The 72,089-nt window shown below is 37.6% G+C and overlaps 1 protein-coding gene across 1 annotated transcript; it reads left to right on the top strand.

Annotated features, from left to right (window-relative positions):
* Positions 1-24,872: 24,872 nt before the first annotated feature.
* Positions 24,873-61,387, top strand: NDNF (neuron derived neurotrophic factor). The gene is made up of 4 exons (XM_023220066.2): positions 24,873-25,415; positions 51,737-51,925; positions 57,135-57,259; positions 59,348-61,387. The coding sequence occupies exons 1-4, from the start codon at positions 25,390-25,392 to the stop codon at positions 60,739-60,741; spliced, it is 1,734 nt and encodes a 577-aa protein (XP_023075834.1). The 5' UTR covers positions 24,873-25,389; the 3' UTR covers positions 60,742-61,387.
* The last annotated feature ends 10,702 nt before the right edge of the window (positions 61,388-72,089 follow it).

Below are 72,089 nucleotides of genomic sequence, written 5' to 3'. Positions count from 1 at the left end.
GCCAGGTGTTAGAAAGTGACTAGTACGTAACTGAAGCCCAGTTAATGTTGCTGCCAAAATTAATATATGAATGAATGATCTCTATTGCCTTGTATGTTTCAAGGCTTCTGTACCAGATCTTTAAAAAAAAAAAAAAAAAAAAAACCCAAGTTTTAGTTCGGTTCTGGTTACAGTTACTCCAGGGCCTGTATTATCTAGTTTGGCTTTCTACAATAAATTAGCCAAGTTTGTACCAAAGTTTTAGTGAATTCTTAAACATAGGAAAGTCTTATATAGGCAGATACTTTTGTTTGCTTTACAATTTAATCATTTGATTTCTATTTTGCTCATCGTGAGCTTAATATTTTGAACAAATTATCTCTGCTATTGTCCGTGTTATTTTCCTACAATGCTGATTTCATTACAAGAAAAAACTTACATTTGAAATCAAAGGTTTTTTCCTAAGCAAAATGTCCACTAGATGGAAGTATTGTTTCAAAAGAACGAGGGTGATGCCTTTAAAAAAATCCTATTTCTAAAACTTTCCCAGTGAAAGTTACATCATAAAAACTGATAGATAATTCCTTTATTACTTTCCTATTTTTTATATAAATGACAGCATTTAAAATCCACGTCATAGGAGGCTTATATGGTGAAAATTGTTGTATCTCTGTTAAGACTTAAGATGTCTCAATGCTGAGTTCTCTAAGTTTATTTTCTATATGTTTCATAGGCTTAATGACAACAAAGAAAATATCTTAGTTAAAAAACATGCCTTAAAATCAGAATCTTGGGAACTTGCTTCATGAGTCAGAAATAAAAAATTTCTAGAGGGTTAAATAAAAACCCTAAACCTAAAGTGTCTAACAAAAAGATTATAAAACCCTCAAGTCTGGAAAAATACACACACATAGATTAGATGTGAGTGCCTTAAAGCTCTCAAAGAAACAGTATCATTGCGTATTCACACATTCTTGCCCAGTCTACACAACTGTATTTAAAGGGCATATTTTACTATTTGCTAATGCAAATGGCATAGTACCTTTGCAAATTACATTCCATTCTTATTTGCAGTTGCTGACACTAATATAAAAATATCTTTATGAACTAAAATTTGTCATGGTTTGCCATTATTTTAGGATACTTAAGGCAGCACTTGAGCAATTCTTTGTTTTCTTACTATGGTGTTTATGACTAATACTTTTGAAAGTATTTACTCAACCCCTTATGGCATATTATGCTTTATAATTAAATATGGCTTTGGAATTAATTATTAACATTATCTTTACGAAATACAATCCTGAGGAAGCAAACTTTAAATGCATTATAAAAGCATTTTGGTTGGAGGCTTCAAACCTCCAACTTAATGAAAAGCTTCTTCCACACATTGCCTCACAAGTGTACGCTTTCAACAACTGATAAAGGGAAATCAATCAGCCCCCTCCACAAACCCTTTGAGGTAATAATTGGAAATATCAAAGAGTATGTAATTCATAAAGCAAGTCTGAGTCATCATGATGTCATGGAAAATACTGTAGTTCTTTTTTCTCTATAAAAGCTGTGTGACATTTTAAAATTAGGTTGGAATAGCTGTAACACTTTCTTAAAATTTTTTCTAAGCTCTCACAATTGACAAAAAGAATCTTTTTGTAAAGTTTTGAGAGTAAATGGTTTGTTTTTTACATATTTCCTTAGTATAAGTTAGCAGTTAAAGGAAGGTTTTCAAAAACTAACATAACAATTTCCTATTCCTCCTTTAAATCATTCAAAAAAATGAAGTTTCAAACATTGTTTTGATTTAATATTATATTATTTGAAATGCAAAAGCAGTTCACACTCTGTAAATTTTATTTAGAAAATTGTGTACTTTGACAAGTCTAGAAGTTCAATTTCCCGTCCTAAAGCTAGACAACAAAATTGGTCTACTAAGAGACTGTGGACCAGTTTGTTACGTAAATAAGAACATATTGTTGATGTTTGGCATAAACAGCAGAGGTGCAACTGAAGTCAGCCTACTCACATAATTAAGTAGTCAATGCAAGTTTATGTAAACCCTTGATTCCAGTGTTAGAATGACTGTCTGTGTGTTCCTTTGTTCACCCATCCAACTAGCCCTGTATTTATTAATCAATATTTATCAAATGTCTCGTATACTTTTGGAGCATTCAAGATTTTCCGTGCCTTTATTTTTGTGTGCTGTCATACCTTTCTAATTTGATTCCCAAATGTTCCATTTTTTAAACATTACAAAAAATTATTCTGTAACTTCTTTCTGCCTGCTGAAAACAAGGCCAAACTCTTTGGCCTGATATGCATGGCTTTCCTCAATAAAGCTCCAACTTATATTTTGAGATTTATTGGCTATTATTTTACATATCTTACATTTCATTCAAATCTTATCTAGTCACCATTTTCTGCCCATCTTCACTTTATTGATATGTTCCCTTTGCTGAAACTATTCTCATGCTATACAATGGCCTACACCTCCAAATTCTTGACATACTTCAAGACACATCTACGTTTTCACTTCCTTATGCAATTCTACTTCACCCCAATCAGAAACAACCTTTCCAGTCTCTGAGGTACCATTCATTGTTTTTGACTTGTAAGTTTCTTAAATTATTTATTACTTTGACCTGAGTAGTGGAATTATTTGCATGTTTGCATGTGTGCTTTTTTTTTTCTTTCTCTCTCTCTCTCTCTCAAACTGAACGAAGACTGGGATCCTGTAATACTCATCTTTGCATCTCAAAACTTATCACACTACCTCCTGTTACCCAACCTGTGACTGGACTATCATCACTGCTTCCTTCTCTTTTTCTGGCAAAGGCTAAGGTTTCCATCAGTACTGTACCTCAAATCCTCCTTCCCACATCCTTAAAAATATCCTCCCACTGACTATCCTCTTATTCATCATTGGCTTCTGCCCATTAGCATATAAACATGCTTAAGTCCTTTTTGTCCTATTACAGTCTAGCACCATCTTTCTCAACTCTCTTTAATAGCTAACCTCTTGAAAGTGTTTTCTACACATGCTGTCACCACAACCACAGTTTTCACTAACTTCTCATCCCTATGTAATCTGACTTTTATCTCCATGACCCAGGTGAAACTGCTCCCACAAAGGACACCAATGACCTTCTGCTTGCTAAATCCAATGACCGTTTTGGGGTTTTCTTGTTTTTGACACAGAGTCTCATTCTGTCACCCAGGTTGGAGTGCAGTGGTGTGATCACAGCTCACTGTAGCCTCGACTTCCTGTGCTCAGGCGATCCTCCCACCTCAGCCTCCCAAGTACCTGGGATTACAGGTGCACACCACCACTCCTGGCCAATTTTTTGTCTTTTTAGTAGACAGGAGGTTTCACCGTGTTGCCCAGGCTGGGCGATAACTACCCACTACAACTACTCCTGGGCTCAAGCTACCTGCCCACCTCAGCCTCTCAAAGTGCTGGGATTACAGGGGTGAGGCAACACACCTGGCCCACTTCTTAAATCTTTCCTTATTTGGGCTCTCTACATCACCTAACACTATTGATCATTCTTTCCTCGTTAAGTCACTCTCTTCCCTTGAACTTCTATGATTTTGTGTGTGTGTTCCTGGACATCCTCTTATGTCCCAATTCGTCTCTTAAAATGTGACCTTGGGCAGTGTTCTTTTCTTGGCCTTGTTCTGTTCTAACTCTGTTGACTTTTCCTGAATGGTCATCTAATCTACAGCTTCAAATGCCGTTAGGCTGGTGACTTCTGTATCTCTGTTTTATCTCCAATCCAATTTTTTCCTCTGAGCTTTACTCCTACATTTTTTGTTTGTTTGTTTTTTAGAAAGAGTCTCACTCTGTCACCCGGACTGGAGTGCAGTGCTGCAATCTCGGTTCACTGCAGCCTCCATCTCCCAGGTTCAAGAGATTCTCCTGCCCCAGTCTCCCGAATAGCTGGGATTAGAGGAATGCGCCACCATGCCTGGCTAGGTTTTGTATTTTTAGTAGAGATGGGGTTTCTTCATATTAGCCAGGGTGGTCTGGAACTCCTGGCCTCAAGTGATCTGTCCACCTCAGCCTCCCAGAGTGCTGGGATTACAGTTCCGTGCAGAACTTGGTGCGTATTCCTACATTTCTTTCTGGATAGCCCATAGGCACCCAAATACAATGTGTCCCAAACCAAACTCATCACATTTCCTCTTTTAACCTAAATTCATTTCTTATTTTTTGTTCCTTATCACATTGAAAGGCAGTACTATTTATCAAGTTTCTCAAGCTAGAAACCAGAGTATGTTCCCTGGATTGTCTCTCTCCCTTATACTACATATTTTAATCAAATACGGAACCCTGCCAGTTCTACCATCTACAAAACGTTTGAATGTGCTCCCTCTGCTCCAACGTCTATCCCACTGCCCTGGTTAAGACTATCATAATTTCCCACCTGGATTTGTGTCATGGCCTTGTAGATTGTCACTCTGCCTCCAGGCTTGCTTTCCAGCCATCACTTTCCACACTGAAGGCTGAGTAAACTTGACAAATACAAATTGGATTATTCCCCCTACTGAACACATCAATTACTCTAGTGACTTATAGGATAATGTCACACTGCCCTAAGATAGTTTATAATAGTATGCATAACTTGACCACCACTCACTACTCTGGCCTCGTGTGGTCATACCCCCTTCAAACCCACTAGTTTCACTCTTTTAACCTGTTTGAGTTCCCTCAACATGCTCTGGTCACTCTCACTTCTGTCCCTTTACACATGCTGTTTCCTATGTCTAGATGCTCTTACTTCCACCTCTCAACCCCTTTGTAAGGCTAACTCCTTCTCATCTACCCAGCCTCTCAGCTTACATGTCTCCCTCCAGAAAATCTCTGCTAACTTACTGCACCTGGGTCTAGCATGCATCCCATGTACCTCTAGTAGCATCCTGCATCTTACAGATGATGCTTAATTGTTTTTGCTTTTTACGCACCTGCAGGCTCACGAACTGGCATGCAGTGTCTATATTATGCACAATATTAGAGTCATCCTGTGGTAATCAATGTTGATCTTTAACGAAGTCAGAACGAATAGAATGGTCAGGGGAAAGTCCATATATTCAGTCTTTGTATATAATGGCATATTGCAACATTTATATTGAAGAAGTAATTTATCATGGATTATATTGAACTCCTAGAGAAATCACTTGGTGTTGGATAATGTCAGTCATTAACAAATGAAGTGAATTTTTCAGCTCAGTTTACAGATTCACATCAAATGAAACATTTTTTCACTGTCCAAAATGGCTAACAACCTACCATAAATAAATAAATAGCAGTTTTCTTTAATCCTAGAAAGTTTTCAGCATCTTACTGGCAAGAGCTGGACAAATGAGGGTCACCTTTTCAATTCTTGCATCTTATAGATTGGGAGAAAAGGTGTCTTGAGAGGTAAGGTATTATTTTAAGGTCATCCCACTACATAGTGGCAAACCTCCCATCCTGTTAATAGGATCACAGAAGAACCCATTTGTCATACCCTCCTACCCAGTACTCTTTCCATTACACAGTGTTATTGCTCACCACCTTGCTTCTCATTTGTAGCTTGCATGAGAAACCCTTGACCTGGCTCAGAATTTCCAAATCTTGCAACACTGAGAATTTATTTCAATGATGTATGTTTTCCAGCTTATGTTGTATTTTTTAAAATTAATAAAACCTTATCTGGAACTACAATACATGCAACAGGCAGAATCAAGGAATCATTTTGTTAGGCAATTAAAGTTTCCATTGTAAAAACCCCTGATGCTCTTTCAAAGGTCCAAAATATCTGGGGAGCTCAGATTGAAAACTACTTGAGACCGAGGGAAGAGCATATTTGGTAGCAGGAGTTGTGAATTCGGCCACTCAACCAACCTAATGCTCCACCTGGGCTTGGGCTTGGACTTGGACAGAGCTGGCAGATACAGCAAAGGTTACTTTAGTCTTTTTTTTTTTGAGATGGAGTTTCATTCTGTCATTCCGGCTGGAGTGCAGCAGCGCAATCTCGGCTCACTGCAAACTCTGCCTCCCAGGTTCACACCATTCTCCCGCCTCAGCCTTCCGAATAGCTGGGACTACAGGCGCCCATCACCATGCCCGGCTAATTTTTTGTATTTTTAGTAGAGATGAGGTTTCACCGTGTTAGCCAGCATGATCTCGATCTCACCTTGCGATCGCCCGCCTCGGCCTCCCAAAGTGCTGGGATTACAGGCGTGAGCCACTGCATCCAGCCTACTTTGGCATTTCTGTGTCTCTTGACAGTACACTAAATAATTACCACAATGAGATAGTAGCATAAAGCAGAGCTCAGCCAAGACAGATTGATACAAAATTGGGCAGTAGAAGCAGTCCTCCCATGCTTTCTTTCCTTCTTTTCCACCTTACATACTTTCATTTTAACAAATCATGTTTTTGGTTTTTGCACTGTTTCCCCTAAGGAGCTTTAGTCACCAGTATCTTGGCAGTGTCCAAAGTGCTCCTGTAACGTAAAGATCTGATATGGAGGATACAACAGACAATTTTTAAAATATGGTTTATGTTCTAGACAACGACAGTCATTAAGTTATTCGCACAGGCCTACTCCATATTTCATGCTCCTAGTAATTCTTCAGTCTATTTCTTATCCTAGCTCTTTTGTGAAGCCATGTTTAACTCATCTAAAGGAGGCCAAGATTGCTTCCTCCTTTAAAGGGTTACAGCGTTTTGTTCAGACTACTTTTGTAATACCTAGATTCATCAGAATTAGTCTTCACAGGACCTCCCTTCTCTCTGCCCAACCATTCTCTTCTCTCCTTACCTCACAACACACACTTCTATTCTTGAGGCAGCTGCTCTCTTTATCTATGTATCCAAAAGAGCAACCAGCCCAGTACCTGGAAAAACACTGGACTTTAGAAAAGATGAATTGAAGATATACTTTAGTCTTATCATTTTTTTAGCTTAACATATTGGCTATGTAATCTTTTTGTATCTCAATTTTCCCATCTGCAAAATGGGGATAATACCTGTCTTGGAAAGGTAGGTAAAATTCTTGATAAAGATTGTAAATAATGCCTGGGCAATCATTATTCAATACATATTTATTCTAATTCAGTGGCATGGAACTTTGGGTCCACTCTTTGGTTTGTAGATTGCTATGGCTACAGTAATAGTCTTTCCACAAGGCCTAGAAGGCTGCATAGCCCAGAGCTTGGCCCGTCAATTCTGTCTTGTACAGGCAGATTTTTTTTTCTACCCAATTTGTTTTGTGGTCCTTGGCATACCCAAGAAAGCAAGTTATGATGGGACAAACTCTGGATTTGGAGGTAGAAAACTTTGTGTTAAACCTAAGCTTTAACTGATTGTATGATATGGAGGAAGTCAGACACCTGTATCCTCAGTTCATTCACATATAAAATGAGAATACCTGCCATGTTTGCCTCACAGGCTTTTTGTAAGTACCAGAGGGAATTATGGAAGAGAAAGCTGTTTGGAAACTGTAAAGGACAATACAAATATGAATTAAACATTTGGTTATTTTATTTGTATTTTGAATAAGTAATATATAAACTTTGTACAAAATTCAAAAAGTACAAATGGGTACATAGTGAAAGGCAAGTCTCTCCATCCTGTCCCCCAGCCACTCAGATCACTCCTATAGGGACAACAGATGCTATTACTTTTGTTTATCCTTCCATAGATTTTCTACTTATATGCAAGTCATTATGTAACTTTTTATACATCTTTCCAACTGCCCCCACACTTTCCTCCAGCCTAAGGCTCCACTTAACACCTTTGAAGTCAGCAACACCCAGGGCTAACACCTACAGTTGGCCTACTTGCACTGTTAACTGTATTTACAATTAAGAGTCACTCAGTCACTGAGAAAGATGCTGTCATAAGTCTGAAAATGCCATCTTTCTCAGCACACAATCCCCCTGGGGAACACAGGGCATGATGAGGCCCAAAGTTGCTACATCTTCTGCTCAGAACCCTAATAACTAAATGGTCCCTATTCTCTCACATTCCAGCTGAAGCTGCAATCCATTGAAAATAAGTTGTTTACTTTTTTCTTCTACATACTTTTGCTTAACTTCGTTGCATATAAAATGTTTTATTTGGATTTTCTGCTTGAATCTCGTATACCTGAAACAATCTTAATTTTTGGCTGTTTCATATGTGTGATATTTGCATCCTATTATATTCATGAGAATATTGTACAAATTAGCTAAAAGTGTCAAAATTACAAAGTTCATTCAAATTTTTAGGTGAAAAGTCTACATTGATGTTAATTATATGGTAATTTTTTCTTTTGGTAACTCCATCCCCTAAGTATGTGATTTCAATATTAAAAAGTCTGTCTAATTTTAAACCACTTCAAGTGAGTTTTGTAAATCCTGAAATTTCCTAAAGATTAGATTTTCTTTAGACCTTTTGGGTAGATACAGTCTGAACTTTTAAGACCACACTTCAATTGATCACGATTAACTTTATGTTGCTATTTTATCATCCATGTTTCTCTTTCATCACATTTTCCACCTGCTTTATTAAGGTATAATTGACAAATAAAAGTTGTGTATATTTATATTGCACAACATGATGCTTTGATGTATGTATGTGTTGTGAAATGATTAAATCAAGCTGATTAACATATTAATTACCTTACATATTTATCATTTTTTTGTGGCAAGAACATTTAAGATCTAATCTCTTAGCAATTTTCATGTATACAACACATTATTGTTAACTGTAGTCACCATGAGCACTATTGATCTCCAGAATTTACTCATCCTGTCTAACTGAAACTTAAGAATCTTTGAACAACATCTCCTTATTCCTCACCCTACCCCCAACCCCTGGCAAAGACCATTCTACTATCTGTTTCTATGAGTTCAATTTTTTCAGATTCTAAGTTTAAGTGAGATCATATAGTATTTGTCTTTTTGTGCCTGATTTATTTCACCTAGCATAACGTACTCTAGGCTCATCCATGTTGTTGCAAATGATGGGATGGGATTTTTTCTAAGTCTAGATAGTATTCCATCATCCATTATTTTACACACATTATCTTACACACACATGCAAGTGCATTTCATATTTCCTTTATCAATTTACCCACCAATAGACATTTAGGTTGCTTCCATATCCTGACTATTGTAAATACTGTTGCAATAAATATGGGAGAGTTATATCTCTTCAACATACTGATTTCATTTCCTTTGGGGAACCTCCATACTGTTTTCCATAATGGCTGTACTGACTTACATTCTCACCAACAAGGCACAAGGGTTCCCTTTGCTCCATATACTTGCCAACACTTGTTATCATTTGCTTTTTTTAAAAAAAAAAAAAAAAAGTCATTCTAATTGGTGTGAGGTGAGATCTCATGTGAATTTGATTTGCATTTCCCTGATAATTAATGGTGATGAAGTTTTTTTTCATATATCTGTTGACCGCTTGTATGTTTTCCTTTGATAAATGTCTTCAGTTCCTTTGCTCATTTTTAATTTTTATATTATTCATAGGTTATTGGGGCACAGGTGGTATTTGGTTACATGAGTAAGTTCTTTAGTGGTGATTTGTGATATTTGGGTGCACCCGTCAGCCGAGCAGTATACACTGAACCCTATTGTAGTCTTTTATACCTCACTCCCCTCCCATACTTCCCCGCAAGTCCCCAAAGTCCATTGTATCATTCCTATGGCTTTGTGTCCTCATAGCTTAGTTCCCACATATCAGTGAGAACATACGGTGTTTGTTTTTCCATTGCTGAGTTGCTTCACTTAGAATAATAGTCTCCAATCTCATCCAGGTCACTGCAAATGCTATCAATTCATTCCTTTTTATGGCTGAGTAGTATTCCGTAGTTTCTTTAGTCAGTCGTTGATGGATGGACGTTTGGGTTAGTTCCACGATTTTGCAATTGAGAATTCTGCTGCTATAAACATGCCTGTGAAAGTATCTTTTTCGTGTAATGACTTCTTTTCCTCTGGGTAGATACCCAGTAGCGGGATTGCTGGATCCAACGGTAGTTCTACTTTCAATTTGTGAAGGAATCTCCATGCTGTTTTCCATAGTGGCTGTACTAGTTTACATTACACCAGCAGTGTAGAAGAGTTCCCTGATTACTGCATCCACGCCAACATCTACTGTTTTTTGATTTTTTGATTATGGTCATTCTTGCAGGAGTAAGATGGTATTGCCTTGTGGTTTTGATTTGCATTTCCCTGATCATTAGTGAGGTTGAACATTTTTTTCATATGTTTGTTGGCCATTTGCATAAAAATTCTAGAAGATTACATTGGAAAAAGCCTTCTAGACATTAGATTAGGCAAGTATTTCATGACCAAGCACCAAAAAGCAAATGCAATAAAAACAAAGATAAATAGCTGAGACTTAATTAAACTAAAGAGCTTTGGCATGGCAAAAGGAACAGTCAGCAGAGTGAACAGACAACCCACAGAGTGGGAGAAAATCTTCACAATCTATACATCTGACAAAGGACAAATATCCAGAATCTACAACAAACTCAAACAAATCAATAAGAAAAAAAAAAAAGCAATCCCATCAAAAAGTAGGCTAAAAACATGAATAAACAACCCTTTGCCCATTTTTAATATTACTTGTTTTCTTGCTATTGAGTTGTTTAAACTCCTTATATATGTTGAATATTAACTCCTTACCAGATATATAATTTGCAAACATTTTCTTTCATTCCATAGGCTGTCTTTTCATTTTGTTGGCTGCTTTTTTGGCTGCACCAAAACTGTTTAGTTTGGTTCAATTGATTTTTCTAGTTTTGCTTTTGTTGCCTATACTTTTGGGGTCATATCCAAAAAATCATTGCCCAGAGCAATGTCAAGAAGATTTTTCCCTGTTTTCTTCTAGTATTCTTGTGGTGTCAAGTCTTACATTTAAGTTTTGAATCCATTTCGAGTTGGCTTTTGTATGTGATGTGGGATAAAGTTCCACGTCATTCTTTTGCCTATGGACATTCTGTTTTCCCAACATCATTTATTGAAGAAACTCTTCTTTCCCCATTGTATTGTCTTGGAAACTTTGTAGATGATCAATTGACTATAAATTCATGGATTCATTTCCAGACTGTCTATTCTGTTGCAGTTGTCTGTGTGTATGTTTTAAAGCCATACTATGCTGTTTTGATTACTATAACTTTGTGGTATATTTTGAAATCAGGTAGTATGATGCCTCCAGCTTTGTTCTTTTTGCCTAAAATTATTTTGACTACTCAGGGTCTTTTATGGTTCCATATGAATTTTACAATTGTTTTTTCAGTTTCTGTGAAAAATGTAATTGGAATTTTGATAAGGATTGCATTGAATTTGTAAATCACTTTGGGTCCTATGGCCACTTTAATAATATTAGTTTTTCCAGTTCATGAACATGGAATATCTTTCCATTAATTTGTGTCTTTTCCAATTTTTTAATCAATGTTTTATAATATTCAGTATGCAGATCTTTCATCTTCTTGGCTGAATTTATTCCTAAATATTTTTTAAATGTAGCTATTGTAAATGGAATTGCTATCATGATTTCTTTTATGGACAGTTTATTGTTAGAGTATAGAAACACTACCAGTTGTTGTGTGTTGATTTTATATCCTGCAACTTTACTGAATTTACTAGCTCCAAGAGTTTTTTGGTGGAGTGTTTAGGGTTTTCTATATATGAGATCAAGCCATCTGCAAACAGGGACAGTTTAACTTTTTCCTTTCCAATTCAGATGCCACTTATTTATTTTTCTTGTCTAATAGCCGTGGCTAGAATTTCCAGTAGTAGGTTAAATAAAAGGGTTCAACTGGGCATCCTTATCTTGTTTCTTATCTTAGACAAAACATTTTCAGTTTTTCAGCATTGAGTATGATGTTAGCTGTAGGTTGTCATAAATGGCCTTTATTATGTTGAGGGGCATTCCTAATACCTAATTTGTTGAGCATTTTATCATGACAGGATGTTGGATTTCATCAAATGCTTTTGCTACATCTATTGAGATGATCATATAGTTTTTTTTATTCTGTTAATGTGTTGTATCACATTTATTGCTTTGTATATGTTGAGCTATCCTTGCATTCCAGGGATAAATCCCATTTGATAATGGTTTATAATCCTTTTCCTGTGCTGTTGAATTTGCTTAGCTTGCATTTTATTGAGGACTTTTACATCTGTGTTCATCAAAAATATCAGCCTATACTTTTCTGGCAGTATCTTTGTCTGGCTTTGGTATCAGAGTAATGCTGGCCTCATAAAATGAATTTGGAAATGTTACCTCCTGTTCAATTTTTTGGAAGACTTTGAGAAGAATTGGCATTAATCCTTCTTTAAATATTTGGTAGAGTCTTTAGTCACTTTATGAATGAAATTTCACCAATAAGAATAAAGCCAATCTAAAAATTTGAATTTCTTTTATATAGGAAACAATATATATTTTGTTTCCTATATAAAAGAAGAGAGAAACCATATCTGTTATAACCAAGTATCAAAGAACTAAAAGCAAAAAGGAACAGAGGTAGCAACTGAGACAGCAGTTACAACCCCTGTCCTGGAGCACAAAGGGAAGAGGTGGAATTGTCAAAACCTAGAAACTTAGAGTTAGAACCATGGAGGGGCTCTGTGGAGCTGAAACTGATCTCTGAGGAAGAGGCTCTGAGTAGGCTAGTGTTACTGCCTTCGAGCTGTGAAACAGACTTCGACCTCAAGGACAGGGCACTGGTAAATTGGCACCGACCTCTGAGGGACTGTGATGAAGCTGGTTCTAAAGCTTGGGAAAACTGTGAACTGGAGTCAACAGCCACTTCTACAAAATACTGCCACTGCCAAGTAAATAACTATAGCTGCATTGAAGGAGACAGGAAGAAGATGCAAAAACAAAAGTAGGAATAAACTAGGAAGCATGAGGAAGAAACACGTTATTTCTCTCTCCTCCACCCTTGCATTCTCCCTCCATAATCACTGATGAGCAGAGTCTAACAGGAGCAGCTGGCAAAGCAGAAATGTGTTTTGTAGAGTTTATCTCCAACAGCACAAAGCAGGGTAGGGAGAAGTGCATTAAAAATGAAGTGAAAATAGCTTCACCTTGGTCACAAAATGTTACATAAAATTCAAAAGGGAACCTCATACGTGTTCAGACTTTGAAAAAACAGGTGAACAAACAGAAAAAAAAAAAATAAAGAAAACCCAAACCCTAACAATGAGCCAAAAAAATGAAAAGTTCTACATTGTTTTGGAAAGAGCTGTGAACTCCCCCTTGTTTCTTAAAACATTGGTTAATGGAATGTTGACATTATTGCCTTGCATACTTTTGAGTGAACAACAGTATACTAGAAGAATTAAACAAAACACTGTCATATTACTTTTATGAAGAATTAATTAAGTGGAATGTAAATCATTTCTCCACTTCCACTCTAAAATGGAACTATTCCGCTCTCCTAAATGATTTTTTTTTTCTGTTCAGATGCTTGAATTAGTCGTTTCACCCATTGAGAGATGCCATACAAAACCAAGAAACTGTGTGTTTTCTTTAGGTTAAAATAAATTAAGATGGCCTTTAATTTGGTTCTTCCCATTCATATTATAAAAATGGTCTAGTTGACATGAACAAAGATAGTACAAGAAGCCCACACTAGCCCAGGAGTTGTTTGTGTTTCTGTGAGTGTGAATACCTATGTCCGGATCAAGAGAAATGAAAGAAAGAATTAAAATAAAACTGTAGATATCTTCCTTTTCTATCTGACCTAATTCTGTAAAGCTCAGTTCTACACATATTATATCTTCAAAAGTACATGAAATTGGGGGCATTCCAAATTAACATCACCTCTTTTGAATTATGTCAATGACTCTCTGTTGAGCTTTTGAACATGTAATTATAGAAGTTGTGGTGGGTTAAAAATGGCCACAAATTCTTCGCAGTTCCTTTCATCAGGGGTGGAGACTGATTCCTCTCCTCTTGAATCTGGACCAGGCTTTTGAATTGCTTTGTGAGACCAATAAAACGAGATAGAAGTGACAGTGCTCAGCCTCCATACCAGGCCTCAAGAGACCATTTTCTCATCTCTGCTCCCCCTTCTCCAGCCCTACCCCATTGCAGGCCTTGGGATTCACTGCCCATTCCTCTACTGTATTTCTTTCCTCCTTAGAATCTTTCAGGGCTTCCCACTACTGTGAAGGATAAGACAAGATCCCTCCTGCCTTTCATATTAGCCTAGGAATATCACACTTCCCATGCATGCAAAGCAAGAAAAGAAGTAGATATTATTTTAGGTGGTTCTATAGCAAATATTTTGTTTAATATGTATGAGATAAAAAAAGTAACCCACACATAAACAGATATTACTATTTAAGTTGTTAATTTTGAATAAGCTATTTAGTAAAAAGAAGATCCACAGCTTAAACTGAGTAATAGTAGAGGCTGTGTTCAAATATAGAAAACTTTTGGGAAATCCTGCTTTAAGGCAAATTGGCTCAAATCTCAATTGGAACAAATACACTATCTAATTTACTTTCTTTCCTTTTACCAAAAGGACCCCTCTAACTTTAAGATCCTCCCTGCTTCAGCTTTCTGTTGCCAGTGAAAAAATCAAGCAGCTTTTTAAAGCTTTCCTAACTAACTAGTAGCAAGATGGTAATTTTGGAAATATGCTACCCTTACCCCCCATCAATATTGTGCTTCTCCATTCTATTCATATTTTCTCATCACATAAATTTTGGCTTTTTGATGTTAAATATGTATTGTGGTAGAAAATTGCAAAACATTTTCATCTCACTGCTCTGGAAACCTCTCTTTCATCTTCAGCCTTTCCCATTATTCTGTAATTCCTATGGTATGTAGCCCACTTTTCTGGCACTACTTCTAGTTTTGGTACTGAGTAACACATTGTCCCTTTTTTCCCTTAGATTTCTCGACTCTTCCAGTGCATTTACACTGCTTCTCATTATTTTCCTGCCGTCTCATCTCTTATATCCTCTGCCTCCACGCTCTTTACTAACTATCCTTAACCCTCATGATTTTACCTGTCATTATTATCCCATCACTATTTTAAGCCCTAACCACTATCTCCTCTTCTCTTCACTCTTTTCTCTCCTATTTTTCTCCTCTTACTCAGTGCCTTTATCCTTAATTTTATTGTGTTTCTTCTACATTGTGCCCTGCTGCACTTACCTTGAAATCCAGAGGAGAAGCAAATAGGAGGTTTGTAAATGTGTTTGCTGATGTAAAGATAAAGGGAGCCAGACACTTCTAGTGCTTTTGAAGTTCGTTTGGTATTTGAGTCCCGCTTGATTTGTATGACTGATTCCCTTAAGAACACTGTTACTCAAAATAAGTTACCAAAATTCTGGTCTAAAATTGATTGGATATAAGATTATCTTTAGTCTTTGAATGAGATCCTGTTTAACACAAATTACATATTCCTTACAGGTCAGTGTGCAATTTCCCACATAGATAAGGTCTTTGAAAAGTCCTTTCAAAATCACAGTGATTTTCTCATGTTTTGACAGATGTACAAATGAGTTCTTTTGAGTTTAGTGTTTCAAATGACCTCTGAGTTTCAAGCCTATTTGAATTTTCATTATGTTATTCTCTTCTTCTAATTGCAAAAGAAAAAAAAAAGTCCACCCTCTAAATTTGCAGTTTCTTCAAAATAGGAATTCCCTCAGAGTTTCACTGAGTAGTTTCAGCTAGGCAATTGAAAGTGATAGAATACCACTACGATTATCACATTAATAGAAATTATGGTCTCAGAAATATAGAGAGCAATGGATAAAAGGCTATGGAGACAAAAGAGAAATATTCAAGGCTCTATGTTTGGTTATACTTTTTGGATGAGAAAACATTAAAGGATTACATTGAAGGAATGGAGAGGATTTCGACTGGGTATATTTAAGCTTACATTAGAAAAATTCAAATTTTTCCTTTATAACACCAAGAGTTTTCAGAGTTACATTAGACACTATTGGTATGGAAACTGTTTTCCCAAAATCATTTCAGTGATTCAATTACCATTTATTATCTAGAAAAAAATGGCCCTACTTCTTTTAAATGACCTGAAATAATGCATTTTTTCTTCAACAGAGCATAATGAGAGTTGAGAAGTTGCGCTCAGAAAATGAGAACAGTCCCTGTTTCTCATTACAGTCCCATACAGATTTTTGCATTTTATAGAGTAGTGATTCATTTTTGATCTAGTTTTACAATAGAATCTGATTTGGCATAATGAAGTAAATATTAACACATTTCTTTCCTAGATGTGGTATTTAAAAGTAGAAATGTGACAAAATCCAGTGTTAACTGGTCTAATCCAATAAGGAATTTAATACATTTGAGTTTGATAACACACATTGAAAAGCTTAACATAATTTTAAAATAATGCTATTCTACTAAGGTTTTATTTTCTCTAGGGAAATTTCCTTTCTACGCCAAACTACTAGAAAACTGTTAAAAATGGTTGTTAAGATGACTGGACTTGGCTTATTCTTTCTTTCTTCAGTTTGTTCTCCACATTTGTGAGTGACTACCTTGAATCCATTTCAAAAGGGGAGGAGCGAGTATAATAGCTAAAAGCACTGCCTGGGTTCAAATTTCTTGGCTAGAAATATGACAAGTTCTGATAGCCTCAGTAGCATCATGTCCAAAATAGGAATTGTCATAATTCCTATTGACGATTGCTCTCGTGAGGACTAGTGAGCAGTGAGTGACAATAGCAGGCACTTAGAAACCACTTAATAAATAAGTGATTAAATGACCAGAAGGTTAAGGTGGAGATCCCCCTCCTTTAAAAAAAATAGCTCTAGGGTTAACAGGTTACTTGAAATAGAAACTGGCTGAATCAAAAGTATATATAATTATATGCCTACTTTTTATGAGCTGACATGGTGAGATTTTTAAAAATTGTTAGCCCTCCTCTTCACTGCTTTTCATAGAGAAGTTAGTTTTTTAAATGTCTTTAGGAAAGAACTCATACTGTGTCAATGACAGAGTTTAAATGATTTTCAAATAAAAGAGAAGACTCAAACAGCTAAATCAGTTTGGACTATTCCACCTCCCTCTGGCTTAATCTTTGAGACTTCTGACCTCAGAGGTTTGAGGCTAGAATTGATGGATAGGTACACTTTTGTGAAAACACTACATGCGGTTAGATTTGCTCTTATACGGTGCCAACAAGGAGACGCCAAATCAAATTCTGTGGTGAGATCCCTTTTTAAATAATGCCCATTAACATGACAGCACCAAAAAAGAAAAAAAAAATCTGTGAAATTAGTTGATAGAGGCTCCAAGTAATATACTGGGGCAGCTTGAGTTGGTTCAGAACACAGGCTTTGCAGTTTGACAGAATGAGGCTCAGACCCCTGCTCAGCCACTGATGGCCATAAACCTCAGTTTTCTCATCTGTGAAATGCAAATAATGTCTTTTTCATTGGATGCTTTAGGAATGAATTAGTAAAGGGAAGAGTTTTTGATTTGTTACTTGAAATTAATCATTTTGGCCATCCTAACAAGCAAGGTCTAAGTGATTCCTTTTGTTTTATTTTTTCACTTACAAAGTAGGGTTTTCTGATTAGGGAGAGGCAATGTTTTGTTTATTTGAAGGAAAATTGAATCCTGGGAGTAAGAATTGGCGATTATTATATAGGCAATTGTTTAGCACCTATTATATATCAGGCGCTTTACATGCTCAAAATAGTTTAACCCTGACAATAACCTTATTAGAGAAATTTTATTATCCCCATTTTACAGATGAGGAAACTGAACTTCAGAAAGATTAAATGACTTTCCAAGTTCACACAGTCACAGAGTTATTAAATGTCACTGCAGGAAACTGTACCCAAGACCTCTGGCTTGGATGTCTGTGTTCTTTCCACTACATCTGATGGCATTCAGCTTCAAAACATTTAAAAAAATAACCAGGCTTTATGTCTGTGTGGCCTCAAGGCAGTATGATATCACTGGCACATAGCTATCAGAAACTTGGGCCAAACTGCTCACATGAAAGAGTTTTCTTCTTTAGCTGTGCCTAAACAAGCCATGGGATGTAGAAAATAAAGCAATTATTAAATGAACTCAAATTATAGGAATGTATTAATCACACAATCTCAAACTGTTACATTTAAGGATCTATCTCCACCCGTTTCTTTCAGCCCTTTCCATACTCTAGGCTGGACTAGTATTTTATCTCTTTATTTTCACGTGTAGCTTTAGTACACTCACAACACTGCTGCTAGCTTAGGCTTGCATTGACTGTCATTGCTACAAGATTGATACAGCGCAGGCTCCTGGAAACAGCCATCCATGCTGCTTTGGTTAACTAACCTGGACCAGAGAATAGCTGTGGGATCACAGGCTGAGACTCAACGTTATCAGTGGATTCCTTCTTCTAGAACACAGGAGGCGGTTAGGAAATGTTTTCAGTATCGACGTTTTAAAAAAACCTTAATTTTTTCATCAAGTAAATGATATAGTGTAATAAATCAATTAGTAAAAACTTTCATAAGAAATGGGATGATGGGTGGATATATACTCTGAAGTGAAAACAAATCAGGGATTTTTATATCAGAGGAACCCATTAATTGCAATCAAGAGAATGTCTCTTTTACAAACCACCAGAGTCCTTCTTAAGTGTGGCAAGTGGCATTTGCCTTATTGCTTTTTTTCCTTTAGGTTTTACTCACTGCCAAGAGGATGAAGCCTGAACCTCTACTACATGATCTCTCCAATTTGCCCAACCTAGGTATCCAGTTTCTTCTTCTGTTAACTTCATTAGCAAAATCCATCTCACCAAATGACTCTATTCCCTGCCTCTGAAATGTACTTTGGTGTTTCCTTTCTGTGAACCTTTCCTGGATGCCATTTCTGTGGTTTTGATGCTCTCATCCTCTTCTCTACCAAATCAAACCTTTCCCAGTGGTGAGTCAGTTATATCCTATAATTCTTAGCACTCCTTTGGCTGTTGTTATTTGACATCTGATGCTACAAGTAATATTTAAAAGCCAAGTAACTAGTCACTATCATACTGTGTGCTCTCTGAGGGCACGAATAATATCTGTCTTTTTAATACTGTATCTTCAACATCTGAAATATAACAGGCATTTAATATTTATTGAGTGTCTAAAGGAAACAAAGAAAATATATCTAAACTCATCTTACAGACTTTTTCTGGGCAAATACTATGTTTTAGATTTTTTTGTATCTCTTTTAGCACTGTGCTCCTTGCCTTGAACAAAGTGAGAATTACATTATTTTTTCAATGTCCTAAATTAATCATTGGAAATTCAAGCAAATTGCATTTGAGGGCTTAAATATAATTTTTAATCTTTTATTTTAATCTAGTGGTTTTTTGTAAGATAGTGGCAATTCCGATTTAAGATGTTGTTAAACGTACCATAACGGTCTTAAAACATCCCATTCTACTTCCTGAATGAACCAAAACAAGGAAAATCAGTTGATCTTATGTACATATTTAAAATTAGGGTAATTTTTAAAGTAATAGTTAATTTCATAACATTTCCTGAATATGTTGTAGTCTATGATGTTCCTTCTTCCTTCAAACCCTCGTTTACCCCACACCCCCATCGGTTAGCCTAGGATGACTGATCCATCCTTCAGATCTCTATTTAGATGTTACTTTCTCCAAGAATCCTGTCCTGAGGCCGCACTCTCACCTTGGTCACTGACTTATGCACTGCCCCATTCCCTTAAGATATCACCTGCTAATTGCTTAATTCTTCACTACACTGCAGGTTCCTCAGAGCAAGGGCCTCATTTATTCCTTGTTCCCAGCAGCAAGCAGAGGGCTGGCATATAACAGGTGCTCAGCAAATGTTTATTACGGGAATAAACACCTCAGGAAGAATAAAAGGTGACCCAGACTTGATGTTTCAACTTTACATTGGCTAAGTGTGTAAGAGGTGTCAAATTACAGATGATCATTAATTTTTAAGAGACTTTAGAGAACTACTTCTTGAATTGTTTAAGGAAGAGACTGAAACTGAACCAACAGATAAAACACTATCTGGTGCTAGTGTGATCTGGGATATGACAGTTTTATCCAAGCTTCAGGACTTGCAGGATGGTTTCTATCGGTTCTGTTGTCCCAGTCCCCATTGTAGAGATGTTGACTATAACACTCTAGTTTACGTACAGAAGGATCTATCTACATTTGTATAAAATGAGAACTGTATTGTACAACTCAACTGAGGTGATGGCCAATCCACGGGCAGAATATTATTATAAGCTTCTGATGATCTTTCAACCTTCTTTCATGATTGAGCCTAGTCCATATGACAGTCGTTCTTAGGGCCACTTGACAGTCTGAAAATTATTGTGGACCCCAAGCAGTTTTTGTTATATAGGTTATTTCTTTCAACAGTCAACATATGAATTATAACATAAATCTTTAGATTATTTAGTAATTCATTTAAATAACTAGAGTAAACCTACAGCACATTAAAATAACATTATTTTCCAAAGAAATGTTTTACATTTTTGTTAATCTCTTTAATGTCTGGCTTAATAAAAGACAGTTGAATTCTCATATGTCTGTTTTCAATCTGTTGCAATTTGTTGTCTTGTTTGAAGTATATCAGGAAAATCCAATTTTTCACAGATATGTAGTTGGAAAATGAAGAAGCACTTCAGTAATCTTTTCAAACAATTCTGGATATTCTTCTTTAACGTGACACCATAACTCAGCAAATGGTAGTTTGTTAAACCTTGTAATTGCAGTATGGAATATGAAACCGTATCAGTTAACTTTTCAATGTGTTACATTAAAACCCATTGGTATATTTTGCACTTTGAATGGATCCTTATGCATGATTTTAGATCATCATGCATTATCAGTCATTTGGAAATACTTGTTCACTGAGTCGTGCAGCTCTTCCAAATGTTGATACATTTCATTGTATGGTATCTAAAACCACATTCATTTAAGTGATCACGATCTTACTAGGAAAGACTTTAAGTACTGGGAAACTGTCAAGCTTATGGTGACAGAAACAAGTTTTCAAAATTCTAATTTTTTACTCAAAAGCTCAAATTTTTCATTGGAAATAAAGATTGCTGGTTGTTTGCCTTGAAATGACAGGCTGACTTCATTCATTTGTTAAAAGAAAAAAAAAAGTGTGTGCCAAGTATCCAAGTCTGAATAACCATAGTTTGTCTGTCAGTTGTTCTTTCAAGTAAAAATATGTCATATAATAAAGCAGGTAGTTTAGCTCACAAATCAGTTACATAAATGTCTTCATTCAGGATAAACAACTGTACTTCAAATGCTGCAGAAGAGCTTTATTTGTGCCCCCCAGTTTGCCATACAGAATATTAAAAAGACATAGTCAAGAGCTAAAATTTAATAAAATTAGTATTTTTTACTGCTTCATCAAAGACATTCTTAAGTGAAATTGACATTTGGAGCAGTAAAAAATACAGTAACTACTAGGATAGTTGGGTGCCACTGCTTTGAACATGCTAAGGTGCTAGCAGTTTTACCCACCATTGCTTCTGTATTATCAGTGCAAATGTCAACACAGTCAAAGAGGCCAAATTATGTCTTAGAATCAATATGAAACTAGCTTTGTCCTTGCAAATCTCCCCTGAAAGGATCTCAGAAACCCCCACAGGTCTACGAACCACAGTTTGAAGACTGCTGCCTTAAAACATAGGTTTCAACTAGTAGTTCTCCTAAACAGACTTAAATTCACTCTTGGTTTTATAGTAGTTTTTTGGCTTTTTCCTCCAATTGCATATTTATGAATTTCCTGACTTAAAAGTAAATGCAGATATAAATATGTAAATATCTTGCAAACACTTGAATATGTTATATTATCCAACCCTCACGAAACATCTGTAAGTCAACTATAATTTATTCCATTTTTATATTTGAAAAAAGCCACTGATGCTCAAAGAGGTTTTGTCCTACAGTAAATAATTTTCAGAGTCTAGAATTAAATACAAGCCTGTTTGGCTAAATAATGTATGTTCTATCTAATACGGCACACTCCCCAAGTCTCTCAAAACACTGAAGATACTTACATATGTATGTACATATAAATAGATACAATGCCACTGGTTTTATTGGTGGCATAGCTTTTGAGAAGACAGAGTATATTGATATACGCAAAACACAGATATTTTGATGAATTTTGTGAAATTCACAGAGTCCTTATGGAACTTTCCTATACAGTCAGGTCTGTCATTAATTGCCTGAATTAATGTTGTCTCTCTAACATCATTAGCATTCAGTTTCTTCTTAATGGCAATTTTAAATCAATACCTCAGTCACTGGTTCATTTGAATTTCCAATCAACCCTGTGAAATGCACAGGGGTAGATAGTGTTAGCTCAATGTACCAAAGAGAGAAGTGATCCTCATACACATAACGCATAAACTACAACTGCATTGTTCAAGAATACCAAGACGTTTTGTAGTGGAGCAGCAGCTTTTCAGTCTGGTTGTCTTCTGTCTGCCTCATTCTACCCTGGTCACTAGCCCTGTCCTCCTTTGGCTTCATCGGTCTTACTCTGTTACCCTTCCTCTCTGGTGTTCATCCCTTTGTTTTGCAGGGTCCTCTTCCTTCATCCATACCTAAGACATTGGTGTTCTGCCACGTCCCATCCTAAGTCTTCTCTTCCTGGCTGCCTTACTCCTCCCCGATGCTTGCCAGACACCTGAATGTACCCTTCCAGGTCCTATCTACTCTCCTAGGAACTCCCCTTTTGGCTGCCTACATGGCAGGACACCCAGATGTTACAGAGGCACCCCCAACTTAACAAGTTTAAGACAGAACTCCTTACATTCCTCCTAAAACTGCTCCTCTGTGTGTTTCTCTTGGCTAGTGGCACCATCCCTGCCTTAGTGCACCCAGCCAGAAAACGGAGTCAGTCTAGACTCTCTTCTCTGCATTACCCTCTATGTTCAATCAATCACTAAGCCCTGTCTATTGCATTTCCTAAGTATCTCCAGAGCTGTCTCAACCTTCCAAATACCATTTCTGTTGCCTTAGTTCAGACCTAATTTTTCCTCTGGAAATAACCTCACTGTGATCTCTCTTCTATTTGTCTTGCACAGTGAAACCAGAGGAAACCTTCTAAAACACATTATCTGATAATACTTGCAAACTTTAAAATCTTTCCTAACTTAAAACCTTTAACAGTTTCCCAGTTACTCACCACCTCCAGGCAAGTTCTGGCTCCTTACACCCAGAGAGCCTTGTGCGGCTTGGCCTTGCTTACTTCACCTGCAGTCCAGCCGCACCTAGTCTCCTAGTTTCCAGGACACACCATGTACTTTGACACTTTCCTAACCTCTTCACTTGCTTTTGTTTGTGGAGTGCCCTCCCCACTCCCACTACATGCTTGTGCTTCCTTGTCCTTCAGAACTCTACACTGAAATCTCTACCAAGAGAAGCTTCTGAAGAGGAGTTAGCTGTTTCCTTTTCCATGCTCCCATATGACCAGGATCCTGCATTTATTATAGTGCTAATCACATTTTCATTTATGCCTCTGTCTCCCCGTCAGGCGGTGAGTTCCGTAAAGGCAGCACCATCACCTCTAAATCTCAGCACCTAAGACATATCTGGTACACAGCAGGGGCTTCATAAGTGTTTGTTAATGAATGACCCAGTGGTCTGCTCTAGATCATATCTCCTAAGTGCAGGGCTTTTCCCACCTCAATGTCTCACCTGCGAAAAATATGCTTGCACAGAGATCGGAAATGTCCTTTTTAGTGTTTAAAAATTTTACGAAACTATTTTGTGACATATAAATGGTTTTATAAATCCATTTCCTGCAGTGTTTTCATTTAGGAGCCACAAAACTTTAGGAGCTGCATTGGTCCACCCTCTGTGACCAGCTATTTAACAAAAAAGAACATAGTTCTTTCTTAATATGACCGAGGTAAGGCTGATTTTCATCTTATCTATCTTAATTTCATTGTGGCAATAACAGAACTAGTGTTTTCAATACTGACACTATATCTTAATAAATAATTATATATTATTAGAACTCATATAAAATCAGGTTTGCAGGAAATCAGGTTCTCAGTTGCAAAAATGAGATCAGTAAATCAATCGGTACTTTTTTTTTTTTTTTCTTGGTTTTCCTAAGCCCAGGCCAGGTTGCTAATTAGGTAACTTCTTATCATAATTACCTAGTCAGTCTTAATGGCTTCACACACTCTGCTCAGTTTCACTGGTCCTGTAGGGCCGCTTTTCAATTGTTAAAACAGCTGCTGAGTTTCAAACCGGAGGAGGCTCGGTCTGCGCCGAGCGGGAAGCGCTCTCTGAGTGAAGGCTGTGATAGGCAGGCGTTCGGGTGAAAAGTGGGACATGAACGCACAGTTTGCACACTCTGCTTTCCGCCTCCAACCACCAACCTTCTGTATTTAACACGTCCCCCTCCCTGCCCCCAAATCAACCCCCGAGTTTCCCTCTATTGTGCACCCCGGTCTCCTTGACAGTGGGATGGTTCCGCGTGCGCGTCTCCTGGATTTTGCAGCTTTGTCGGGGACTCGGTGGGCCTCCTTCATTCTCCCCGAGTGGCACTGAGGTTAGGACAGCAGTGTGTCCCTTGCGATGCCGCCCGCGAGGGTCCTGTTTGGGGAGCGCTGGGTTGCGGAGCAGGGTGGTGAGTGTGTGAGAGAAAGAGAGGGAGGGAGGGCTACAGGGAGAGAGAAAGGGAGGGAGAGGGTGTCTGTGTGTGAGTGTGTGTATGTGTATGAGTGTCTGTGTGTGTGTGTGCGTGCGCGCGCGCTGGCGCGCAGCGGGAGGGAGAGAAGGAGGGACGGAGGGGGAGGCAACGGGCAGAGGAGGGAGGGGGCGGGCGGGCAGCGGTGAGGCGGGAGGGGTTAGGGCTGGGAGGAGAAGAGACTCCGGGCTTCAGCGGTGACACTCCGGAGCGAACACACACTCCCCGCTTCCAGCCGCGAGAGAGCGGAGCTAACTGAGCTGCGCACCCGCCACCGCCGCTGCCGCCCCGTGCGCCCGGTTCTCCCCGCACCCCGCGCGGCGCTCCAGGAAGGCGCCTGTGCGACTCGCGGCCGCCCGCGAAGCCCGCGCCAGCCCCGCGGGTCGCTGCGGCATCCTCCCGCCGCCCAGCCCCCGAACGTTCCCGGCTGTTTAAAAGGACCTCCCGCAGCTTCCAGGCTCTGCCCCGGGATTCCCCAGCCCCGCGCGGCTCCCTACTCCACTTCGCAGCAACTTCGGCGGCCGACCGCCGCCGGCCCTCGCCCGCCTTTGAAGTTTGCTGTGCAGACTGCAAAGTTGGGATACTTCAGCGAATTGAATTTTTCTCTTTTATCTGCCTCCGTCCCCGCCCTCCAGGCTTCTTGTTCCTGAATATTGCTTAGCATCTTGGCAGGGTCCGGGGACGTGGACTATTTCGCACACCACACCTCGGTGAGGGATTTTTCCTCTTTTCCCTATGAAAAACAAACAGATCTTTTTAAGGTAAGTGGGGAGAGGAAAGCAATGCTCAGAGCCCTGACGCTTTAGCCCGCCACCCCTAGACCTAGCACAAGGAGCGTTCACGCCCGAAGGGTCATCCGAGATGGGGGCTCGAGGCGCGCGCCCTCAAATCGTCAGGGCCCAATAAGCTTCTCAAGGGCGCCCTATCAGTAGGAACTGAGGGCATGAGGGACAGGAGCAGGTTTCTCTCGTTTTTGTTTTGTTTTTTATTTTGTTGTTTGCTTGTTTTTAATTTAGCTGCTGTCGAAGCTGGGCGGCCCGGAGAGATGTGAGGAGTTGGACAGACAGCGCAAGGGCGGGGAAGACCTGGGACCGGGGATCTCGGGGTGCGGTGGGGTCCGGGGAGCCGCGGAGCCTTTATCCCGGACTTAGCCTGGACACTTACTTTGCCCGCCTGCCAAGAGGGCTGTTGCCTCCCTCTTCAGGTTCATGCCCTCCGCCCGCCGCTAGGGAAAGTCTGTGGGACTGCGGTTTTGCAGAGGGCGTCTGCCTGTGGGGCGAAAAGCTAGAGGTCCAGGCAGCGCGCGAGTTCCTGGTGGGCGTCTGGGAGCTGCGCAGCCGGGGCCGGGAGTTCAGTTGGCCCGACCCTCAGCCGCTCTGGCTCCTCATGTGTCCTCTGCGTGGTAGGCGAGCATCGTTATAGAAACTTCCTTGGGCTGAGCGAGGTAGCCTGGGACCGGCTAATACTTTCTTCCGGGGAGCAGAGCGGCCACCGAGGTGACGCCCGCTCCGCCCCCAGCCCGGAGACTCGACTTCGTGCCCTCGTCCCGTCTGTGCGTGAGTTGGGGTTCGCTCTCACCCGCGCTACTTTTCTTCCTGAGCGGAGTCGCCGAGGCCCCGACAACCTAGGAGTCCGAACGAGTGATTCCAGGTCCCAGCTGTTTTCTTGGAGGCACTTTGCAAACTGCTGAATTTGGGGTGCGGTTTCTTTGCATTGTGCCCTCTCGGTTCCCCTTTCTTCCCGCACCCTATCCCAGGCCCAGGCGTGAGAGCTCCCCGCAGTTCCCCGGACCCGCCCCGCACCAGCTTCTCGGAGTTTGCCGCGGGCACCTCTACGCTGTCTCTGAGCTGTCCCTCCGGCCAAGTCGCGGTTCCCCTCCCGGCCCCCTTCGGGGCGCTGTCCATTTCTTGCTCTTGGGTACGGGTGGCTCCCTAAAACCAAGACCTTGAGCGGGAAATGAACCTGAGTATATGCCTGGGTTTTGTTGTTGTTATATTTTTTCCTTCTTCTTTTCTTTAAATTTATTTACAGAGTTCTTTTTAGCAACTTTGTTGGGTTGATAAATTTGCTTCTCATCTGTCGAACCCGCTAAATCACAAAGAAGAGTTTATTTTTTCATTTAGTTGCTGCTCTCCCCAAACACACTCCCCTCTCTTTCCCCCCTCCACCCCTCCTCCTCCTGCCTCGCTTTCTGAACCCTTTTTCTTTTCTGACGGAGGGCATCTCCGCACCTCCTCCTCTCCTCCTCCCACCCGGTCCCTGAGCGCCTGTGAGAACCAGGGGAGTCATCAATGGAAATAAATAGGACCCAGCTCTATTCTCCGCCCCCTTCAAACAAGTAAAATCCTCCCTGGACTCGCAGAAGTAGAGATAAAACATCCCTCCCCGAGGGAGCGGTTGCGGGGGATTTGATGGGATTGAATTGTTTCATTATCTTGAAAGAAGTGATGGATGGATCCGAGAGGGAATATGTATATAAAGCAGAGTGTGGTGAGGGCGATCGGTATGATTATTCATTATTGTTTGTTAAGAGTAATAATAAGGCCGCAACCCTCGCGCAGACTGTGTTTATATACATGGGTTTGAGTTTATGTCAGTCTCTTATTACAGTGGTTTCAGAAAGTGAAAACACCAAAACGGTATTAATTCTTCAGTCATTCTGCATATGGGATTAATCAAATATCAAAAAAGATGCTGTTGTTTTACCAAAGTTTTAATCTCTGAACTTTTAGAAGGTTGCACTGTCATAAAATGTCATTTGCCTCCATCTGTCTTCTTAAAGTTTAAAAAACTTGGCAACATAATTAATTATGGTCCCAATTCTCATTTTCAATCTAAACCTATATTCAGGATTATATTAAAATACCCCATCATTTATTCCTCAAAAGTGACTCTTATGAGTTTAAATTCTTGGAGGGGAGAGAGGGACAACTGGAAATGAGGGGCCTAGGAGTTAGAGAAATTAGTACTATTTCAGATTTCTCTAAAAATTCCTTTACTTCTTCCTTTAAAGAAAGAAATTACAAGGTCCTTCTCTGCACAGTTCATCACTTCAGTGAATGCCCTTAATCTTTACCACACACTTGAAACATAACAGCTTGCAGCCTTGTCTCCATTATTGCTTTCATTTTTGTGTCAGGACATTTTATTCATTAAACCTGTACGTCAAAGACTTAGGCTTAGTGTGGCAGTAACACTCTGTTTTAATTAGTAACTATCATAAAAAAGAAGCTAGAACTCTGTAATAGGCCTAAATTGCTATGAATTATGTGTGGTTTAAATTGCGCATTTATTTCAGCAGAAATGAAACCATGAATATAAAACATCTTTTAATCACTTGCAGATACAGCTTTTATCTCTTAAGATGTAACAAAATATGTAATTGAAAAATATCCTTCTAAGGATAAGAGAAGCCCCCACCCTCAGTTTATTTGTCCTGGGTCTGTTTAACATTCACATAGTAAAGTATGAATGTTAAAGAGTAAAGACTATTGTCACAACATTGCCAGTATCAGGCCGATGGAATGCTACCTTGAAAATAGCCACAGTGGGTCAGTTGTCAACTTAATGTAGAGACACTTCCAGTTGGCTACATGAACCTTGCTGTTTCAGATTTTAGTTTTCTCACTTGGATTCATCGACCAGACTCTGTTGTGGAAGGGGGAAAAAAATGTATTTTAAAACTCTTAAATTATTTGACATGAGGGGGAGAAAGGTAGAAATAAAATATTTATTTCTATAGTAGTTCTCTTCAGCCTATCTAGAGGTCAGAATTTTTATTTTAAAACTGATTGTGTTTTTATGGTCGTTGTTAGGACATACCATTTTGGTATGATGGATGAGTAGATATTGGAAATAGAATAATAATGACAGAATCAACCAAGAGCATAGAAGCAGAGTGTGAATTCCACATCATATGTGCTAATTAAAATTATTTTAATCTCCTTTCCTTAGTTTCTCCATGATAAGGTGGTCGATAGTGACCAAGCAGTGCTCTCTCTCACTTTTTTGCTTCCTGCCTTCCTGTCAGGTCTGGCTTTGGGGAGCCATACACCTATAGTAGCAGCTGAACCTTGCCAGAGTCAGTCGCCATCAGCTAATCACTTGGAAGAAAGTATGTCTCATAGTCATCTGTATTGGGTTAAAGGCAGGGATACCCAATATAACCAACAAAATAGTTCAACTAATTCATTTGACCCTGAAATAATATCTAGAACCTCTGTTTATTTTAGAATGATTATTCTAAAGAACATAATTTATTCTTCCCCTGTGGGCTCATAATCATTTAATAGAAGCCACAGCGTGGTTGATAGTAAATAGTAAACCATACGAAATCTTTGCTTTGAAAGCTGATTTTAAAATCAAATCCTCCAGTATTTAAATACTCTATTTTAAAATACTTTGTATTTTATTCCCTGAAGTTAGGATAAATTCTGCTGTATTTTTCCACTGTATAACAAATGTAATATTACATGACACTTAGCATGCATGCAGTCATGCTTCCATGTTACTTTCCTCCTAGAAAAAAAGTAAATATTTTGCTGCTGTTGTTAAAAAATAATCATGTAGTATGAGACAGAAAAACAAGACTGCTAATATTTTATTGAATCACCTGGTGGTATGTTGACCATAAACTCAGTTATATTTTTGTTGAAAATCACACCATTTCAGTATAAGTCTGTTTGCTTGGTTGTGTGTATTTCACGTATTTCTTGCCTCTTCTGAGATGACACCTGGCATTTGCTGTTCCAGTGCCTAAGCCAGTGCCAAAAGCAGGTGTATCCTTGGCTGCTTCCTTCCTAAACACACAACCCAAAGATGCAATATCTACATCTTTCCCATTCCTTCTGGTACTTTACTGAAAACTGCAAACCAACAAACACATGAATTTTAGTCTTTTTAAATATTTGGAAAACATGTAATATATAATGTTAATTCATAAAAAAAAGTTATGGCTTGTTTTGATTTTAAAAATTAAAGATAACAAATTTGATCAGTGTGGTATAAAAGCAAGCTAGCAAAATGTGTCTGTAGATTCTTCACTTTGGGATAAAGAGACAAATTTGGCCACAGAACAACTGGGTATTGGGCCCTATTACAATGCCAATTTTTTTCAAGGAACTCATTGAGTTAACTTTGATTTAAACTTCACTTTAAAGTCCACAAACCTCAAGTTTATGAGAAAGGCATAGAAACTTCCAATATTGTATGTCATTATTCTTTCAATAATTTCCATATCCTTTGGAAACTGATTCATTTTAGTAAGTTAGTTAATAGGTCTTGGATTTCACTTGTTAATTTTTTCTGTAGTAAATTTGAACATGACACAATTAATATTTTATATATTTCTCTGAAGTATTTATTTTTAGCTTCACTTATGAAATCTCTGAAATGAATCTTTTCTTTAAAAAAGAAAAATATGGCTAGAGGTAGTAGCATAAATATAATTTATCAAATGTCTCAATTCTTCTTTTAAAATAATTTTCTGTCTTTTTTATAGTTAAAAGAAAAACATTTTTAGGAATAATGGTAAGATTATATAAAGTTTGGAGGGTACTCAATAAAAATATGATTACGCATGATTGGGAATCAACTCATTTGAGTAGGACTCTTAGACACTGCCTCCATGCGTGCACGTTTGCTTTCTAACTGGAATGATTTCAGCTAATATCACAAATAGTGGTGACCAGCTGAAGTAAATGGAGACTGTACAAGTTTCTGTCAGTGTTTCTTCTCTCTAAGAGGAAATCAAGGTAAATACCTTCTTCTTCCAGCTGTGTGCTCTGAGAACATATATTCCACAATCTAAAAACATAGCCAGAAATATGGACTATATTCAAATATGTGTTTTATCAACAACTGAAAATCACCATATCTTGTCTTCTGAGGAAATGCCCTTGTATACACAGTTGTAGATAAAATAGGAGACTGAAATTTAACATTTTCCAAAATAAGCAGTAAAATCTGAACTCATAATTAGACCTGTAAAATATGATATCTTGTTTTTGAAATCACCATGACTGTTTTTTAAAATTTACAATGTAGGGACTATGAACAAATTGGTATATACAGGACAGACAATGCCCTATCCTGGCAGTTGGCAAACTGTTGGCAGACAGTTGGGGGTAGTGTTGTGGTACTTACTTGAAAATACTGTGTTTAAGAGAGAAAAGCTAGTGTAAAAGGGCCTGATTGATTTATTTAGGATTACTTTCTCCAATTTAGCTGCTACAAGTGTATGGTGACTTCTGGAGCGTAGATGGTTATAATTTATATTATGCTGTAGTGAAAAGTAAACCACAGTAATCCGTAGACACCTCAGAGATGGCTTTGATGACTCTTTTGCGTGCAAGTCATAGGGATACTAAGTCTGTGGGCATTGCCATGTGGAATGCTATGAGCTATACAAAAAACCCTCCATGCAAACATAAAAGTACTTGATTCATTTGAGTTATCTTCTTTAAAAAAATACATTTAAAAGCACATAATAAACACATTTTACCCGTAATAATACACTAGTGTGTGTGTGTATATATATATAGGATATAGGTCTAAATATTATGTATATGTTGGTGGCCCTCAATAAATGTTGTCATTTTACATTAAATTCCAACATTCACAAAATTTATTGATATTATCAAAAGCTTCAAATTTGGATTGATACATAAGTCGCTGCATCCTGTAATTCAAGAGAGATTTGTTGCCAACAGTGGGACAGAGATCAGAAACACCAGCGCTAGCTAAGACACGTAGTTAACTGGGGAAAAACATCAGTCGTTTATTGCTGTGCCTTCCTGAGTCTCTGATATTGTCAGTTCTTTGGATGCTATGAAAATGCATTACTTTTTATCGTAAAAGAAAACTGCATGTTAAATAAGAGGTAAACATTTAACACTTTAGTGATAGCAATAGCAGAATTCACCATACTAGTAGAACTAACAGGTGGGTTACATGAGAGATGGCCTTAGAGGTACCCTGCTCCCAAGGCCTCTCAGGTACCAAAACACTACCTCAAAAAATATGCTTTTTTTTTTAACTTTTAATTTTATTTTTCAGTGTCCTCTATAAATATGAAAATATTTCTGCAGTGGGAAATGGGTAAACTGATATCAGCTAACTTTTTACAAAGGTATTTTAATAACTAGATAAAGCCAGGTCACTTAAGACAACATTTTAGAAAGAGGTTATTTTATACATATATATGTATAAAATATGTATGTGTATAATATATGTGTGTGTGTGTGTATTTCATTCTTTACACGTAAAAGTGAATATAAATAGGTCTTTTGGTATTTCCTTCTTACACCATAATGGGCAATTTGTGCCCCGCAATGAAGCAAAGAGGACACCCCCTTTTAGAGACCTCTGCTTTCCAAGGTTGACACTATCAGAAGCTGTCCAGGAATTAGAAAAGGACATTTGAAATTATCTTTGCAAGGTTAGGCCCAGTGAATATTTGCATTTAAAAGCTTGTCTTTTAATTACAGTAAAGTGGAAGATACAAGATACTGTTTTAAACAATCAAAGTGGAGGTTGCCCATTGCCTCTCAAATCGTACTGAACAGATATTCAGCTTCTGTTAGTGTCAGCCTCGTGAAGCGGAGGTCTCTAAAAGGGGGTGCCCTCTTTGCCTCATCGTGGGGCAGAGATTGCCTCATTATGGTGTAAGAAGGAAATACCAGAAGATCTATTTATAGTCACTTTTATCTGTAAAGAATGAAGTCAAGTTTTGTGAATATTGGTTAATACTGTATAAATTAACAAAAGCACTCTTACTCAGGATATCAGACGGGCATGGAACAACAAAGAACAGCAGAGGTGACAGCATGTGTGAAGCAAAAATAATGCAAGATAAAAATAATGACATTCTGCTAGGTGCAGTGGCACAGCTATAGTCCCAGCTGCTAAGGAGGCTGAGGCTGGAGGACCACTGGAGCCCAGGAGTTTGAGGCTATAGTACACAATGATCTCCCTTGTGAATAGCCACTGCAGTCCAGCGTGGGCAACATACTGAGACCCCATCTCTAAAAATATGATGATAATAATAATATTATAATCAGCCCTCTTTACAAAACACCTCTGAAATTAACCAGAAAAAGATTTGAAATGTACAATTATATCTACTATAATTATCTATGATACTCATCCCAGTATAGAGTGCTTTTAAGTATTTTTTAATGTACTGTGAGGATGTATGTGTGTATACAGACTCATACACACAAACCCACACACATGCATATACATTTTCTTAAAATCACAATTCTAAGAGGTTTGGAGACCTCAGTGTAGACAACACATTACTGAATGAGAGGCATTGAAAGGAAGTGAGCAAGAAGCTGAAAAAGCTCTCAAACTAGTCACTATTTTCAATATTATTCTGTTATTTGTAGAGGTATTTCATAATTCCTCTTTTATGAATAAATACATATTGTGCCCCATTATGTTTTGAAAATTTCAGTAATCTGAGAGTTCAAAATGTTCCATCCATCATATTTCATGTGTATTGTGTTACATTTTGAAGTTTTTCTTTGAAATTATATTTTTTCTCAGTAATGCTGTCAGTTATTAACTAATGTTAAAGTTGTTTCCATGCTTTGAATTTCACAATGGAAGTGGAAATGATTCTATTTATTAATAATGTTATATCGTTATATAACCCTTGATTGTTTACAAGGCACTTCCACATCCATCACTTTCCTTAACCCTCACAGCAACCCAGTGAGGAAGATATTCTATCCTCCTACTCCTGATAAATCTGACTGACCTAAACTGACAGAAACTTTTTAAATAAAGTCGTAACTCTTTGGTTTTAGAAGCAAAAATGTTTAAAAACGTAGGCTGAGATTAGTTGCCAAATTAATTTGTCTGGACAATTTGCTTAGAAGTTTTTTTACAATTTAATTATTCGGAATACCACTTGTTTAGCCTAAATCCACAAGACCATAATTGTAGACTGTCTATGCACTCACTGTTTGTTTTTGGTAATAGTTAACTTCTTAGGGAATTTTTAAAGTGGAAACTGATTAAACTTTTTTACTTGTAAATCATTATTTCAGGTAAAACAGAAACAAAACTTACCTTTGAGAGTAAAAAACACTAGTTACAAATGGCACAAAGGGCTAACAGTGATACGTAATCCCCGTATCTCTCCTTCCAGAAGGTTAAAGTCTTTTTTAATAGGGGAAATCATTGAAAGTGAAGTAATCTCTGAACATGCATAGGTTCTGATGTAAATCTCCCCTGGCCCCCCTACACCCCCAGTCACCATTTGCATAGATTCTCCTCCAATCATAAAAGGTAAACTAGGTTGTCAGTTGGCTTTATTAAGTCTACTTATAGCCTGAAATCATCTCTTGAAGTCAAATTTTCTCTCTTCAGCCCTCCTTTTAATTAGTCCTACTAACCCAGTCATTCAAATCTGGGTATTGCAATGTTCTAGGATATGCTATTTGTTGAGTTTGATTTCTCTTCTCTCTCTCTCTCTCTCTGTGTGTGTGTGTGTGTGTGTGTGTGTCTGTATGTGCACATATATGTGACAGACAAAGCCTTTCACATACTTTGGAAACAAGTTATTGGAAAAAGGAAATAATAAAATATATTTTCTTCAGTAAATAGAGCCCAATAAGAAAATTTGGGATTCAAAAAATAACTCATAAGTTTATTAGAGACACATAACCCATGATATTGAAACATATTCCAATTATGTATGGTAGCTGCAATCACTGAAAAATCAATAAGCTGCAGAATCCCTTGTGAAATTAGAAGCAGTTAGTAAATTTACGTATCAAGTTATTCCATTATAATATTAATTATGTGGCATTCTTGAGAGGCAGGAGTTGAGGTTAGATCAGTTCTAAGATTTTTAAAATTATTTTTAAATTATTTTTTAAAAATTGGATGAAATTGTACATTTCAGCAAAACGAGAGCACCTATAAACATATATACAAAAGATATGCCAAAAATTCCAAAAGTTTAAAACCCTTTAAGATTTACTAAGAAAAATAAGTTCAGATAGTGAAAGTATTTATACACTCAGCACTTCAGCCACCAAACTCAGTCTATAATTTTTTTTTTTTTTTAATTTCCACATTTAAAGTTTATTCACACTTACAAAGCAGTGACAACAACCAGGCAGTTTCAAGACCTCTTTTTCTCTTGGCAGGCTCTGTCTTGTGTAATGATCACTGAACATTGTTGACCGCAACAATCACTAGCTGCAGCTTTTTCCTTAGTGCTTCCCTTAAAAAAAAAAAAAAAAAAAAGAAGGAGAAGAAAAACCACACCTCACTGTATATCTTACTTCCTTCGGGGGGAAAGGATTACATAATTGTGGGTCTGAATTCCCATATTGTGTCAGTACTTGTGGTTTGTCATCTCTCTAATTGTTGGAAGTTTACATACTTGTATTATTTCATCACAATTTGCTATAAACTATTGAAAACGACTGTGGGATCTGTCTGTGTTGTTTGCCTTTTGAAAATGTATTTTTCTTTAATCATCTCTTAATCCAGAAATAATAATGCAGAACATCCCAGGAACTGATCCTGATCCTCAGTACTCTGATCTCAACACGTGCCTCTTAAATCCTTTGCTAGATATAGTGCCTAAAGAGCCCGAGCACACTCACCTTTGAACCAGTGTTGATCTAGTTTTGTTTATTAAAAAATGTTGATGTCCTCAGATACGGTGTATGAAGGATAACAGAAAGCATATTAAGAGTTTACAATTATTTTTGTGATTATTTTTTAAAATCCAACATCTTGGCCTTTACTCTGTGCTTCTAATGAGTATCTAATTGAATAGGGTCCTAATCTTTTACCTGATAGGTGAGGTAAATAAAGATGGAATAATCTGATGCTGAAACTCCTTCACATATCTCTGTTTTAAGAGTAAGTCAAGACATGTTTTTTGCTGCCGAATAAAACGTTGCAACCAGTTTTGAGAAACTGGCTTACAATACTTGAAGAACAATAGAACCTTTTTAATTTTAAAAGAACATTCATATCAATTATTTCATTTAATCTCATAGCAATCCTGGGAATAATTGTCTCCATTTTGTAGATGAGGTAATTCAGATTGAAGGTGATTAAGAGACTCAGTCAAAGTACCAAAGCCGATCATGGTTTAATCAAGGACTTCTTCAACTTAGATCTTTGACTCAGATCTTGCTCTTAAGTTGAGTGATCTTTTTCTATTTTGCTTTGGTAGCCTTCAAACTGTTTCAAAACTTGACTAAATGAATAAATGCATGAATAGATGAATAAATAATAAAAATTACATAGTAGTTGGTGGGGGGAGAGGGGGAAGTAAAGAACAGACCAAAATCTAAATTCAGGTGTTTGCAAGAAAACTCAATCCTGAGTTGATGAGGAACTCAGACATGGGAAGAGGTCACCTGAGACACTGAACTTTGAGCTAGCAGAAAAGAGAGAGAAAGAAAAGGAAATGATATGTTACCTATTCTTTCTCCAAATTGTGAGACGGTGGCTGTGAGGGTGATCTGGCTGCGACATTTGTCACCCTTTTGATGGCCAGGGTTGATTTAGGCTGATCTGGCTGGCTAGGCGCGTGTCCTTTCCTCCCTCCCTGCTCCACGTGCATGCCTCCTGAAGCTGCGTACTGGGCCGGAGAGGATGACTGTCCCGATGGAGGGGGACGGTCTTTGGTCAAGGGTATATGAGTAGCTGCGCTCCCCTGCCAGAACCTCCAAACAAGCTCTCAAATTACTAAATTATCAGGAACTAATATCTTTGGAGAATATTTTCTAATCTTTCCAGAGGTGTTTTTGTGTGTTTTGGGGGCCTTGGATTTTATAAGAGGGCTGATAGAATAAATACATATTTGAAAACTGTTCCTTTTAAGTTACTTTCTTTTACAAAAACAAGTTAACTTCATAGTTGTGTGTCCTCCCCTTTTTTCTGGAAGTAATATTCCCAGGGCATGGAAAGGGTTTAACCCTTTTAACTCTTTAAGGTCACTGGTACATCTACTCATTCATCTATCTATGGATTATATTAGCTTTATTATAGTTTTTTAAAATTACTCTTTTGGTTATGTCTTGTGCTTTGGCACTGGAGGCCACCACACATCCTTTAATAGTAAATACTTAGGCCTTAGTGCTGACCCATCAAAAGAACTGCTGGGGACCTTGGGGGTAAAGATGAGGGAGAGTTGAAGCTTCCAGACCATCAGATATTTCGGTAAATGTGGGATTAGGCCGACAGAATGAAGCATCACTGTTTTACTCTATGCAATTTATTATTCTGTAGTAGTAATAAATGGTTTCTTCTTGATCTCATTTTATTTATTAGTAGTATTTTTGCAAACTCTATTTAAGTCTATGAACAAACCAGAAACTTTGGTGTAATTTTGAATCTTGTCACCATCTCCTAAATAGTCCATTGGTCAGTTATTGGGCTTTGTGATAAACACAAACTGCTCGAGGGAATAAACTTTTTTTTTTTGTAATGTAAAAGAGGTAGGCCGGGCACGGTGGCTCGTATCTGTAATCCCAACACTCTGGAAGGCCAAGGCAGGAGGATCACTTGAGGCTAGGAGTTCAAAACCAGCCTAGTTTTGAACCTCGTCTCTACAAAAACTAAAAAAATTAGCTAGACATGGTGACATATGCCTGTAGTCACAGCTACTTAGGTGGCTGAGGTGGGAGGATTGCTGGAGCCTGGGAGGTCAAGGCTGCAGTGAGCCATAATTGCACTACTGCACTCCAGTCTGGGTGACACAGCAAGACTCTGTCTCAAAACTAAAAAAATAAAACTAAAGAAAGAAGGTAGAGAAAAGAGAAAACTGAAATAGTATGGATATAATAATATTTCTTAGAAAAAGAAAGGATATGGGCAATGTCTCTCCCATTCATACCTCTCCCTAAATAGAGGTTTAAAATATTAAAACTTGGTAGTCAATGAAAATTAAAGGTCAGAAAGTTCTAACAATCAAAATCCTAGAGATGAAAATCCTACTGCTGCTACTACCAGATTATAGGTCTTCATATTTTGGAAGTTTCAAAATAAAAATACACAAGAATCGCGAGATTGGAAGAGACAGACCCATCCATCACCTGGCTATTCGGGTGCAGTCCATGAACTGTCAACATCAACATCTCTTGGGAGCCCGTTAGAAAGTACCATTCTCAGGACTTACCCCAGACCTGTTGAACCAGAATCTGCATTTTAATGGGAAAACAGTGATTTCTGTGCCCACAAAGGTTTGAGAAGCACTCATATACGCCATTCCTGTGCTCAGATCAGAATAGATCCTAAGCAAACCAAAATGTACATGATTTCAGAGGAAAGAAGCCCTCCTGAGTAATATGCTATTTTTGTTCTTATCAGGACATTTTTGTGTTCTTAAAGACAGAAAAATGCATCCTTACACCAGGCTCCTGGACCATCTAGCACATGTCATCACCATATGGCAGCCATGCCAGTGGATGTCCATGATGTCCCCCTCAACAGATTAGAGATATGCTTCCAGACTATTTAGGTTTCATGCAATAACCTATTATATATAAGTTTAGTGCCCATAAAATTGTCAAAACATTCATATTTTATTTGCTATTTAGCCTATATTCTCTCGAAACAAATTCTGTACATCAGCAACATTTGTCAACTTGAATGTTCTTTTTCATTTATTCGTTATGCACCCACAAAATGTCATGAGTATCTGCTTGATGTTGGGCTCTGTAGTCAGTACTATAACTTGTAGATATACGTAGGATTCCTTTTCTACCCTTAGAAAACTCTAGAATGTGTACAAACAATTTAAGATGGTCTTCAATAGAAATATGAGCATAGAAAAGTGCACAACCAAATTTCTCTGTCATTGTTGAGGATTGAGTCTTAAAGAATGAGTAGAAGTTTGCCACCCAGAGAGGCAGTAAAGGCATCCTAGCAAAAAAAGTGGCCTGTGCCCAGGCTAGAGGCACTTACTGGGAATATGAAGCAGAGGGTGAGGAGCTTGTAGGAAATGAGTGTGGCAGAGTGCAGGGCTTGAGAGTGAAGGACCTCATGGGCCGTAGACTTCATCCTCTGGGTAATGGGAAGCCATCTGACTTTTACATTTTTTGAAGAGTGAAACAGATTTTTGTTTGTAAAGATGCCAGTGTCAGTACCATAGAAAATGAATGAGAGATATTGGAAAAGGGTATGAGAGCAGTTAGGTGAGACACAATAAGTGGACAATTTGAGGCATTGGCAATTTGGATAGAAAAGAGAGAACAAATTTTGGAGAATATGCAGCAAGTAGATTGGCAGGATTTGAGGATTAATAGGACATGGGGATTGAAAAGTCAGATAGCATGAAGGTCCCTAGTCTCATAACTGGAAAGATGGTGCTGCTGCACTGGCATGTCCTGATTTTCATGCAGCATCTTCGTTTACCCTTCAGCTGCCTCATCAGGACCTACTGTTACACTTCAGTCCACAAACATGGAAACCGAGGCTTGGAGCAGTTGCATCATCTGCCCACAGTCACAGTGGTATGGAGGCATTCTGGCAGAGGAAGGAGTGGAACTCAGATTCAAATTCAAGCCTGACTCTTGAGTCTTGAAGCTAAGAATTAGCCTTGAGGGTTTGGTAAACAGCCACCCCTAACTTCTTTGCACAGTACAGAAATTTTAGGAATTTTTCTGATGGGAGATATTTCAGATTGCTTTGCTGTCTACTGTTGGCTTCTTGAAAACAGTATAATTCAGCAAATATTTATCTAATGCCTACTGTATACAAGAAAACTAAAAACAGCTATGAAGGGAATATAAAGGGGAGTAAAAGGTAGTTTTTGTTCACAATCTTGTGTTATATAAGCCCCATGAAGAGCTTTTTTATAGGGACAAGAAAAATATAAAAATAACTATAATTCAAGTGAGACGAGAAAGTAACGTAAGAAACAACGTCTTCGGTTTCACCAGAGGACTGTAATTCCACCTTATTGGCCTCTGAGGTTCCCAGGGGACTTGGAGTAGGCACTTTAATAAACACTGGTTGACTTATTGACAGTGTGCAGGGAGAGCTCAGATAACAAACCATCTAAGTAAACACCACACTGTCGCAATCCTATTAAGAATTTCCCCCGGAGATTTTATAGCCCTGTTTTGGGTATCTCACTCCGGAAAGTCAGGAAGCATCCTCCCTCTGTAGGAACACTTCCTACCTTTCAAACTGCTTCCTTCAGTGGAATGGCTTTGTCAGATATGCCTTTATGTTGCTGAGCTCCAAGCTCCTTCCTCTAAAACCATGCTGACCATGGGGACTGGCTGGGCTAGCCGGAGAGCCTCTAATCCGTCTCATCTGATAATGGACGTCAGAGCATCTGGTGTCCTCCCTGGGTTTAACACTGGCCAATTATTCCTCACCTGACCTGACTGCCGGGCCCCGGTGAGCCACTGCCTGTCTTACAGTCCCCGTGACTTGGCAGCATGTCCCTCTTAGTGGCTGATGGTTGCAGTTAACTCAGGTGACGCAGGTTCCCAGGTGCGAAGCCTGGGAGACCAGTGTTTGTCTTTCTGATGTCTCTTTCTCAGTGTTTTCATCTGTTAAAAGTCACTTCTGGTTCCAAAATTGCGTGGCTCTGTATGGCTTACTCTTCATGCGAGCCCTTGCTGAAATGTTCCTTCCTCAGAGAGAGCTTTTTTATAGGGACAAGAAAAATATAAAAATAACTATAATTCAAGTGAGACGAGAAAGTAACGTAAGAAACAAAGCCTTCGGTTTCTTCCCCTTCTTCCCAGCATTCACCTTTCCAAAGGTCCTCTCTAGTCCCTTATCCTGTATCATTTTCTTTAGAGTGCTCAGTGCCCTCTGGGATCATTATATTAATTATACTTTGTTCTTTACTTGTTTTTCGTCCCTCTTATCCACTGAGTATAAGCTCTACAAGTTCAAGATCTTCACACTTCTTGTTCACTGCCTTATTCCCAGCATGTCAGACAGTGCCTAGTACAGAGTAAATGCCCTACACATATTTGTGGAATTACCCACTGAACTCCGTAATCCCACCATGCTGGCTTTTTTCTGTTGTCACTGCCTTATTAGTGGGTATTGCTTCTTGTTACATCACTGAAGCTGGGTTATAAAAGATTTCTTTGACGGAAACTTTAGGGAGGATTCAACCCATGTGTTTAACAGACATCGCCAGCAGAATCACCAAGGCAGTTTTTAAAACCAGGTTTGTCATAAGAACAGAAACATCTTTGAACTTGAATCATTTTAAGTACCTTACCTTGTTAATATGGTGAGTAGAACTAGAAAAACCTTTTGAATGTTTAAGATCCTTTAAGTAGATAGTACATATGGCCTGAGATAGATGGAAAATATATAAAAATTCAAGGTTGTGACTGAATGAAATGATTGATAGTTTTTTAGTATTTTTTTTTCTTGCTGTACTATTCTGTTTTAGTCTTTCAGTTTTATCCTTGCTGTTACTAGCAAACAAAATCAGTAGTTATCTCAGTTCAGAAGAGCTAGTGATGGTTCAATTTGATCCATCAGTAGTGAGCATTTAACATGCGTATTGCAAAATGTATGAAAAGATTGCTGAGCTGCCCTGTGAAGTATTATACGTCAAAGCTTGGTGTCCGTCTTAAAGATGCTGCCAGTCACTTCCTTACTCTCTCTAGCCTGGTTTTCTCGACTGTCTCGGTGACTGCAGTCAATTCCCTTCTAGTCTTTTCTTCACTGAGCTCACCATCTGCCACTTCCCTGCTCGTGCTTGTGTAGTTTACTACATTCCGGATTACTCCATTGCCTTTAGAATTCCTCCAGGGATGGTGCTTCTTTCCAAATAAGTGCCTAGTAGCATAAGTTATATGGTATTTGGCAGGTGTGAGTTTCTAGGAAGGTTCATAGGTTTTATTTAGCCTATCTGTTTGGATACGGCATATGAAGAGGTCTGGTCACATATACCAAACAGTAATATTTTCTTGTCAAATTTTCTTTGTACCTTCTGTATCTGTCTTTCTTAATTCTGTTTCTTTCTCATTTACCATAACCACTTTCCAGGACGAAAATATGCCTTCGGACTTCTTTCTCGTCTGGGTACTTTTAACAAATGGGTTGGCCTCAAATAATATGCATCCCTTCACTTAAAATTTAAGTTCAAAGAAGCGACTTCTTGGGGGGTGGTGCATGTGTGTATGTATTGCCTTTCTCTAATATGTCTCTTCAACCATCCATGTGTCTGGCAGATCACATTTCCCACCATGATAATTGAAATCAGTCTTCTATTTTTTTAACCACACTTCCTACTAATTTCCACTGTAGCCTTTCCTCATTTATGTTTCTCATCATTTAAAGAGAATGCCTTCCTCTTTTTCTCCTCTCTTCCAATACCTTCTTAAATATAATAACTAGTTTTTAAAACTGCATCTAAGATAGACAGCTATTCAGGCTATTAGATGCCACCTGAAAATTCTGTTTGACTATTTCATTTCTCTCATTTCTTCCATCTTTGCATTACTTTCTATTTGTCATTTTATCATATGCATGTTCCTATAATCAATGTGTTATTTTTTATTCCTCTTTTTTCCTCACTTCCTTCCTCCAACTTACCTGCACATTCTGGCAATCCAACTGCTAAACATATCCCCAATTTTTCCATTATTCCTCATCTCCTCTCCAAAGTTGAAACAACCACCATCATGGACAACTGCAATAGCCTTCATCTGATCTTTTTGTTTTCACAAAGATGAAGTTGTTTTCTGCTTTTAACACTACCTCTTCTCTGAAATTCATTTTCTATACAATAGACAGGGTTATTCCTGAAAAAGCTTGGATCACTTCATGGCCTTTCCATGCTTAAAGAGCTCTCCACTCATGCCTGTAATTCCAGCACTTTGGGAGGCCAAGATGGAAGGATCACCTGAGCCCAGGGGTTTGCGACCAACCTGGGCAACATGGCAAGATCCCTTCTATACAAAAATTTAAAAACTAGCTGAGTAACGTGGCACACACCTGTAGTCCCAGCTTCTCAGAAGGCTGAGGCGGAAGGATCTCTTGAGCTCAGGAGGTAGAGGTTGCAGTGAGCTATGATTGCACCACTGCACTCCAGCCTTGGCAACACAGCAAGACCCCGTCGCAAAAAAGTTGGTGATGGGGGCCTTTCCAACACACTTGGAACAGAATCTAAACCCCTTAATATGGGTGTAAATCTTTATGTGATGGGCACATACTTGGTGCCGAGATAATTTACTTGGTCTTCCTTTCTTCCCTCACTCACTCTGTTCCACACTGATGTCCTTTCCTTTTGTCAATACCTCATGCTTAGTGCAACCTCAGTGCCTTCACACCAGCTATTTCTCTGCCCAGAATGCTTTTTCTCCTGACATTTATTTGCTTCATTGGCTTCCTATTGTCATTCAGATGACAGCATAAATGTCATCTCCTCTAGGAAAACTTCTCTAAATACTCAATCTAAAACAGCCCATCACCACACTTTCACACAAGCCTATTTTAATTTTTAACATAGCTACCAGCAATGATGTTTTCTTGTGTATCTTTATGTGTTGCCTGTCACAACCACTAGAACACTCACTTCCTGAGGTCACAACTGTTCCTAGAAGAGTACCTGGCATGTAGCAAAAACTTATTATATAGATATTGAATTAAAATAATAAATGAGTGGAAATGCTGACATTGGACTCTGTTGGCTGGGCAGGTACATTTTGCCCCATAAATAGATTCTAAGTTCCTAAAATATATATTTTTTTGAGACCTCACAGTACCCGGTTGAGTTTGGAGTATGACATCAAGACTTGACAAGCTCTTATTCTCTTCATCTTTGCTCTTTTGGACATATTTAGGTTTTGGTATCCTAAGAAATCCATGGAGTGACTTACTGAAGAGTTAACTTCTTGGATAAAATGGCTATAAAAAAAATCAAATTTTTATGGTGCTACACACTGCAGGGACTCAATATTTTTTGTTGACCACAACAATTCATGCCTCACCTTCCAGGCCAATATGTGCTGTTGCTACATGCTACTGGCGCACTGCCATGCTCCATCTTAGCTAAATTTCAGTAGAGAATGAGGTATGCAGCTTGTAAACTGCTTTGGGGAATGTTGCACAGGAAGTCATTTTCATTTTGTTGCAGATCAACAGGAAATAAGGCTTAGTTGCCAAACAAAAGCAAGAAAAGCAACCAAGCATATTATTCCTTTCTTTGGGGCTTTCTAAGAATCATTAGCATCACCTAAGACAGTGGAAGTTATCCCAGCTATCTCAGTTTCACATGTACAGGACATTTTGATAGGAAGAAGGTATTTAGTATTTTGTTCCAGTTTTTCTTTGCATTCTCCCATACACTGCTTTTGAACTTTGTCATATCTTCTAATCACCCATCTGATACATTTTAAGAGTTTTACTCCTTTCTTTATTAAAATGGGTCTGGCTTCCTGAATTACAGACTACTATCTATGGGACATTTATTTCGGCCAATTCTGTTGTTCATTATTCTTCTCATTGGCATTAATATTGATGGGAATACAAGATTACTTACTTTAAAATCTGATCCTCTTTGAAATAATTCTGATTGTGCAGGCTTGGCCATCTTTTAAATTAGAATGCCCTAACGTTATCCCTGTTATGAACCCTGCATCATGAGACTCAGAGGGAGTGCATGACAGAATGGAAACTTTATTCGAATCCTTGGCATGTTTTAATTTCACATTGCTTTTTTATATTAATTTAATTTCCTTCCAGAAGGAAAGTTGGCAGTCATTTAGAAAAGTGCTAAGGAAGGTTGGAATGATTGCAGTTGAAATGCATGTGCAAGTCCCTAATCCATAGATTATTGACATAATGAACTCTAAAACCCTTAATAATCATGCCACTGTGCACTGACAGCCTGCATTTAGAGAGCTTTAGTGTATGAGTTCTGTACATAATGTCGGCTCTACTTTGCTGAGCTGGGTAGAAGTTGGCATGTTATCGCAGAGTGTGAGCTCACCTAGCATGTGCCAGAGACCACTCCTCAAGGCAGACCAGGAATCCTTTACTTCCATCTGCTTTATTTCTCCCTTTTCAAATATGGAAATGTCAGTCCGTAATAAGCTATATTTCCTTCAAATTTTTAACAGATTTGGATTTTTAAGAACAACTAGCTTCAGACATTTTCATTGTTTGCAAAAGAAAACAAAATAAAACAGCTTTTGGGAATTCAACTTTTGATTGTTGCATTTTTGCCTTGAGGGAATCCGTACATTCACGCTGACACATGGTGGACATTCAGTATTAAAGTGTGCAGTCCCCTTCGCTTGCTGCCCAGCAAGTCAACACCAGACACAAGGTTCTTCCCCCAACCAAAGCGATATATGTTTTTCTTACACCTTGACCAAATGCTTCAGATTTATTATCAAATGTGACATGAATGATTCAAACAAAAACAAATGCCCTTGAGTTTAAAAATGGAAATTTAAAAGACTAAATATTTGCACTTAGGAAAAGAAAATAATAGAAATCTCTGTGGCAGACCATTGCTTGAAATTATTCTCGCTAAATTATAATCATACACTTTCCACTCTCTTTAATTAAACATTAGATTCCATTTATTCTCAGTACATTCGCTTCAAGTAAATCAGAATGCCCATCCTTTTTTGTCATTGTAAATTTGTTTCAACTTCGTGGCCTGCACATGATCAGGCACATTAGATAATTTTTATGCGAATCTCAGTGATACTATATATTTTTTCAAATTTTATACTTTATGTTATATTTATACTGATGAATCTGATCTTAAATTTTATAACATGTAACGTGTATAAGAGCTTGATGACATTTTTGACAGCTACATTTATACATTTCTGCAAAGAACTTGTTGGTGTTGGAGGGATGGAGGAATTTGTTTTGATCATATTGTCACAGGTAGGTAAAGCTGTTGGCTGCTGTTCTGAGGAAGCTACAGTTTGAGAAAGGTCACGGTGCCTTAATTTATATCACGTCTTCTATTTTGAGAGCCTTGGACCATTACATGAAAGCCCAAAAGAACTTTATATCTACCAGATTTGCAATTGTTTGAATTGCTCAGATAATACAACCAAATAGCAGTCTGTAAATATTAAAGACAAGCTTTCTCTAGTGGTTGAAATAAGAGTCTGCTCTTTAGAGTCTTAATTGTCATATGTGGTAAAACCATTTAGTGGAATTTTAAGAAAAAAAATTAGCCAGATTTCTTATCACTGTTCATACAATTTCAAATAAGAAATGTTAGCTAACTGAACCAGTGGTTTAACCAAGGTGAATAAATTGACTAGTTGATCTTATGTAATTGCAGATAAATTTTGCAAAATGACAGTAGTGGAACTGCTATAGACATTCTGGGGCAAGTTTAATTTTTTTAGGTATGTTGTGCTTTTTTGTGATGATAGAGGTAATTCTGGGCATTTAATTGATACAATAAATTACTCAAACTCCCTTTAAAGTTTTACTTTGCTTATCACTGACCGTTTTATAATTCACAAGCATTTCCACAGGTCTGTGGGAAAAGGATATGCCAGGTCAGTTGGACTGTTTAATTTACCTAAAAGTTCCATAGACTATGAAGTTTAAATTAATGCTAAAGAAAGTCTTAGAATTGTTTGTACATGCTCAGTTATCCATCATTTGCTGCACTCCCTACTCCTTGAAGAGCAATAAAAATGCTTTAAATCTATTCACTGACATTTTCTTGAAAACCGGAGGTGATGAAGGGGAGAAGCGAGTACCCATCACCATAGTCCTAAAATATTAGAAAGAATCCCTTCCCCATATCTCTTGAGTTGTATAGTATTTACCTGCTCACCAGAAAGTGAGCAACAGATATTCCATTTTTATATTTAAAAGTTTTCTCTTTGGGGACTACTACTCATTTGCCTTAACTCCAATATCAACTGATTGAACTCATAATGTTTCTACATTTTTGATCTAAAAATATGTGTGTGTGTATATATTCATACACCGTATAAACTAATTATTTACTTTGGATTATCCAAACCCATCTCTACCTTTGTAAGTATAGACTATATGGTTAATCTTTGGCCAGTTTTATTTCCCCTTTTAACTTGTAGGATATTGGCATTCCAAAGAAAAATATCATATCACCAATTATCTGTTTTCTAGAGATTGAGGTGTATCAAATCATTGGATCATTTTTATTTTCTCACCTCAGTTTTAGCAGTATCTGAGGACTTGTGCCAAATATGAAGGCCTTTGACAACATAAAAATAGCATAATTATATATTAGCATCTATATCTTTTATTCACTAGTACTTTTCAATGGAAACAAAGTCAACTTTTTCAGTTACAGAATAACACCACCAAGTTCTTCTGGGTTGTGGATAACTGTGCAACCAAGTTGATCTGCCTAGCAAAATAAAAATATTTGGAATTATCCTAGCAACTTTCAACTTATGTTTGAACTAAAGCCTCAGTTGTAGAAAGATAGCAAGATTTGTTGCTGTGCAAACACATTTCCTACATCATCCACCAGATGGCCATGAAAAAAGAAATAGTGCTTAAAGTGAAACTCTGATTGATGTTATTTAATGTAAAGTTTAAATCTGGATAAGCTCTGCCTACCTAGAAGTAACTAAAAGAAATGAGAGGAAAAGTTATGCCATTAGAGGGCACTTTTGTAATTTTAGAAAAAATGTCTGTTCTTATAAAGCAATTTAAGGCTTACGCTTAAGAAGAATGAATTTTCATTGTCTATTCTAAATGACTAGTTCTTAAACTGTGTATCTGAGAGAGAACATTTTATTGGGAGGGAAAATGTGTAAAATCTTAAAACCACCATTTGAATAATTTTTATCAGTAAATGTAAGTTGTAAAAATATATACAATGTATCTGCACCGTCATTTTTTTGATTAGCTATATTCTGTGCTGCTTTTAAATACATTTTAACTTCTGCCTGTAACCTCACCAAATCGAACAAGCCATCAATGCTCCCTAATATTTAAATTTTTCCCCAACAGTAGTTGCATGTTATTAGATAATATTTGTAGAACCAGAATCTGACAGAGTATAAATTTCTGTGTTTGGGGTCCATACTAGTTTTTAAAACTTTTTCGAAAAGTGTGTTTTGCCCATAATTGGTATAGCAATTAAGATGGTTAAAACTGCTTCAGAAAAAAAAAAAAAAAAAATGTGGCCTGATGGAATTTTAGTTTGGGAAATATGATGTTTTTGATAAAGCAAAAGATAAAGTTCAGTCTGTTACCTATTTATTGGTGATCATCTAAATAAAAACATATACCTGAATCAATAAAGTAGGCAAATCAGTAAAATAGTTTAATAAATAGAAGCTTAGTGTCAAAAACTATGAAAGATTTGAGATTTTAGCCCACTTGGAAGCTAATAAATTAGTCTGTCATAGTTTCATGGATGCTAGAAGAAGGCACGATACTCCTGGGTCAGAGACAAAGGCCTTTATTACTCACAGTGATGTATTACTCAGGCAGAGTATCATTATTTTCTTCCACTGGCTTCCTGACCCCCACTTCACACAGGATGATGCAAAGAGGGCCAGAGGGCACTAGGCCATGTTTGGATTTTATTACAGGAGAGGATTCCTGAATTTAGGGACCTAAAATCTTTTATAATGGGTGATAGCCATGCCTGCTCTTTGCTCCAGAGGCTTTATCTTCCAAGGCTGCTTACTATACAAATATCCTTGAAAAGATAATGTGGTACAAAAGCAGTCAGTCAGTACTTCTGCTCCCAAGTATTTCTTCAAAAACAAACACAGAGACCCATGGAGACTTGCTTCCCAACACTAACTCTGCATAATCCTATAACTTGAATTTGTTTACTAATATTCATTTGTTAAGTAGCTGAATTGGAGAATATATAATAATCAGATTTACCATATTTTAAGCCACCTATAATAAATAGTTCATGTTTTTTTATGTCGGATAGTATTTATTGTATGACCTTACGATCTAAGTCTCACTTTGATCATTTTTAAAATGAGAAAAAAGAATAGTGCCTACATTATAGTGCTATTGCTAGCATTAGATGAAATAATATATTTAAATAACTTAGAAGAATGCCTGGCATGTGGCATGTACATGACAAAATTTATTAATATTGTTTTTATCTCAGAATTTTTTTTCTTTTTTTGAGATGGAGCCTTGCTGGAGTGCAGTGGCGTGATCTTGGCTCACTACAACCTCCGCTGTCCGAGTTCAAGTGATTCTCCTGTATCAGCCTCCCAAGTAGCTGGGATTACAGGCGCCTGCCACCACACACAGCTAATTTTTGTATTTTTAGTAGAGACGGGGTTTTGACATGTTGGCCAGGCTGGTCTCAAACTCCTGACCTCGTGATCTACCCACCTTGGCCTCCCAAAGTGCTGGGATTACAGGCATGAGCCACTGCGCCCAGCCAGAATTCATTTTTTATAAGTATCTGATTTAATAAAAAGAGAGTTATTTCTTAGGGCAGTTGAGGATTCAGGGAAAGTTCCTATCAGTCAACACTATTTCTCCAACTCAGGGGCTGACCTAAATATCCCAGATATCCTGGGTCCTTAGGCAGCTGGTCCTGCTAAGTCATACTGTGGCACTGTGGTTGGCAGCTTTGTGGGCAAGCATGAGGCCTAAGGAGGTAAGCCTTGAGTGGCTCTGAGGCAAATATGCCTGTGTATCTCGCTTTCAAGTGCTCTGGTAGCATGTTTGCTATAAGTTTCTAACAAGTACAGAAAGTGAAATTCTAGCTATTTCTAAAGAGATTTTCTTCTTTAGTTGGCCTCGTCTGTTCTCACAAGGCAAGTTTTGGGGATGGTACTACAAAGAGAAATAAACTGGTAGAATTGTATGTGGCATGTCTGTGGTATTTCTAAAGAGAGGCAGCATAGCAAATGTCATTTGGATTTTCTGTTTTTGTTAGCTCCAAACAAAAGAGGAGCAGAGGGGAGGGACAGAGAGCGGTGAGGGAGGTCCCATTCAGGTCAGTCCAGCAAGTCCTTGCTTGATTAGATTAGATCAACTTAGTCTTGATTTTGATCCATCCAGCCATCTTTTGCAGACATAGCCCTTGTCTACTGTTAGCGACTCTCATGAGCTCCCACTGACATCCCCAAGTTCTTTTGGATTTCTCCTTGACAATCATCTGGATTACTTCATGCAACTTAAGAAGGCCTGGTCTTACTCTTAAACTGCCAGCTTGTTAGGAAGAAAAGTTTATTTCAGTCACAGAAGCATTGCTCATTAGAGATCACCCATCCAAAATCTTCAAAAAACTGAGGTCCGGAGTGGCTAGGTGAATTGCCTAAGATCACACATCGAGTTAGGAACTGAAACTAAACATCAAGTTTCTTAGCTCTCAGTTGAATTTTCTTACACTTGCAATACAATTAAGAAATAAGAGTGGGAAGGAAAAGCCTCATAATAAGTTATTATGGCTTTCTGGAGAGTTATTACAGAGGATGAACATTGGGCTCTGCAGTCAGATCCACCTGTATTTATTTCCTTTCTCTGCTTACATAATGGAGGTTTATTTTTGCATAGGATAGCAGCTACTTCACAGGCTTATTGTGAGGACTAAAAGTTGTAATGCAGCTCGTGAACTTAGCACAGTGCTTTGCACATAGTAGCTCTAAATCACTGCAGATATTTTGTATGGAAAACCGCAGAACACAGAGCAGAAAAGAATATTTGGAAAAAAGTAAAATGCTTTTTGCACAAGCTTGCTGTGAAAAATCCACCTCTCACGTCCACATTGTAAAAAGGAGAATGTTTATTTTTTTCAAACATAGATATTTTTGCGATCTGAATCTATTTTTGATAGCATCCAAAGAAAAACAAAATGAAAATCAAATGATGTTTTAAGTAGAGATTGATTATAGTAATGTCTATTTAAAAATAAAACTGGCATTCACTTCATCTTGAATTCTCACAAACATTTGCTATTTCAAGTACCTCAGTGTAAAAACACTGTATTTCTCTAATGCTTTAATTCCCTGACGCATGTTAAGTCAAAGAGGTAAAGGAAAACAATTATTTACGTATTTCTTTCTCTGAGAAAAAAAATGTACCAAATGGTCAGAGGAAGCAAAGTTTTTTCATGACTGTCATGTCAAGGAACTTGCCTACCTGAGGCTTCCTGTTGGGAACATCAAGACATGTGGAAGACAGTGTCTTTGACAACACCCCTACAACAATGTGCAGTAGAGAATGATCCATCATTACTTAGAGGATCTTCGATGAAAGTCAATGACAAGTGCCAAAACGTAACTTAGTGAAAGTACTCTGCTGGAAGTTAAGACAAATGTTCTAAATATACACCTTTCTGACTTGATGTGTGAGTGGGGGTTCAAGCCCATTTTCTGAAACGATAGAGGTGTATATGTCAATGTTGTGTTGAAGACTCTGGTACCTGATAACAACTAGACATCAACAAATAACTCATCTTGTGATTCTGGATAAATTGCTTAATCTGTCAGAGAGATGAACTTTATGATTTATAAATCCCTGACTTAAGAAAATTTGATCTTGGAAAAAGCATAATACTATATAGAGAGTTATATATGTATAATCCCTAGTCAGATTTTAGGGAAGAATAAAAATAATTGAGCAGTGATGATTTTCTGGTTCTCAAAGAGTCTCTGACTTATGTTGAATGTAATAGTTCAATCATATCAGCAACTTAGCAACTTGACTGCTGAGCAGTGATACCAGCCAACCATTGGTTTAACTTTTGTAATAGTTCGAAGAACTGACCTTAAGAGATTATTTTCATACAAGCTTTGAGACATTGATACAATGTTATCTACAATGTCCATATAGGCTTCTGCTGTAATGAAGTGAGGATTTTCTCTCTGAATACCCAGAGAAGTTAATGCAGCAAGAGTCTTTTCATTTCAAAATCTGTTTAATGTCTGAAATTCTAGTGAATTTATTCTCAACATCATGAAATCGTTTGAAGAAAAAATGTAGTAAAGTTGCCTTCAAGATCATGTGCATGTATCAATAATACGTGATGCGTCCCTAAATTTCCATCAAAGCTAAAATAGTGTTAACCCTTTAGAAAGTCTGAGACTTGCCCGAGTGTCTGCCTGCAAAACTAATAAAGCAGTCATTTCTGTTGCCTCAGGATGGTGCTGCTCCACTGGTGTCTGCTGTGGCTTCTGTTTCCACTCAGCTCAAGGACCCAGAAGTTACCCACCCGGGATGAGGAACTTTTTCAGATGCAGATCCGGGACAAGGCATTTTTTCATGATTCGTCAGTAATTCCAGATGGAGCTGAAATTAGCAGTTATCTCTTTAGAGATACACCTAAAAGGTACTCTCCCTGCAGTAATTTCTTTATTAAAAAGCTCACAAAGGATGCCTCCAAAAAAGAAAGTAACCTTTAGACCTAGTTTAGGTAATTTACATATCACCCTATGAATAGCATTACCGATTTTCTGTAAGCAAGGGGGAAAATGGTACTGCAACTTCTCATTATGAAATAAAGGCTGTTTGATTCTTGCTGATTGTCATCTCCTTTTGGGTGGAGTAGGCAATGCTTGCTTTTCTTATATTTTGGAATGATTATTTTCTTCTTTTCAGTACAGTAGGATATTTCTAAGAAGGATTCTGTAGGATTAAAATGAAATCAATTTTCATGAATATGTATAATTCTTCAAGAATTTGCATTAAGTTTTGTTTTTGTTTTTGAGACAAGGTCTCTGTTGCCCAGGTTGGAGTGCAGTAGCATGATCATGGGTCACTGTAGGTTCAACATCCCGGGATGAATCAATCCTCCCACCTCAGCCTCATGAGTAGCTGGGACTGTAGGTGTATGCCACCTTGCCCCGCAAATTTTTAAAATTTTTAGTAGAGATGGGGATCTCACTATGTTGCCCAAGCTGGTCTCTAACTCTGGAGTTCAAGTGATCTTCCTGCCTCAGCATCCCAAAGTGTTGGGATTACAGGCGTGAGACACCACACTTAATGCATTATGTTTTAGGAGTATAATATTTCTTCAACAAATATTATCAGATTCTGAGAGAATCAAACTAAACAGTCATAAAAACTGACACTGTTTATTTACCTTTACTCCAACATCAACAAATTGGGCTCACATAAAGTTTCTAAATATTTTGACCTTTAAAAAAATATATAAATAATATGTTATAAATTAATTACATTTAAAATTACCTACTTTGTAGTGCTCAAACTCTTTTCTCCCTTTATAAGTTTAGAACACACAGTTAATCTTTGGATAATTATATTTCAAAACCAGTTTTTCCTTCTAACCTGGGATACAGTGACATGCCAAAGGATTAAACTGTCTCAGAACATTAATAACCCATTTTCTAGAGATTGAGGTATATCAGATCATTAGTCATCTTTTCAGTTTTCATTAACAGTAATCATGGAAGGTGGTGGTCTGAACCCCTTACACTTAATGGCCCAGTCGTATCTCCATCTGGTTAGTCAAAATACATTAACTAGAGCAAACTATTGTTAGGATATCATTTTGGCACTGCTCGAGTGAAATTATTTGTTTGCGTGACCACATCAGACTAGTAACTGACTTGTCAATAACATATAAAATAATTTTGAATCTTTAAATGACATTCATGAGAGTAAAGGCAGAAAAGGAAATGATTATATTGAAGGAACTTACTGTCTTGGTCCTGACTAAAATTGAGTCTGTGAAAACAGTAAAAGGCATACAAAGCAGTCCTCATACTTCTAGTTATTCTTAACTGTTAACTGAGTTCTTGCGAACACGTTTGGCTTTTCATATTATTTTGTCCTTTGAAATTTACGCGTGAGTGAAATCAAATAAAAAATTTTCTGTAGAAATTACTTTCATTTCCCAAATGCTCTTGTGTACTGCCTTCTTTTCAGTATACTTTAAATACAGCATTCCACATTATGTAATCAAATCACTTAATTAAATAGTTCATCTTGTTTAGTCTTCCAGTTTCTTAAAAATAAGTTGCCTTTAAGAGTTGTTTTAGAGATTACACTTCTGAAGAAAAGCTCCATGTTTTTTATTATGAGACATTATAAAACATTTTCTATTTTTATTTCTTTCTTTTATTCATTATTTTTATCTTTTTTCCACCAATAGTTATTGAGGCCCTTGGTATCCACAATATGAAAAAATGTTAACATAAAAGCGGACTCATACTAATAAAGAATTATAGCCACAAGTAGAAACTTCATTTCTAGGTGTGAAATATGCAGTGATAAGCACACATAGATGTTGTTGATATTCCAAATAATAAAAGAAATTCCAGATAAAGTTTCACAGCAGTAAACTTAAAAAGACAACAAATGCATTAATTATTCTTATGTTTGTACATAAATTCCAAAGGCTAAATGGCTCATGGTGTGATTACCCCTCAGCTTTGGCACTATAATGTGGGGCTGTGTTTCCTTAGTTATTATGTTTCTGTGTCCCTCGCTAGCCAGTAAATATCTCGAACATGTAGATTTCGTCCTGTCATCTCTGATTGTCACTCTCTTGTACAGTTGCTTTGTGCAACTGTAGAATTGTGCAACCATCAAATTGTTAAGTATATTCAAATTATCATTTATTCCTAATCTAAGTGCTTCCATATGAAAATGTTGACTTAAGAGGGACTCCCTGCTGCTTTGTATGCATAATGATTATCTTGTGGAATGCAAGCATTGTTTTATTTGTAAATGGTCACCTATGACCTATGTTTAAGTTACTAAGACACAGTTTGGGAAATAAACTACTTCCTTGTGTGAAATGAGAACAGAAGGTAATAGACAAACTTGGACATTGTTTTCTTCTGTGGCGTTGGGTTAGCTCTGCTATTCACATAAAACCTAAAATCAAACAAGAAGTTTTGAACACTCTTTTACTCACATGATGCCAATCTGGTTATATTGTTGTATCTTTTTCTTTGTAATATAGATAGGTTCAATTGTGTTTATGTGGTTAATAACCCCATGCAATCTAGCCAAAGAGACAAAATTCTACTCACAAAAAGTAGACTGCATTAAAAATTAAGCCTTCCAACACTCTGTTCAGGAATGCTTATGGTACATTAAACTTTCCAGACAGTAAACAATTCAATCATCTATTTTGTCTAGATGATGGTTTAACTTTACTGTATTATGAATAAGTTGCTTTTGCATTTATAGGGTCTTCACTTTATTTGTCTGCCCACTGCCCCCTGGCCATTCTCCATCTCCAAAAGCATCTTGGAATGGTGGCAGTGGAGAGGGGAAGTACTTATATTTCAGTTCAGATTCTATGTCTTCAGATAGAAGCAGACTCTAGGTACGTGAACCAGGCTAGAACAAGAAGTGTGGTGTTAGGATTCTTAGGTTTTATTTACTCATTTAGTAATTCAGATATTTTAAAATGTTGATCAAGTACATACATGCAAAAATCTGTGCTAATTGCTAGGAATGCAAAGGTGTGATAAATGAACCCTAACAGGGCCCTTGTGAGGAAAATGACATTAATCAAATAATAATACAATTATATAGTCACAAGTAACAATAAGTGCCCGCAAGTAAAAAGTATAGGACATTCTGAGAATACATACGAGGACCTGATCCAGAGTGAGCTGGAAAAAGCATCCCTGAAGAAATAACTTTAAATGTGAGTATGAGTCACAAACCTCTGTAGTGACAGGGCTTCTGCCTACCTCACCTGTCTCTTGTCCTGTCACTACCCATTTAACTCTCTGTGCTCAAACCTCAAAGGTCTTCTCTAGTTTCTGAACCCTACCCACCCTACCATCTGTGGGATGTGGTTTTCTCTGCCTGAAAAGAACTCCTTTGCCCCAACTCACATTTAAAGTCATTTCTTCAGGGATGCTTTTTCTTTAGTCTCAAAGACTTCTCAAGGAATGTTTGTTGGATGAATTAATGAGTAGTTTCCCATACATCCACTTTCACCAACTCCAAATCAAAAACTGCAGCAAGAGGAATCTCCTAAAACAGCAAATGTACTATGTGATTTCCAGCTTAGAGAGTCCTATCGGAGCTTTAGATTTTAGCTTTGGGGAAAAATTCCTCAATTGTATGAGCCTGGATGAGGTAGCACAGGGAGTGAGCATAGGTAGAAAAGAGATGTTCAAGCACAGTCCTGTGGTTCCCTCCCGACATTAGAGTTCAGGGAGGTGAGAAGGAACCAGCAGAGGAGACGGCTATGGTCGGAGGCTCGGTGATCAGTGTTGGTCAGGGTTATGGAGAGAATAGGAAGGCAAGAGATATCCAGGAGGTTCAGTCGACAGGAGGCAAAGCCTGTTTCTCTCTGCATGGAATCAGTGAGTAACTCTGGGCTTGCTAGAACCGAAACCACTGTTTCCTCATTGGCAAGATTATAGGTTTTGAAAGATAATTAAATGAAACTGTGTTAAGACATTTGGAATAAGAATATATGGTATTTCTGTAGTTAAGCAATATTTTTATTCTTTTTAAGGCATTACAATAAAGGCTCAGGGGAAAGCACAGAGTAGAATATTTGATGTTTTAAACTTTGTTTTAAAATCATTAACTTATTTAATTCAACAGAAAACTTGTGATAGAGGAATGTGTCTTTCTACTGACTGACACAGTGCTCTTTACTTTTTAAAAGTATTTCTCAAATGGTGATTAGATAATGCCATTCAAAAAGATACGAAATGGGCCAGGCATGGCGCCTCATACTTGTAATCCCAGTGCTTTGGGAGGCTGAGACAGGAGGATCACTGGAGGCCAAGAATTTGAGACCAGAGCACCATAGTGAGACTCCCATCTGTACAAAAAATTTAAAAATTAGCCAGATATGGTGGCACATGCCTGTAGACCCAGCTACTCAGGAAACTGAGGTGGGAGGATCATTTGAGCCCAGGAGTTTGAGGCTGCAGGGAGCTATGACCACGCCACTGCACTCCTTCCTGGGAGACAGTGCAAGCCTGTCTCAAAACAAACAAATAAAAAGATATGAAATAGTAAAGCTGTGAATAAAAGTCACTAATGTAAAAATGTGAATACAGCGTTATAGTGCCAGAGACAAACATACATTTTAGGACTAGGTTGCTGTGAAAATGATCTTTTGAAATAGTTGCAAGTATGTCAGAGTGCCCTCAAGGTAATGTACAAATTTATCACCAAATGTATGGAAAGCATAGCACCTTAGGGCATCAAACCTGGAAATTTTCTTGGTTGTGATTCATTTTGCAATGGCAGGGCATGTGTTAAATAATACCAGGCAACAGGTAAGTGTTGATTTTTAACTCAAAATACTTTGGGTTCAATGTCTTTTATTTCACACTGTATTTGTTGATGATAAATCTGGTTGCAGATCCTTGAGGCTGTTGGACTTCCACAGTTAATGCCGTGTCATGTTTTTGTGTCAAATAGCCAAGTTTATTTTCTGTTAAGAGAAAATACAGTGACATTTTATGGAAATTTTATAAAATTTGTAAAATGAAAACAAAATTAAAACCAAATTATTTCTCTGGTAAGTCTTGATTATAAATGTTAGAAAGAGTTACCACGGTCTAAACTGGTCCACTTTCCCACAGGTATTTCTTTGTGGTTGAAGAAGACAATACTCCATTATCAGTCACAGTGACGCCCTGTGACGCACCTTTGGAGTGGAAGCTGAGCCTTCAGGAGCTTCCGGAGGACACGAGTGGGGAAGGCTCAGGTAAGCAGCGGATAGATCTGCCCCTGGACCTCTGAATGGATGGTTTTAAGGCTTATGAAACATACAAACTTCTGTGTGTTAGTAAGAAAAAGCAGCATGGGTGCACAGGTGAAGCTGAAGGTATGAGACAGAGATAAGGGAAGTATCTTATCTGGGAGGGTGGCATCAGATGACATTGATCCTGACAAAAGGTTAGGAGAGACAGGTACGGGGACTGATGGCTTGAGGAGAAGGGGAGAGGTTTGGACTAGCCTCTATGGCTGTGGTTTGCAATCTTGCCTAAACATCCTAATCACATATAAGGCTTTAAAAACTGCTGATGTAATTGCCACGGGGTGAGGTCCAAACTTTGGGATTGTTAGCCCCGCCCTCCAGGTGATTCTAATATACAGCCAAAGTTAAGAACCTCTGATCTCCAGGGAATAAGAGATGGCGACAGAGAAGCAGAGAGGCATTTAGTAGCAGTTAAAGGCCAAGATGAAAACAAAGTTAGTAGGATGAGTGGGCTAAGCATTTAAAGAAGACAGATGATGGAGAGCAAATAAGAAGATAAGAGAGAAATGAGAAGAGTCTGTATGGCGCCCTGAAAGCTCTTTAAGGGCATCATAGGTTAAAGGTGAAGGCTTGACAATGGTGCCCTACAAAAGACCATATATATAATCTATATATATACACACACACATATATACATAGCTAGCTATAGTAGTTACAAAGAGGAGCAAACATCACAATTAGGAAAATTATGGAAGTGTGTTTGGGAAGTAAAGGGACCAAGGGACCAAGATACAGAAAACGAATCTTGATGGGCCTGTTTTTCTGGGACAGGGTCTCGCTCTGTCGCTTAGGAGTGCGGTGGTGTAATCTCGGCTCACTGCAACCTCCATCTCCTGGGCTTAAGCAATTCTCCTGCCTCAGCCTCCCAAGTAGCTGGGACCAGAGGTGCATGCCGCTATGCCCAGCTCATTTTTTTTTTGTAAAGACAGGGTTTCACTGTGTTACCTAGGCCGGTCTCAACTCCTGAGCTCAAGCGATTCGCCCACCTCGGCCTCCCAAAGTGCTGATTATGGTGTGAGCCACAGCACCTGGCCAAATCTTGATGTCAACATATCTGTTTGATGACTGTGTTTAGGAATATGAAATTCTGTATAGCTCACTTTCAACCTGCAGTGATAAACTGGGAAAGGTTTCTTCTCACTGTAGCTACCCAGTCATTCACCAAGCCCTGGAAGCTTATCTGTACACTGGTATGTGTGTGATATCTGCTACTTACAGTAACAAAATATGGAAAAATTAGTTTAGTTTTAACACTATTCCTATGTTATTGGTGTATGTTCTATACGTTGAACCTTAAACACTCTTTTTAAAATTTTTATCTTATTTTATTTTATTTTGAGACAGGGTCTTGCTCTGTTGCCCAGGCTGGAGCATAGTGGTGCAATCATAGCTCACGGCAGCCCTGAACTCCAGGGCGTAAGCAATCCTCCTGTCTCAGCCTCCCAAGTAGCTGGGACTACAAGCATGTGCCACTATGCCCAGCTAATTTTTGTATCTTTATTTTTTGTAGAGACAGGGTTTCTGTTTGTTGTCCAGGTTCAGCTTCAAGTAATCTTACAGCCTCAGCATCCCAAAGTGCTAGGATAACAGGCATGAGCCATGACACCCAGCCAAACATTCTTACTGGTACTTTATATTCTGTATTTTAATCAGATTGTCTAGTCCTTCTAACAGTAGTGAAATTAGCAAAATGACTGGCCATCCAAATGCAAGCTGATACATTTCTTTTGGTAAGCAGATTGACAGTCAGGATTCATAATATCTCAAAAGTTTATAGTCTCTGACCTGAAATTTTTACTAATTGGATTCTGCTCTGAAGAAATAATTTAAATTCAGAAAAGCCTTACACATATATAAGAGCATGATGTATAATGGTCAAAATAAATATTATCTTGAATACATTTATAAATATTTTTACTTATGAACATGTACTATTTTCATAATGGAGAAGAAATAAGATAAAAGGATAACTTAAGGCTGGCAAGCCACAGTGTATGCCCTGACAGTAGCCTGTGCTTCTTATGTGTCTTCTAGGTGATCTGGAACCTCTTGAGCAGCAGAAGCAGCAGATCATTAATGAGGAAGGCACTGAGTTATTCTCCTACAAAGGCAATGATGTTGAGTATTTTATATCTTCTAGTTCCCCATCCGGTTTATATCAGTTGGATCTTCTTTCAACAGAGAAAGACACACATTTCAAAGTATATGCCACCACAACTCCAGAATCTGATCAGCCATACCCTGAGTTACCCTATGACCCCAGAGTAGATGTGACCTCACTGGGGCGCACCACGGTCACTTTGGCCTGGAAACCAAGCCCCACTGCCTCTTTGCTGAAACAACCCATTCAGTACTGCGTAGTCATCAACAAAGAACACAATTTCAAAAGTCTCTGTGCAGTAGAAGCAAAACTGAGTGCAGATGATGCTTTTATGATGGCACCGAAACCTGGTCTAGACTTCAGCCCCTTTGACTTTGCCCACTTTGGATTTCCTTCAGATAATTCAGGTAAAGAACGTAGTTTCCAAGCAAAGCCTTCTCCAAAACTGGGGCGTCATGTCTACTCCAGGCCCAAGGTTGACATTCAGAAAATCTGCATAGGAAACAAGAACATCTTCACCGTCTCTGATCTGAAACCCGACACGCAGTACTACTTTGATGTATTTGTGGTCAACATCAACAGCAACATGAGCACCGCTTACGTAGGTACCTTTGCCAGGACCAAGGAAGAAGCCAAACAGAAGACAGTTGAGCTAAAAGATGGGAAGGTAACAGATGTATTTGTTAAAAGGAAGGGAGCAAAGTTTCTACGGTTTGCTCCAGTGTCTTCTCACCAAAAAGTCACCTTCTTTATTCACTCTTGTCTGGATGCTGTCCAAATCCAAGTGAGAAGAGATGGGAAACTTCTTCTGTCTCAGAATGTGGAAGGCATTCAGCAGTTTCAGCTTAGAGGAAAACCTAAAGCAAAATACCTCATTCGACTGAAAGGAAACAAGAAAGGAGCATCTATGTTGAAAATACTAGCTACCACACGGCCTACTAAGCAGTCATTTCCCTCTCTTCCTGAAGACACAAGAATCAAAGCCTTTGACAAGCTCCGTACCTGTTCCTCGGCCACCGTGGCTTGGCTAGGCACTCAGGAAAGGAACAAGTTTTGCATCTACAAAAAGGAAGTGGATGATAACTACAATGAAGACCAGAAGAGAAGAGAGCAAAACCAATGCCTAGGACCAGATATAAGGAAGAAGTCAGAAAAGGTCCTCTGTAAATATTTCCACAGTCAAAACCTGCAGAAAGCAGTGACCACAGAAACAATTAAAGGTCTTCAGCCTGGCAAATCTTACCTGCTGGATGTTTATGTCATAGGACATGGGGGGCACTCTGTAAAGTATCAGAGTAAGGTTGTGAAAACTAGAAAGTTCTGTTAGTTACCTTATTATAGAGATATATTATGTAGAACTCTAGGGGGGATATTAAATCACTTTAAGTATAAACTGACTACTCCCACAGCTGAGAGAAGTTGTGACCTGTACTTGTACTATGGAAGGAAGGATATCAATGTGTGTATATTGATGTTTATATAAGTAACTCTTGAAGGAGACTTGCTCTAGCGTGCCCCATGGTACCTAGTGTGTGTCTTATGCTGGTTGGTGTCAAAGATAGAGGACTTCTTAAAGGAACTTGCCATTCCTTGCTTTGACCACTGCATGAACTGCTTCTAAATTATTTTATTACCTACAAATTTAAAATATGCCATTCATTGCACACACCCACAAATGCAAATCATTCCTCTCTATAGATGCTAGGATATATATAAATTATTTTATAAATTCTTGTTTTAAATGTCAGTGTTTCTATGATTGTAAACTATTAAATTCTTTTCCTATTACAGATCTATTCTAAGTATTATTAAGTGAATAGCCCTCTAGTCAGTTATATTGCTATTGTAAATTCTTGTTTGTTGAGTAAAGTGTTTAAATACTATATGTATCTCATGTACAAAGTTGACATACATTATATTCATGTACATAAAATTAAAGATATTAGATTATATACTGTTCGTTTTCCCAAGCAGCTACCTTGGTGTATTCAATTTCTAATCTGTCCTCAAAACTGCACCTTCTGTAGTTTGACACCAAAACAGACCCATTTTTAGTAACTAAAAAGGGATGCCCCATCTCTCTAAGTTACTATGTCATTAGAAATAGTTATTAAAATTTGTATTTTTGACGTTGAATAGGAGCCAGCTGTTAGGAGAGTTGAGAGAGCTACAGTAGACTTGTTTTAAAAGAATAGGACAAACCAAACACTGACTCGATAAGTATTCAACAAATTGTCCTTAATAACCTAAAACAATCACATTATAAGCATTTATTTTAAGTACAAAATTGAGATATTTCAAGTATTTTCCATCTGTTTGAATGTTAGCAGAATAGTTAAATAATTACTTTAACCTCTAGCTGCCACAACTTAACAAACACCAATCAGGACCTTCATTAGTAAGAAGAAAACTAGGAAAGCTGTTGTTTTATAACACTAATGGTCTGCTACTTTTAACTTTGATTTTTCAAAAGTAATTTCGAGTGTAAGAGACAATTTAGGCAAATCATAATAGAAATATTTTATCAGAGACTGTGCACAAAGGGCACTTTTAGATAACTTCATTCTCCACAGGTTCTATACATGAATCATGAGGGGTTATGAGAACATTGGTCTAGGAATCAGAAAAGTCTGGAATTTACCATCACCTAAAGCAATATGACTTTAAGAAAATCTGTTACCTCCCATCATCTCCCTTTCCCATCTGTAACATTAGGTGGTGATAGATTTAGATGAGATGACATTGTTAGATACTTTCTATTGTAAGAGGTGTCTTCGGTGGAATTCTATGATTCTAAAGTACTGTGACTACAAGTGTGGACAGGTATAATCCCTTTACCTCTACTGCCCCCTGCATGCTGACCCTGCCGTTCATATGGCGGGCATTCAACAGCAACATTCCTGTGGAGTATAGATGGCTATGACCAAGGTAGTGTGCGTAGTGGTCCTTATAAAATGTGCTCTGCTTGCCTTAGGAAAAGATAGTTCCTAAAAACGTTATCATCCAACTCCTCAGTGTTAAGATATCTAAACAAAAGTGACCACATCTGTACCCAACAGTAATGACACCTGAATTTTTTAACAGATAAGGAACAGTACCCCCATGGTTATGTAACCAACCAACTTGGAAGGAGAGACTTTAAAATTGACAGCATCCCAGAGATGCTGTATCCTAAGTTATGAATGTGCTGCCATTGAAGAAAAATCAGCTTTCTCATATTACTCACATATATATATTATTACATAACAATGTGTTAAATGGGACTACAGTGAATCAAAGAGTTGTTGCAGCTTCTGAAGGTGACAGACTTAACTTTCAGATATTGCTTATTGCCTGGGAAACCCTGGGAACCAGGCCAAGTCAATTTAACCAAGCTTTTGCTTTTTAGCCAGCTGTGATGGTGGTTTCTACATAGTCTGGATAAATCTAAGAATTATTTCATGGCCCCAGTGAAATTTGCCTTTTTGAAATTATTAGGAAAATGAAATACACATTGTGAAACTTCTATCACTCCTAAAGAAAGGGGAAAACCTATTAAAAATGAAGCTCTCTTATTTACTAATGCATTTCTATTTCAGGAGCATTTGGCTAAACTGGGGACAAAAAACAAAAACTTGTTCTTAATTAACAAAAGAACTAGAAAGAAGCTCATATGAAAGCACCACCTTGTGTTCAGTGAGCTTCAGGATAGCTCTGTTGACAGCAGGGCATTTAGAGTCCCAAGTATAGTCATGTGTCATTGGGGGGGGAAGAATCTTTGAGGACATTTGGTTTACAATCTTTTATTTTTCAGGTGTAGAAAAGAGATTAAAGATCATAGAAGTCAGAATAAATTTGTAAGAGTTCTCATAGTCAAAACAGCTGAGTAATGGCATTGCCCAGACTCCAAAATCCTGACCAGAATATAAATCACCAATTCTTGGTTTAAAGGGGTTATTTGTGAATCATTTTCCAAAAAAAAAGAAGTACACTTTTTGTGTTACTTACCATTTCAAAGAAACTTATTCTTCAAGACCATTTCAGATTTCCTTAGGAATGTATGTGTTACCCATAATCGACCATTTCAAACTTGTAAGAAAAAAATTTTATGGTCATTTTGTTATTTTTAGAGACACAAAGTATTTCTAATCTAGGTTTGCATGCACATACAACCTTGAGGCTCTGAAATAATTAGTCAATTGTTTTAATTATAAGCCCTGTTTTTTAAAATCTAAAACTAATAAAAAATCTATGACAATTATAACAGATTATTTTCTTTGTTAAATTACTTTATAATCAAGTTCTAGATTAAATGTTTAAACATGCATTTAAGGATTAGTGCTGAAAAGCACTTATTTTCATTACTCAGAACACATTTGAAAGATTATGATTTTGATATGATGAAGAGACAAAATGACAAAGATGAACTTCAGAGTTTGAAAAAGGCTTAATGATTCTTAATGGTTTGACTCTGAATGAAACCACACATGTGTGCATGCACGCACACACCCACACTTTTGTATATATTCAAGGAATCCGTTGTAGCTGAAACCAATCTAGTATCCTTTCCAATATTTTACCGATCCCTTCTAGAGATGATCTAGTTATATCATCTCATTTTACAGATGAGGAAATTGAGGCCCAATTAAGACTAGAATCCAGACTGCCTTACTCACAGTTTAATGTTCACTCAGGACTTCATCTTAAGCACTTCTTCACTATAGAAAGCATGGGACAACTCAGCCAGACTATACTACTTTGTCTCTATTCACTGGCTAGCTTCAAAACAACACAAAAACAAGCATCTAACTTGGAGGACAATGTCATCTGGAGCATCTCCAGCCACTTCCTTCCCCCACTCTGATATAGTGTGACAGAGATACAATAGGCTGGGAACCTACTTTCTGGCCCTCTCCCTATGACCAAGTAGAGTGACCACCGCCAGACTTTAGCTGGTCTTTATATGTAGTCAGCCAAATGACCTGGGAAGCACCAAGGTGCACTCACAATTGTGTTTCCCCAGAGAGTTTTAGCCAGAAAAATAGACAGTCTTTGGGGATTTGGGCCTTTGTTGTTTTGAAAGTGGGAAGTAGGAGAAAGGAGAACAGGGAGAGAAGTGGGGTGTGGAGAGAAGTATAATTTTATCTCATTTCTTTCTCTGAGAGATCTAAGAAGTCAAGAGAAGCAAGAGATCCAGTGTAATTTGATTTTATTAATGTTTCCATTCTGTCCTTCATGTAACCTTATGCTGGAGCATTGTACCTGGATCACCATCCTCTCTGTCAGAATTGCATCTCACTGATGGACATTTTCATTTCCCAGGAGTGGCTGATCATGCATCTGGGCAAGATTTCCTTCATTTCTCTTTACATTCCCCATTCCTGACCTTTGAGAAACAGTCATCAAAGTAGAGAAATAAAGTCTTTTAAAATGCCTTTCCAGATGGAGACCCTTAGAACTCTTTCAAAGATGTTTGTAAATATTCACTCTAAGTGTAACAGAAATAAAAGGCTGTAGATCTTCATTACGGAAAAACCATTAGCTCAAGATTGAATAAGCTCAAGGTCTTAGGCACAGTTTCATCTTACACTGTCATTATTTAGATCCCAAAAAAGAGAGGGTGAGATTGGCTATCCCACAGTATAGCGGGGAGGAGGGCAATGCAGGGAAGGACATTGATTCCTAGTAAAAGATCCATTAAAAAACAGAAATAAGAATCAAGTACCAGAATGTAATCTATCATCCCTTTTGCTACAGAGGAGAACTTGCAAGGCAGTGTAAGGTTTCCCTGGAACTTGTTAGAAATGTCGTCTAGACGTTGAGCCAGGAACACAATCAAGCAACCTCCCAGGGTATAGCCAGGCCCCAAGCCTCTTCAGAACTGGGCATAATGTTTTGAATTGAAACAGAGGTATAAAATGGAGAGGTCAGAGCAGATCAGTACTGGTTATGGGTGATGAGATCCAGACAGAACAGTCTCGAAAAAAGTAACTCTTACAACGAGGGGGTGTGATGGATGTGTTATTTTGTTTTTTTGAGTGTAGTAGTATTACTGTCTGAAACTGGTCAGTTTTTAGGTGCAACTTCAAAATGTTGTTTGTGTCTCTCTTTTCTTGTAAACACCTGTCAAGATTAATACCCAATCAAATGCCATGACTTGCAAATAAACAAATATTCATTTCTGGTCTATAATTACCTTTTAGGATAATCCTTTCAACTTTTGTAAATAAGATATAACAGAATAACACCAATAGTTATTTCAAGATAGACTGAAAACCCCAAAATGCCCATATAACTCTGACAGTAGTGTGTTTCTGAGAAAATTTGTTTATAATAAACAGAACCAAGTATATGAATACATTGCAGACATAGAAGTCTGACTGTTCGTTCTCATCCTTTCCTATAAAATGAACTCAGACCTATTTAAATAGGATTAATATATTAGTTCCTTTCATCATACAGGCCTGATAATTTCCACATTGCCAGACCAACAAACAGTTTTTGGAAGAAGCATGTCACACTCAAGAACCACTGGTAAATGTCTCATAGGCATCTGCATTTGTCCGACCTGGTTTGTGCTCTGTGGGTCCATATGGCTGAAGTAACAAGATTGTGGCTTAACCAATGTCATAGTTATAACGGTAGACATAGATTGCTACATGAGCAATTTGGTAAGAGCAACTGATCTAGTCACAAATATGGCCCATTTCCAATGTTTGAATTTTCATGTATCACAGTAGCTACACTAGTTTTAGCAACATTTGATGTTTCCAGCTCTTCTGGATATGGTAAGAACTTTAAGTGAGAGAGACAAATAAGCATACATATATGTTTTAAATAATCAAAATTCAACCAGTTTTATTATGGTAAAATATAACTTTAAAAACATTTTTAAAGAAATAGCAGACTCTATTTCTATTTTATGGCTATTTTAAAAGAGTAATATTGAATATCTCATTCCTGCTGAATAAAGCTTGTCATTCTTCAAATAAAGAGGTCAAGCTATAAATTACAGATTGCGGAATTTTGCCTTCTATTATGCACAGGATCCCAAGTTCTGTTGGGTTGTCCTGGGGTGATCTTCAGGTATGGGAAAAGATGAAAGAGATATGAAAGCAGGGTAAGAATCACAACATTTACATCTAAATTGAATTTTGTGCAAGTTCCATTGACTAATGGCAGAGAGCTGTGCTTCAAATACAGCTGTGGACTGAGCAAACTTGGCTGCTCTAAATACTGAATGCCAGTTCCTTTGCCAATTCCATGGGCAAGCATTCCAGGAGGCCCGAGTTAAAATGTGCAGATAAATACTCAGTTCTGGAGTTTTTTGGTGCCAAAGCATACAGAATACTGACTTTCTGCTATGGAAATCTGGGAAGAACGGAACTTCTGTTTTTAATATCTCTGAGGATTTAAAACAGTTCTTAGACTACTTATTACCTTTCATAAAACTCACTCCTACTTTAAAAGTCTCTTGGTGGCTTACCTATATTAAAAAGAGGAAAAGAATTCTTTTTGATTCCACTGAGTTTTCTCTTCTCTATTGAAGTTAAGCAAGCTAATAAGAGGATAGCAGAGGAAAAAGTGCAGAAGTGGGACTTTGGGCATTTTCTTAAACTTCTGTGGACTTGAGCTTTCTCATTTGTAAAATGAGAAGGGTGATGATCTCCTAGATTCCTTTTTGGAGAAGCAGGGAAACTAACAACCTTTAAGCACATACTGAGTGCCAAGCATTTGAAATACCGTTATTTAATCCTTATAACAACCCTGAGATGAAGACATTATTGTATTCTTATTAAGCAGAGGAGAAACCCAAAGAACAAAGAAATTACATAATGTGCTCAAGGTCACAAAGTTAATACAAGATGGAGCTGGAATTTAAACGTAGATACATCTGGCACCAAATGAATGCATTTTTCCACATCCACCTGTATGCTTGTGAGTTCCAGTGCTACTTAGTGAATCTCACCAGAATAGAATACATGAGGAGTTCCTTACTAAAACTGGGGAAAGTTAAAGTGTATTAAAGCTTGGCCTGCATATTTATAAAAACGTTTTCTCTGACATAGATACAAATCAAGCATTAGGGACAGAAGACGAATAATTGACAAAGTATTGCTAAGCTGCTGTTACTGTGTAGAACTTTCCCGTTTTAATGGGGACTCATACTACCATAACAACTTTGCTTGGTGTTTCTTTGTGTCTTATAATATAGAGTTTGATGTAATGCTTACATATGATACAATGTGTCTTTAATATGATGTTAATAAACCTTTATTTAATGCTTTTGTGTTTTAGCATATCAAGAATTGTCTGTGGTTGTCTTTGTTTTTGTTCCTGCTTTGCCTTTGCACATGTTTGACTTCTGTTATCATTATTTAGCAGCAAATGTTTACTGGGCCTTCATTAGATGCCACATCCTGAGATGAGAGTTATGGACTGAGCTGAGGCATCTCTTTAATCCACATAACAACCTTATGAAGTAGACATTACTATTTTCCACATTTTACTGATGAATAAACCGAGGGTCAGAGAAGTTAAGTAACTTCCCCAATTTCATGCAGCGAATATGGGATGCAGTCCTGTGTCCAATTCAGGGTTTTAGATAATGCCAGTGCAGGAAGGGATGATACTTATTTACTGCCTTTGGGAAAGATCCTCTGACTGCTTTTCAAGGAACTCATTGGCACAAATCTACTTTTAAAATTTGTTAGACTTGTGTTCAGTCTACAAAGCACTTGTTTTGATGGCTCATGAGATACTTACTACTGACATTCTTGTGATTTGCTTTATTACACTTTTGTTTCTATATAAATTTTTCGTCATCTACTTCATAGTGAAAGAGTTCACACAGCCGCTTCCAGAGTCCCAGGCTGAGAGCTAGTGAACTTCATGTCCTGCATGGGAAAGGAGCCAGCTGATGACAAGATTCAGGTAGTGTCATCAGGGCTTGTTTGGTTGGACTCCATCCTGGACAGTGCTAGGCAGGAATGATGGCCGTGTTGATTCTCTGGGTCCTCCTCCAACTTGAAAATATTTTTCTAATTGCTAAAGTAATATTATAGATATATATAAACTACAAATTATTGAAACACATGACATGAAACTTGAACATTCGCCCTTATTATTTTCCCCAAAGAAAACTATTTTTAACTATTCTACTTGCATTCCAATACTTTTTGTTTCCTGTTAATAAAATATTTCTTATCTTTCATTTTTATCAAATATGGAATTATACTGAATACACAGTTTTGCTTTTTTCACTGAATTTGATATTTTGAGTTACATTACCTGCCAACTTGACCTTTAAAAAAAATCAATTCTTCCCAGACATTCTCCAATGATTTGTGAAGGTGTGTGTCTTATGAACACACATATTAAATCATCCTCAAATTTAATGCTGAACCATCACCTACCTCTTCTATATTCACTGTTGCATATGCGCTTCCTCTCCCAACAAGTAACATATTCTAGAACTTGTCTTCATCTTTAGACTTATCAGTGTCTTTGTGGGGGTGTCTCCCAGACAATATGGGATATCGCTTAGGGGTCCATGGACACATTATTCTAAGAATCAGACAAATACATTTAAATATAAGTTCAAACAAAATGTTCTTAAAGGCCAACTAAGTGTTTTTTGCATTAAAATTTTACGGAATACTGTTTCTGTCTCACACTAATCAAGTTGATATTTGGCAAGTAAAGATGACATTCTGTATAGAAATTTTTCCTGAGTACATGTGACAAAGAGGTTGGGTTAAAAGCAGGTCATCCATCCCGGTGGAGTGGGATCACAAACAAAAATAATAATAATAAAAAATAATAAATTTTAAAAAGCGGGTCATCACCTGGTTTCTCTTTTACTATCTCCTCACAAACCTCTACCCCCCAACCACTTGATCTAATCGAAGCAAGGAACCAAGTATTTTCTTTTTTAAAAAAGTTTATTTTGTTGTGATAAAAACACCTAACATGAAGTCTACTTAATAAAAAAGTTTAAGTGTATGATACAGTATTGTTGATTATAGGTACAATGTGCATAGCAGATCTCTAGAGCTTACTCATCTTGCTTGACTGAAACTTTATGCCCATAGGTTAGTAACTCCCTATGTCTTCTCCCCTCAGCCTCCGACAATCACCATTCCATTCTTTTTCTTTCTTTCTTTCTTTTTTTCTTTGTAAGACAGAATCTTGCTCTGTCACTCAAGTGCTGGAGTGCAGTGGTACAATCACAGTTAACTGCAGCCTTAACCTCCCCAGGCTCAGGTGATCCTCCCACCTCAGCCTCCCAAGTCGTTAGGACTACAGGTGTGTGCCACCACACCTAGTTAATTTTTGAATTTTTTGTAAAGAGGCAGTTTCCCCATGTTGCCCAGGCTGGTCCCAAACTCCTGACCTCAAGCAATCCACCTACCTCAGCCTCTCAAAATGCTGTGATTTACAGGTGTGAGCCACCACACTCAGCCTTCCATACTTTCACTCTATGAATTTGACTATGATAGATACATCATATAAGTGGAATAATGCAGTGTTTGTCTTTCTGCAACTGGATCTTTTCACTCAGCATAATATCCTCAAGTTCCATGCATGTTGTTGCATATTGCAGAATTTACTTCTTTTTTAAGGTTGAATAGTAGTCCAATGTATGTATTTGCCACATTTTATCTATTCATCTGTCAATGGATGTTTAGATTGTTTGCATATCTTAGCTACTGTGGATAGTGCTACAATGAACATGGGAATGCTAATATCTCTTCAGTATCCTGATTTCAATTCCTTGAATAAATATCCAAAAGTGGGATTCCTGGATCATTTGGTAGCTCTATTTTTAATGTTGGGGGAAACTTCCGTGTTGTTTTCCACAGTAGCTTCACCGTTTTGCATTTCTACCAATAGTTTTCAGGGGTTTCAATTTCTTCCCATCCTCACCAATATTTGTCTTTTATTTATTTTTTCTTTTAATAATGACCTCCTAACAGGTGTGAGGTGATAATCTTATTGTGGTTGAAATTTGCATTTCCCTGATAATTAGCTATGTTAAGCATTTTTTTCATAAACTTGTTGGCCATTTTTATGTCTTCTTTGGAGAAATGTCTATTTATGTCCTTAGCCCATGTTTTAAATGTCGTTTTTAATAGACACATAATAATTGGCCATATTTGTGAGGTGTAGTGCAACATTTTGATACATGTATACATTGTGTAATGATAAAATTAGGATATTTAGAATATTCATCACCTCAAACATTTATCATTTTTGACAAGAACATTCAAAATCCTCTCTTCTAGCTATTTTGTAATATATGATATAACATTGTTAATCATATCATCCTGTTGTGCAACAGAACACCAGAACTTTTCCCTCTTATCTAACTGTAACTTTGTACCCGTTGACTAATCTCTTCCTATCCCCCACTTCCCACTACCTAGTTATTAGTTGTTTCCTACTGAGTTATAGGAGTTTTAAAATATGTTTTGAAGATTAACTGTTTACCAGATACATGATTTACAAATATTTTCAACCATAGGTTCCATAGAACCATAGCCTTCTTACTCTGTTGATCATTTCCTTTGCTGTGCAGAAGCTTTTCAGTTCAATATAATCCCAGTTGTTTATTTTTACTTTGTTGCCTGCTCTTTTGGTGTCATAACATGCCCTTTCAAAGTAAATCTTTACATGTATTTCTGAATCACAATTAAATATTCTGAAGGGTTTGATAATTTCTTGGTTGGGTAGCAGGTAGTGGGAAGAGAAAGACTCTTACCTTTTCATCTATTACTGCCAAACAGTTCTGGCATAGGTGAAAAAGATAAACATCTTCAAGTTATCTGGCCACTTTCTCCTTTGCATGCTGCTCTTTGGGATGTTCAGGCAGAAGACTGACACGTGGCAGACACAAAAGAAGATAGAGATGCGGGTTCAGTGTCTCTGCTGTCTGGGAATTAAATGTCACGACAACTGTCTCTGTAAAGAGCTTGAGCAAAGATACTTTAAAATTTCCATTGCATGCTCATTCCAAATTCTGGTTAAGTGAAGTGACAATAAAAAAGTAAACTGAAACTACTCTCAAGGGATCCACAGAGGACTAAGACTTGAAAAGTATATTTAAGGAGTATATAGTAAAAATTTTTATTGCGTCTGCATTTGAGGTATGATAAAATACACAGTTAATGTTAACATCTGGTTTGTTGTATATGTCCTGATTTTATGTGTATTTACAGGAATGTATGTGTGTTTTATATGAATAAACAGAGGATATAAGGTTATGTATAAAAACTATATATGGCATATATTAACCATTACATACTTAGATTTAGATTTATATACTTAGACTTAGATTTATGTTTTCATGTTTCAGAATGAGAATGCCTTTTAATTTTTAATTTTTCCTTCTCATACTTCCTTTGTCTGTTTTTCTTATAAACGTTATCCTTGCCTCACAAAACTAATTGGGAGGCATTCCTTCTCTATCTAAGAAAAATTTTGTATAATATTAGGAATTATTGTTTTCTTGAATATTTGAAAAAACACAGCTGTGTTTTATCATATGTTATTATCATTTGGGGTGTTATGACTACTTTATTATTCTACTTCATTACTGATTATATTCTATTCAAGTTTTCTATTTCTTTTTAAGTCAAAACTTTAATTTATATTTTTCTTTAAAATTTGCCATTTGACTTACATTTTCAAATT

The sequence above is a fragment of the Piliocolobus tephrosceles genome, chromosome 3 (assembly GCF_002776525.5).
Source record: "Piliocolobus tephrosceles isolate RC106 chromosome 3, ASM277652v3, whole genome shotgun sequence".
NCBI classification, from domain to species: domain Eukaryota; kingdom Metazoa; phylum Chordata; class Mammalia; order Primates; family Cercopithecidae; genus Piliocolobus; species Piliocolobus tephrosceles.
The sequence above is the reverse complement of the archived record's forward strand: the minus strand, read 5'-3'. Positions and strand labels throughout refer to the sequence as shown.

What these genes read in the sequence shown, in the direction of transcription:
- NDNF (XM_023220066.2), top strand. Translation starts at nt 25,390, where the DNA reads ATGAAAAACAAACAGATCTTTTTAAG. An exon ending in AACAAACAGATCTTTTTAAG is followed by an intron (nt 25,416 to 51,736) that starts GTAAGTGGGGAG and finishes CTGTTGCCTCAG; the next exon opens with GATGGTGCTGCTCCACTGGT. An exon ending in CACGAGTGGGGAAGGCTCAG is followed by an intron (nt 57,260 to 59,347) that starts GTAAGCAGCGGA and finishes TGTGTCTTCTAG; the next exon opens with GTGATCTGGAACCTCTTGAG.